The sequence below is a fragment of the Pistacia vera genome, unplaced genomic scaffold (genome assembly GCF_008641045.1).
Source record: "Pistacia vera cultivar Batoury unplaced genomic scaffold, PisVer_v2 Contig170, whole genome shotgun sequence".
Lineage (NCBI taxonomy): Eukaryota > Viridiplantae > Streptophyta > Magnoliopsida > Sapindales > Anacardiaceae > Pistacia > Pistacia vera.
In genome coordinates, this window is record NW_022195790.1 from 229,840 (window position 1) to 301,928 (window position 72,089).

The window sequence follows — 72,089 nt, forward strand, 5'->3', positions numbered from 1 at the left end:
TCTTCCGTCTTTGGTGGTAAGAAAATACCTGATAGTGATGAAGAAGAAGAAGAAGAAGATTATGCCAGGAATGGGAAGGGTGTTGCTGTTTTCAGTTCATCATGGTTACCTGGAAGCGCTTCAAAGTATGTTTATCAGATTTTCACACTTCTTTGTCTCTATTTTCTTGCTTCCTGTAGTCCACTATGGGCGCTGTCTTTTTATTTTTATTTTTATTTTTTGCAGAGATAAGTCTCCTAAAGAGGAGAAGAAGAAGAAGAAAAAGATTCAGGAAGAGGTAGCAGTGGATGAAGATGTTGTCGAGGACTTGGTACTTAGTTCCGATGAAGACGAGTCTGTAAGTGATGCCCCATCCGATGAAGACAGATCCATGGGTGAAGACTCCCAGTCTGATGGTGAAGATGAAAACTCAAAACCTGTAGCAGCTCCAAGAGGACAGTCCAATAAGCAGAAACCTGCAAACTTGTCGAAGAAAAACAAGCGGAATCCTTCAAACATGTCGAAGAAAAATGTACAATCTCGCGGAAAGACGTTGAAAAAGAGAAAGAGATCAGGTTAGAAAATATCATATGGCCAATGTATTTAATTCTTCATTATATATGTAATTCTACTTCCCAGGAATTTTTGTTAAACATATTTAGAAGTTTGAGCTTCTTCAAATCAAATTTTGTGAAGTTGAGCACAAAAATGGCTGCCTAAAATTTTGTATGAGAAAATTTGAATTGGTTAGTATAGTGTGGAAAGATTAATCTTTAACTTTGCATATAAACCCAGTTGAGTTAAATGCATAATTGTTACAATAATAATATAGTGAAATTATAGATAAATGGCTTGATAATTATATAATGATCTTATTGGTTTACATGATGAAAGTATTTGTCTAGATTGTTATTATAAATATATCTAGAATTTTCTAGGGCACAATTACAAAGCCTTTAATAATATACATGGGCTATTTAAGTGGGCCAAGGTTTATAGAGAAGGGTTTTGTCTCTAAATCATGGGTTTAAAGCTCTGAATGATCCTCATGGGTCATATAAGTGGCCCAAGGTTTGCAAGGAAGGGATTTTTAAATTTTTTTTTTTTTTTGTAAATGAAAAATGACAAATTAATTATATTTACACTTCCTACTGTCAACTTTTGGTGATAAAGTTAATGGAGGGGCAAAATAGAACTTTGATGTTAAAATACAGAATTATAAATCAAATATTTCAGAATAATAAAGAAATTTGGAAAAAGTCTTAAAAAATAAAATATATTAAGATCTTGGTAGCAATCATTCTTAGATCGTCTGAATCATTGATCTATTTTTTCATTTTTTATTTTTTATTTTTCAATTTACAAAATATATATATATATATATATATATATATATTAAGGTATATTTAAAAAAAAAAATCAGTTTTTATATTTTTATTTTACAAAATGTTTGAGTTTTTTATTTGGTATTTATTAATTTTTAGAAAAAAATAATTAAAAATTATGCTTCAATTTTTAAACTTTTTTAGTTTACAAATAATATGTTAAAGTAAATATTTATAAGCTTTTTTTTTTTTTTTAAAATAAATTGTTTTGAATTTCATTCAAGTAAGTTGGTGGATGTAACTCAGGTTTTTATATTTGAGGGGGTGTGAGGGAACTTTTCAGTTAACAGAGCCCCTAACAGAACTTAATGAAGTGGTATGTCCTTAAAATAATATTACACCAACAACCCTCTTTCACAAACTTTCTCTCACAACTCTGATGTGACAGTTCACAATTGGTTAGTTCACAACGGGTTCTGTATGGGTCCTACTAATTAATTGCGAGCTAACCAATTACGAGCTGATTAATTACGAGTTACCACGTCAGAGTTGTGAGAGAAAGTTTATAAGAAAGAGTTTTTGATGTAATATTACTCATGTCCTTATTAACCTAAGCATCTTTTCTACGCACCTGTAAAATGTTGAAATCTCAAGAGAGGTCAATGCAATTAACTCTGAAAAAAAAAAAAAAATGAGGAAAGGTCTTAAATACCCCTATTAATTTTTGAATTATAAATTTAAAAAAATTATAAAAAAAACCATGTCAACTTTACACACATTTATATTAAGATAGAAAATTTAAATTGCAATATATAAGGAAAGTTGGTGGCATAAATCACATCTTGCCTGAATCAAACCATCTTTCATTTTTATTAAGAAATTTAATGAGGTAAAATTAGGGCCACTCACTGAACACCATATGAATCTCACTTCCCATTTATGGAATTATTCAAAATTCAATAAAATAAAATAAAAAAGTTGAAGCAAAAAAGGCAATACAATTGTAAATATTTGTAACTAATAAAGACCATTTTAGTTGAGGGATGATTGTATGAGCTCAACCTCAGGCTTAGTGTACATGTGTTTTGAAATACTTTTGATATAACAAAATAATATACCTATATTTAAAATGCATCTAATTTACCTTAAAAGGAAATTTATAAACCAATAGAGTTCAAACACGTGTTGATCTCAGATAAGCCTAAGACATTCTAGAAGGTAATGTACAAATTCACTTGCCATTTATTCTTAAAAACACATTATCATCTTTCCCATTTATGGAAAAATAATTGATGTCATACCCCAAAATTTTACAAAAGAAAAGACAAAATCTTATTATAAAGTTTCCAAACGTAAAAATATTATCATTTTAAGAAATATTTACATATATTTTTTTTTTATTTGTTTTAAAAAAAGCTGAGTTTAATTAAGCCCTTAGATTTTATAAATATTTATCCTACTAATATTTCGATCATCATTAGATTATGGATTTAATTTTTTATCTCCCTTTGTCTTAAAACGTAACATACATGAAATATTAAAGGTTTTTTTTTTTTTTTAAATAAAAAATATATTTGAAATTTTATATATTAGAAAAATATTTCATAGTTTATTTTTTGTAAATATACATTCCAAAGCACCAAATTTTAGTGTAAGCGAAATTTGACCTTAAGAACATGAAAGTTTTATAATGTATGAATTTAGGTATATTTCTCTAAAAAAAATTTTTGGTAGGTCTAACAAATTTGGGGCTGAGGTCGGGGTGTCTGGGTTTTCCAAAGGAACACCTCCACCGATCATCACATTCGCCTTTGATATCGAGGTCCCCAAGCCCTGCTCCCGACCTTGGGAGTTGGCCAAAGATTCCTCTTTTAGTAGGTTTGGGTTTATCATAGTGCCTGAACCCATCGGGTATAATTGTCAACCCTATATGTTCGTTCAAAATTGCTTTTTACAAAAGAATTTCAAATTTATTTTAATAAATCGTGTAAATGAAATAATCAATTCTCATAAAATGTATAATTGGTACAGAACGTTGTCTTAAATTCCAAACCTTCCATATAAGAAATCTCTTCACTATCAAAATTCTATAAATTGAGCCTCTCTCTATGATTCATATCATCCCTTCAATACAACAAATAGTTGTAAGTCTTTTAGTTTCTCTCTTGTTAATTTCCTCCTCCCACTCCATAATATTCTTCAATTTCTCTAGCTTTAGCATGCATATTTTTACTTATTATTTCTCACTCTCGAGTGAAGTCATTTGTTTCTTAAGCTATACTACGATATTACTATCAGGGTTCATGTACAAAACTGAACCACATGAATAGATATCGATAAAATTAAGCTTTTATGAATGACATCTAAAGTGAGAAATGAAACGGGGTCAATTAGTTAAGCTACGTGCATGCATGATTTTTTTTTTTTTTTTTAGTGGTACAATGTTTTTGAACTCGTACAGTCTTTCCCCATCTTGTCCCTAAAAACTGATAATTTCTCACTCTCAAAAAGGTCATTTTTTTTTCTTCTTAAAGCTATGTTACGATATCTCAAGGTTCTTCTACAATATTGAACCGATATCGATATAACTAAGCTTTAAAATGACACGTAAATATGAGAAAGATATACAAAGTTTCGTTCTTTCTGTGAAGTCTTATTTTAATATCTTCTTTAATTCATATAAGGTTTTTAATTCATATAAGGTTTTACTCTTTTTTTAGCTTCTCATTAACATATATTATATTTATAATTTTCCCTTTTAGATCTTGGTAAACTTTACAATGCCTCAATTGATCATATAATATGTTACCTGTGGATGCATGCCTTTATTCTTTTAATCTATTGGTTTTATTATTTTTTATTAACCAACCTTGATGGGTTGAAAATGTTCATACTATTCATGAATTATACAAATTAATTATTATTTTTATAGGATTGAAGAATTTACTTTCTCTCCAAACAATGAAATAAATCATATCTTTAGATCCATGATTAGATCAAACAAATATATATTTTCTGGGCATCCAAACAACCTAATTTTTGACATCTGATCACAGAAAAAATGTGTTTAAATCATTATAATATGTGTCAGTCTTCCAGGTCATTTAATTTTGTTTTTATATGTTCATTACTCCTTCAGTTTCATACATTTCATGCATTATCTCTCTCTTTTTCCTTTATTATATTATTATTTTATAATTTTTGGATTTATATAAATATTAACATTATTTATTAACATTCATGTGTTTTTGTTTTGTTGATTTCTCTGTAGAAAACAAACGCATAGAGATCTCACAGTTTGATCACCATCGATCATGGATTCCCAGTGGTTCAATGAGGCAGCTCAAAACATGAACGATCAAGATCTTCCCAGCAACAATGCTGGAAACACTGTTGACCTCACTCTGAAATTAGGGTTACCAAACAATAATATTAATTCTGAAAAAAATAAACAAATCCAATTTGATTTTGCTCCTTTGGCTCCAAATCTTCCCACTCAGCCTCCTCCTCAGGTATAAATCTTTGCCTTATAATTAATGTTTGAAATTTATATGAAAATAATCTTTGTTTTTGTTGAAATTTTTAGTTGGGAAATGAAGATTAATAATGGTATCATCGTTAATGTTCATTAGTAAAGTTGCTAATGTCAGATAAATCTAACGATTTGTATATATGTTTATGATAAATGACTTCATGAGTGGTTAAAATAAGCACATTTTTAGAATTTAATTCTTTTTTTCTTTTTTATGAAAATAATGTTTAATGGTTTTAATTTCGTTATTTTGGTTATTTCTCTTCTTAAAATCTTCTTGAATATAAAACTATGGTATATTAATAATTAATATTGTCGTCATTCTTTAAGCAAAGTTGGTAATGCCAGATAAATCTGACGGGTTGTATATATGTATGTGTGTTTGTAATAAGTGACTTTATTAATAACTAATACAATTTCATGCCAAATTTAATTCTCTTTTTTAAAAAATAAAATAAAATAATGTTTAATGTTGTTAATTTTATTGTGTTGGTTGTTTCTTGTTAAAATCTTCTAGAATATAAAACTATGGTACATTAATAATTAATGTTGTCGTTTTTTCTTTAGCAAAATTGGTAATGCCAGATGGCTTTAGCATTCATATATATGTAAATGATTAATGGATTCTTGAAAAATTAATTATTCTATGAACAATGTCATTGTTGATGTATCAGTAACAACGTAGGATATAATTATTATTATCGTTGTGTCGTATTAATACAAATACTTTATTTGCATAGATTATATTTCTTTTATATATCATTTACTTGAATTAATCACATAAATTTGCAATTATCTAACATCTAATTTATTGTTTAATTACACAGGGCAAAAATCAAATGAAATTGCCAATTCTAGTAATATTATTGGTGGACAAAGCTCAGATGCCAATAATTTTGCATGGCAATCGAAGCGGGGAAAACCAATTCCAGCACGATTTATGCAGCCGAATGGTATGGATTTGGCCAATTTTCAGCTGGTGCTTCTTCTTCAACATGCGCACCCGCACCATTTCCGATGTACTCAAACCTTATTATTAAACTTAAACTTCAACAAGAACCCAAACCCTAACCCAACGCTATCCCAAACTCTAACCCAACCTAATTCTAATTTTGTGCTTCCAACACCACCACCACCACCCCCACCAACCATGAACAACTACCACTCCTTGACGTCCCTGCAAGGCGAGCTATGGCTAAGAATCTTGGCAGCTCCTCAAGCTCTCGAAGGTATGGCGCGCGCAACAACAACATGTTGAAAACTATAATGATCAATGTAAACGATGCACCAACTACAACGCACACTAATGACACCGATGTGGCGCCGAGGTCCCTTGGTCCCAAGGTATAACTAAAATAAATATATAATTCTATCGATAATTTCAAATAATTTTTTTAATTTAATTTAAAATTTCTCTGATTAATATATAATTAATTCTCTCTTCTTTGTTGTAATTAGACATTGTGTAATGCTTGCGGGATCAAGTATAGAAAGAAGAGGAGAAAGGAAAGCTAAAGAACCGCAAGAAATCGCGACTCAGTAATGAAAGTTGAACTTATAATTTTTTTTTTTTTTTTGAAATTGTTAAAAAAAATAAATCAAAGGAAATTATTTTTGTACCCTAAATTTGGGTGAATTAATTGATGAGATCGGGGTGTATTTTGTTATAAATTTTGGATTTTTGACATGGGGGATTAAAAAATTTATTTGCTTAATTACTGTGTTGCTATATTGTTCTATAATTTTAGTATATTATTAATTAATTAATTGATGGGTTTTGATCATTATTTATTTTAGATGGATTTTATGTAGAACTGTTAATTATTAATGAGGAGGAATATGTCATTAATTACAATGTGTTAATTAACTCTTAATAAAGGGTGATTTTGCAATGCAAATTCTATTTGCATTAGCTTTTTTTCTTTTTAATTAATTTGCATTCGAGATTTATATAATAATTATTATATAATTTCTAAATTTTCAAAAATAATGTAATTCCTTTAATTTTTTTTTTACTTATTTTTTAAGTTAAATCTCGATAAATTATGGCATGTAAATAATTGTTACAGTGTGATCTTTAACAAAGTTGGGAATGCGAGATACATCTAATCGCATGGACTACATTCAGATGGGGGGGGGGGGGCTACTGACCCCACTCGCCTTGTGTAATCATGCATTACTGGTTTATTCTTATGTTTCTATAGTTTAGTATCTTTAAATTTTTATTAATTTCAGTGTCAATTATATATATATTAATTTAATTAAAAAATTATTCTTGACTATATTTTAGCCAACATTATGAATAATTTACTAACAATTATGACACATACAATTGTTAATTACATTTTAGTCTCTAAATTTTTATCCACAATACTATAATTACAAATATAAATAGTTATAAAAATATTTATATAAAGTAATACGCCTTAATATGTTTGGATGATTATATAAAATATCAAGTTAATAAATACATATTAGATGATGTGAATGATGTGAAATATAAGAGTACTTGGATAAAATACGCAAATTTTATATAAACTTTTTGTATATGTAATACTATTCTTTGGTCCACCCATCTCCAACATAATTTATTTTACTAATAATAACGTTCTTTTAACTTAGAAGATATTACAAATTTTCATATCTAAAAAATAGTATTAGACTAAAATACCCTTAAACAAACCTACGGATGTCGCGCTCTGTTTTTTTTTCAATATTGAATGGATGTATAAAAAAATAATTTTCTTTCTTTTTTTTTATATGAAGGAATATCGACACTTTCTGAAAGTAGGATCTAAAACATGACACTGTTTGTTTACTCATTAAAAAAGAAAATGAAGTCCAATAGCAGTCAGAAAACGACATGTTGTTTGTATAAAAAACATAAAAAACGTATTTCCAATAAAAATGACATGGCGTTTTAATTTTCTGGATAAGGGACACGTCGTTTAATTACCCGGCAAGAAACCGACAGTAGTTTAAAACAGAAAATGACCAAAAACGCAAGAACTTACAGCGAATGGCAAATAAAACCGATTTGGTTTCCTCTGGCAGTCTCACTCTCAGAATTCAGTAGCTCTCAGTCACTTCCAATTCAACAGTTTCCTAATTTGGTCAGTTAAGTAAGTAAAAGAGTTTATTATTATTATATTATTATTATTATTATTATTATATTATCATCATCCATCTTTTTACTTTCAATTGTTAAATTTTGAAGTATATCTCATTTTGATTCTGTTCATTGTGATCGGTCTTCATGTGACTGGTTTGGAGCTTTCTAATTATGTAATCAGTTAGGTGTTTGATAATATGCCTCTTAGAATTGTTGGTGCTCGCATTATTAACATTTTAGAAACAATTTTTGTTAATCAATTTCAACTTTTAGATATTGATTTTATGTTATAATTATGAAAATATATGAATAAAAATCCAAGTTTTAGAACTTATGTTGATCAATTTTCAGCTTATTTCTTCTTTTCTCTTCTTTTTTTTAATGTTGTTTTTACACCCATATCTTGATATTATGTTGCATTGTGTGTTTTGAGTGTTACTGTAATTTTATGGAGTAGGTTTTTACTAGCCTTTGTGTTTTGGAAATGTCTATTTGGAAAGAGAATTATGAAAATGAGAAATATGTTTCGTGGGATATTTGAAAGAAATAATACTACACATAAAAAGTGACGTAGCCAAAATGAATGGGAGAGGATGAAGATAAAATGTCAACTAATTAAATGAGGAGTGAGACGTCGATCAAGGGACAATGCCACATCACTTTCTATATTTTACTTTGTATGTGTAATAATACTCATTTGAAAAGAATGAAATAGGTGCAAAATATGGTCCTGATATAGTATTAGAATGGTAACTTTACTGAATGATGTTTTAATGATAGCAATGTAGTTTAATAACCTACAATGGTGTTTACGAGCATTAAGGATTGATTTGTAAAATGTTTGAATGTTACTGAAAATTGTTGTATATTGTTAAAGCAAATTTCATTGTTCGGGCAACTTTATCTTTCCTATATGTAGTGAGGAATCTGACTTTAAAGAGGAAAATTGCCTCAAAAACACTAAAAATACCAATGATCTTTTCAGTTTTTCTTCATAAAATTGATGTATTTACATTTTTGTTTTGAAAAATAAGAAACAATATTCAGAAAACAATGCTGAACAATCACCTTGCTGAAAAGCCATAGTTCTTGCTTTTTGAATATTGTAAAGTAGGCAGGGGCTCAGTTTTAACTTGAGTTTTTAAGCATGTTCAAAGATAGATTATGGTGATAAGAAGAAAGAAAAAATAAAAATTTTTTATGGTTATTCTCTAAGTTCTTCTTGACAATTATTCCCTTGGGAAGTTGTTTCATTTCGGTTGTTAGTCCTGCATGCACTTCCTTTCTTCAATGATGTTGCCCAATAGTAACAAATAACTTTATTAATAGGTGGCAGTTCAGCTACTTAAGGATGGGATTGACTTGGTAACAGACATCGATTAAGCCCATGCAATTACCATCTTATCCATTGCATTCTTCTTTGACAAGGTGATTGGTATGCATACTTCGATTTCTGGTTTATAATATTAGTTGGCACTATTTTGAGTGAAAATCATACTCAAATTCATCTCTGATGTGCATACTTATTGGCTTCTTGTGCTTACTATTTGCTTAGATGTCCTTTTAGTTTGTATTAGTTTGCATTAGTTAAAGTTGATCTAATTTCGTGGACATAGACAATATTCTTGATTACGTTCTTGTACCATTTGAGATCTCTGAAGAAGTGTAAAGCAAGCTATTGGACTTCTGCTGGCTTGAGGTGGGTTACAGATTGTGTGCAAATTATGTGCTTTTTGTGCCTTGTGAGCTTCTCATGAAGTCCATGATAGTGTGGTTTTCTTGTCATATTGTTAGAAGCAGAACAGATGATGATGTAGTGTTGTTAAATCTGATTTTCATGTTTTCTTTAAATATCATTTAGTAGGATGGGACTTGGAGTTGGAATGGGGAATGCATGGGCATTTTTCAGCTTAGCTTAATATTTATTGTTATATATTTTTTTTTATTCGTTAATCTTTTACTCAAAAATTGTGATGTTAAATATAATTATTGGAAGTTAGAAGTATTTCGGAATTGCAGATACTTATCAATATCTTTAAACTTGTGGCTTTTTGGTTTTCTTGTGAATATATTCTGGTATTAGATTCTGTGTTTGTTATCGACTTCTTGTCTTATCCCTTTTTGTTCTCAAAAAAGCATTGCATGAAATTTTCTTTGAAAGATGTTAATGCTGATTCATTATTTTTCAATATAATGATGAGCGGTTCACTTTCTTGATAATGCAAATCAAAATCAAGTACCATCAAGCTAATTTTTGAACCTCTGTTCAAGTTTTCATGCAACAGCTTCAAGACCAAATTCAGATCAACTCTTTCAAGTACATATCTAATTTGTTACTTGATATTGATTTTTATACAATTTGAATGTCTTTTTTTTTAAACAATTGCAATTTGATATGTTGAAACATAGCTATGATTTTATTTTTTCGTTTTTATATTCTATATCCAATTTACTAATTTGGCAAAAGGTTCAGCCAATATAAAAAACTTATATAATTAAAAAAAAAAAATTATGTAATATATCAATAAAATAGCTGAACTATAATATATAATTATTATGGTTAAACTGTTGGTTTCAAAATTTTACTAACAAATTATATAAGTATAACCATGATACTTATCATTTGGAGGACAATTATGTAGAATTGTTTGCTGATGTTCAATTATAGAAAAAGAAATATGAACTCTTTGGTTTAACGAGAGAAAATAGTAAGCACATCATTAGACACATGCATTCGTACATATTCAAAATTTAGTTAATTGTACATTTAGACTTAAAACAAAGAAAAATGCAACGTAAGTCCCAATGCTATTTTTGACATGCAGAAAGTGGAAAACTAAACAAGAAATTGACCGGTGGAAGAGTGATAGCTAAAATGGGCGATCACCTAGGGAGGTGATCACCGCAGATGCAATTTCAGGGGATATGATTTTTTAACCTATCTTGGAGGATGGAGTTTTCCGATTGATTGTTCTGCTGATGACAGAGATGCAGCATATCCCAGTCTTTCTTTTGTAAATAACAAGGATAGGGACACGCCAATCATGACTCACAAGGCCCCTTATATACCCCAACGTATCAATCTCATATGGGACAGCAGATTGTCAAACGAGGCCAGTACTGTATTATTTTTTAGCTCATTTTACTTTCTAAAATGCTTTTGTGATGCGTATAACTATGGTAGTTGTTATGTGTTTAACTCTACCTTGTTTGTGATGAATTTGGTTCTGTTAGCTTCCTGTTGGTACGTCGTTTTATGGAATGGGGAAGTCGTGGGCAGCTAGAACGGACAGGAAAGAGAGGGAGTTTTGTTTTCAGAAATTTTTTTAATACCAATAGCCAAAAAATATTTCTGTTCTCTAAATTTTGACGGTCCTTTCTGTAGATTTTCACATGGAATAGAGCTGATGTGGTTACGGTCCTGGGACTACATCCCTGTACTAGTCACATCCCTGGGTGCTTGCTGTTCTTCCAAATGGAGAGGCATTGGGAATTCGTGACACACACGGCGATGTGAGGTGTGGTGTCCATTGGTTTTATGTTGCTTGTGAAGATTGTTAGTTATTATTCCGTTATTTCTTAACTAAACTTTTGGGAACAATGTGGCCCATCCTAGTATCAAGACGGTTGACCAACATGGAAGAGCTTAGTTACTTTTGTTGGGTGCTTTCCAATTTTTTAGTTTTGAAACTTTATGATTTATTATGTTTATACATTTTAATGGTCCACCACCCCATTCTTTGCTGGCAGATTGATCGAGGAAAGAATCAACTATACAGCTCATTGCTCACTCCCCATATCCGTGATAACATTTGGTCCTTTACTTCTCCGTCTGCTGTTTTGGTTTCCCTGTCTCATGCAACTGGTAATCTCCATTTCTTCGTATGTTTTTTGATGCATGATGACTTCCATATTTATTGGTACATGTGCAACACTTTTACTCTTTTGTGGTTGTCATGTTCTTGATGTTTGGTAATGGAAAAAAAATGATGTGATTTTGTTTTCTTTCATCTATATAATCTTTGTTGTATATAAAAGTGAGTTAGATGATATGGAAACAGAATCAAATGCCATTTAAAATTTTATTTCTGAGACACTTGTTACTGAAATTCGGTTTGTTGAACACTGGAAGATAGATATAGTATGTATTAATAACCAGTTGAATTTGATAATCATGTGGAGACTTACTGTAAAAAAGTAGGTGTTCTAGTCAAGACACTTACGTATCGCTATTTCATAATTGTTTAGGATTTATGTTCTGTATGTGCAAATTACTGAAAGAACTGCATATATATAGTTCAAAAGCTTAAATTCTCTAAGAAAAGTAGATATGGTTTGGGTTTTGGTGTTTCTGCTCATTTTTAATAACAAATAATAGTTGTGAGATTAAAAAGTTTGAGTACACACAAGTCTCTGACTTGGCATTTGCGCTTGATGGGTTGACTAATTTAAATTCATCATCTATATATTATTTATAAGTCCTGATTGTACATGGCCTGTTTCCTTGAGTGTGCCTGTAATTACTGTCTAAAGAGTAAATTACAGGCACACTTATTTGTAACTCCAACGGGTCTGGTGCAAGTGGTGATGGTCTGACAAAGGGTCTTCAATTTTGCATTGTCATCGCTTATCATTTGTTTAGAATAGCTGCCTTTTGGCAATTAGATTAAGTGTTAGGAGCTCTTTGAATCTTCTTTCATTTGGTTCTTAATTGTTAATCCGATGGAATAATGCTGTATAATTGATGGCTTTCTCATTAGGAACCATATTTTATGCCACCAAAATGGTCCTTAGGCTATCACCAGTGCCGTTGGAGTTATGATTGATAAGAGAGTTCTTGAGGTTGGTATCTTTTTGTTTATGACCAAGATGACTAATGCAGGCTCTAAATGAGGTTCTCTTTCTGATTGTTGTTATTATGAAGAAAACAACTTTTAAAAGTTGTTACCCCTTTGCTTTGTAGACGCTTCTGTTTTGAACATGTTCTGTTATTAATCCAATTTGTATTTGCAGGTTAGCAAAACGTTGCGAGAAGGGATACCATGTGATGTATATGGATGGATATCGACTACATGGAGGTTTTCGGTGTTTTACTTTTGACAAGGTATGGATGACAACTGCAATACTTGTGATTGTATACATTTTGGAATTGATAAACCTCCTATATAATTGTTGTTATGTTCTTCAGGTTTTTTTTTTTTTTTTTAATTATTATTAGAAAGATGTTTTTATGCAAGAATAAAAAGAAATAAAGAGGGACTCTTGGCGAAAGACAAATCTAATAGTATCATTTTGACAGGAAATGTGTTATAATGATTCTTGCAGGAGCATTTCTCAGATCCGAAATCTTTGGTAAAGATCTTACCATATTGGCTTCAAAGCAATCTGGATGCTTGATCCTGGAATTAAGCATGAAGATGGTTATTTGTCTATGATAGCGGAGCAAAAGTGACGTCGGATTAGAAAGGCAGACGGGACACCTTTTGTTGGTATATTTTCTAATTTATGGTATTAAATCTTAAATCCATGTTGAGGGTGTTAAAGTTACTCATGTTTATATTTCAGGGAGGTATGGCCTGGTCCTGTTGTCTTCCCTGACTTTACACAATCAAAACTCGTTCTTGGTGGGCAGTCTGGTTAAGGATTTTGTTTCTAATGGGGTCGATGGTATATGGAACGATATGAATGAGCAACTGTTTTTAAGGTAATCTTACAGTTGCATCTGCTTGATGGGCTTTCATCATTTGTATAGTGGTCTCATTATATTCTTCTTCAGTCAGTAACGAAGACAATGCCTGAGAGCACATTCACAATGGAGATGAAGAACTTGGAAATTGCCAGAATCATTCTCACTATCACAATGTATAGTCTTCAGTCCTGTCTGGTAGCTTTCATAGTACATGCTGCAAATTTTTTTGCTCAGCATTTATACTTGAATACATCCTCTTTAATCCTGTAAAGTTTTGCCAGCACAATGATAGCCATCCACTAATAAATTATTTTTTTATGTGGTTGTACTTGTTTGTACTTTCGCATTACGTATATTTCGAAACTTGATTTCTTGATATTGGTTGCTGATATTAGGTATATGGCATGTTAATGGCAAGATCTACACGTGAAGGCATGAATAGACTGTAAAAATAAGGTCCTTTTGTTCTCACCAGAGCTGGATTTGTGGTAGCCAGAGATATGCTGCAACAGGACGGGAGATATCTTTCAACTTGGGAGCACCTTCATATGTCTATTTCCATGGTACTTCAATTGGTAAGTAAATTTGGATGTTTTTGCTGTTTGCAGGAAGCATGTTTAAAGCACTAAATATATTGTGTCTTTGTATTCTGTTATAGTTGTGCTTTTCTCTATTCTTTCTCCATAATGCCACCTTCTGTAGTTCTCAACTTAGCAAACTATAGAGGCATGTTTCATTGTAAATGCCAGTGGAATCAGTTGTGATCCTTAGCTGCAGTGGAATTGGTAATTTCTATGCTTTAATAATGGTTTATTTTGTGTTCAGGGACTCAGTGGCCAACCACTTTCAGGACCTGATATTGGTGGATTCGCTGGAAACGCAACACCCAAACTTTTTGGACGGTGGATGGGTGTCGGTGCCATGTTTCCTTTTTGTCGTGGGCACTCTGACACTGACACTAATGACCATGAACCCTGGTCTTTTGGTGTGGAGGTTTGTCCAAAGCTTGGTCTTTCTGTAAAGCAATTTGATAATTACCTTCTTTCTGGTTGCAAACTTCAATATGCAGGTTACTTCAATTAATAACTATTTCAGCAGTCTTACATATTAGAGTTATAAGAATAATTATTGTTGAACTATTGTTTATCAGTGATCAAACTCAAATATATGTTGGAAGGTAAGTGTAGCATGTGTAGACCTCACAATATACAGAAATATTGCTCTAAATACTTACAAAAAATAAAATCCTTTGCTTCTCTTAAACACCATTAATACATCATACTTCAGAGCTTCTAGTATATGAAAGAAATCTTGAAAATGTCTTATATACTTCGAAAATCCTTTTAGGAGATGGGTAGCAAGAATATTTAAGCAAGATAATGCTGACTAAGTAAAAGGCAACTGATTTGATGCGGTGTGTTTGCTCACTGAACCAAATTACTCACAATTTGTATAGCATTTCCGTTATCACAGTAAAGGGGGGAGGATTGTAATTCCTTAACTAGAGTATGCCGGAGCAGAAACATCTCAGTAATTGTGGTGACAACCAAGGTGCATTACTTTGCTGAAACTCTTGATTGAAATATGTGCTCATCCTCAAAAGAAATGAATTGTCCCAGGGAATAACAGATGCTAGTACCATTTAGTCATCATCTGAATTGGTATAAAGCTGGAGGACGAAGGGAAAGGCAAATAAAATATCAAAAAGGGATAAATAATATTGCAGAACTGCTCCCTGAGGACAGATTGAGAGAAACATTAACTTAACTAGCACTGTGAACAATATGATGTCAAGGCAAAGCCAAGAGCTAGGGAAATTAAACTATGTATAGCGAGTAGTCCAACAAATATTGAGCTGGACTGAAGAAATTTATATAAAATGAGTAGAAGTCACTGCCTGAATCCTTCCCTTGTAGTCACTTAGATTATTGTTATTTTTATTTGGGTTAAAATTGCCATGATTCTATTTTGAGTTTAGATTTTATTCACTGCCAATTTTAATATCTAAGACTAACTACAGTTCTGTTGACCAGTGTGAAGAAGTTTGTCGCCTGGCCTTACGGAGGCGCTACCGCCTTTTACCACACATATACACTCTCTTTTATATTGCTCATACAACTGGCGTTCCGGTGGCAACTCCTACCTTTTTTTGCTGGTAGGTCTATATGTGGTTTGATTAATCTGGTTCCATTGAGGAGCCTCATGAATTATGTTACTCTTTTAAATGTGAGATTTAAAAATATGTATTTGCTTGTGCAGATCCAAAAGATCCCAGCTTGAGAACGCTTGAAAATTCATTTTTGTTGGGTCCACTTTTAGTTTGTGCAAGGTACTTGCTCTCTTCCTTCAGAGATGGAATACTAGTGGACAGTAGAGTAATCGTTGATTTGCAGGTTAGCAAAACGTTTCGCGAGAAGGGTATACCATGTGATGTCATATGATGGATATGACTACATGGATGGTTTTCGTTGTTTAACTTTGACAAGGTATGGATGACAACTCAATACTCTTGTTGATTGGTATACATTTGGAATTGATAAACCTCCATATAAATTGTTGTTATGTTTCTTTCAGATTTTTTTTTTTTTAATTATTATTAGAAAGATGTTTTTGCAGAATAAAGAAAAAAGAGGACTCTTGGCGAAAGACAAATCTAATAGTATCATTTTGACTCGGAAATGTGTTATAATGATTTCTTGCAGGATTCTCAGATCCGAAATCTTTGGTAAGGATCTCCACCATATTGGCTTCAAAGCATCTGGATGCTTGATCCTGGAATTAAGCATGAGATGGTTATTTTGTCTATGATAGCGGAGCAAAAAGTGACGTCTGGATTAGAAAGGCAGAGGGCACCTTTTGTTGGTATATTTTAATTTAATGGTATTAAATCTTAAATCCATGTTGAGGGTGTTAAGATACTCATGTTTATATTTCAGGGGAGGTATGGCCTGTCCTTGTGTCTTCCCTGACTTTACACAATCAAAACTCGTTCTTGGTGGGCAAGTCTGGTTAAGGTTTTTGTTTCTAATGGGGTCGATGGTATATGGAACGATATGAATGAGCCAACTGTTTTTAAGGTATCTTACGGTTGCATCTGCTTGATGGGCTTTCATCTATTTGTATAGTGTTCTCATTATATTCTTCTTTCAGTCGGTAAGGAAGACAATGCCTGAGAGCAACATTCACAATGGAGATAAAGAACTTGGAAATTCCCAAATCATTCTCACTATCACAATGTATGGTCTTCAGCCTAGTCTGGTAGCTTTCATATTACATGCTGCAAATTTTTTTGCTCGAATTTATACTGAAACATCCTCTTAATCCTGTAAAAGTTTTGCCAGCAATGAGCCATCCATTATAATTTTTTTTATGATGGTTGTACTTGTTTGTACTTTCTGCATTCCTGATATTTCGAAACTTGATTTCTTGATATGGTTGCTGATATTAGGTATATGGCATGTTAATGGCAAGATCTACACATGAGGCATGAAATTAGCTGATAAAAATAGCTTCCTTTTGTTCTCACCAGAGCTGGATTTGTTGGTACAGAGATATGCTGCAACATGGACGGAGATAATCTTCACCTTGGGACACCTTCATATGTCTATTTCCATGGTACTTCAATTGGTAAGTAAATTTGGATGTTTTTTGCTGTTTGCAGGAAGCATGTTTAAAGCACTAAATATATTGTGTCTTTGTATTCTTTTATAAGTTGTGCTTTTCTTTATTCTTCCTCCATAAATGCACCTTCTGGTTTCTCAACTTAGCAAACTATAGAGCTGCATGTTTCATTGAAATGCCAGTGGAATCAGTTGTGATCTTAGCTGCAGTGGAATTGGTAATTTCTATGCTTAATACATGGTTTATTTTGTGTTCATGGACTCAGGGCCTTTTGAAACTTTATGATTTACATATGTTTATACATTTTAATGGTCCACCACCCCATTCTTTGCTGGCAGATTGATCTGAGGAAAGAATTAAATATACAGCTCATTGCTCCATCCCCATATCCCGTGATAACATTTGGTCCTTTTACTTCTCCGTCTGCTGTTTTGGTTTCCCTGTCTCATGCAACTGGTAATCTCCATTTCTTCGTATGTTTTTAGGATGCCACGATGACTTCCATTATTTATTGGTACATGTGCAACACTTTTACTCTTTTGTGGTTGTCATGTTCTTGATGTTTGTGTAATGGAAAAAAAATGATGTGATTTTGTTTTCTTTTCATCTATATAATCTTTGTTGTATATAAAAGTGAGTTAGATGATATGGAAACAGAATCAAATGCCATTTAAAATTTTATTTCTGAGACACTTGTCTTACTGAAATTCGGTTTGTTGAACACTGGAAGATATGATATAGTATGTATTAATAACCAGTTGAATTTGATAATCATGTGGAGACTTACTGTAAAAAAAGTAGGATGTTCTAGTCAAGACACTTACGTATCGCTATTTCATAATTGTTTTAGGATTTGATGTTCTGTATGTGCAAATTACTGAAAGCATAACTGCATATATATATGTTCAAAAGCTTAAATTCTCTAAGAAAAGTAGATATGGTTTGGGTTTTGGTGTCTTCTGCTCATTTTTAATAACAAATATTAGTTTGTCAGATTAAAAAGTTTGAGTAACACCAAGTCTCTGACTTGGCATTTGCGCTTGATGGGTTGACTAATTTAAATTCATCATCTATATTATTATTTATAAGTCCTGATCTGTACATGGCCTTGTTTCCTTGAGTGTGCCTGTAATTTACTGTCTAAAGAGTAAATTACAGGCACACTTTATTTGTAACTCCAACGGGTCTGGTGCAAGTGGTGATGGTCATGACAAAAGGGTCTTCAATTTTGCATTGTCATCGCTTATCATTTGTTTAGAATAGCTGCCTTTTGGCAATTAGATTAATGTTTAGGAGCTCTTTGAATCTTCTTTCATTTGGTTCTTAATTGTTAATCTGATGGACTAATGCTGTATAATTGATGGCTTTCTCATTAGGAACCATATTTATGCCACCAAAATGGTCCTTAGGCTATCACCAGTGCCGTTGGAGTTATGATTCTGATAAGAGAGTTCTTGAGGTTGGTATCTTTTTGTTCTTATTGACCAAGATTGACTAATGCAGTCTCTAAATGAGGTTCTCTTTCTGATTGTTGTTATTTATGAAGAAAACAACTTTTAAAAGTTGTTTACCCCTTTGCTTTGTAGACGCTTCTGTTTTTGAACATGTTCTCGTTATTAATCCAATTTGTATTTGCAGGTTAGCAAAACGTTGCGAGAAGGGGATACCATGTGATGTCATATGGATGGATATGACTACATGGATGGTTTTCGGTGTTTTACTTTTGACAAGGTATGGATGACAACTGCAATACTTGTGATTGGTATACATTTTGGAATTGATAAACCTCCCTATATAATTGTTGTTATGTTCTTCAGGTTTTTTTTTTTTTTTTTAATTATTATTAGAAAGATGTTTTTATGCAAGAATAAAAAGAAATAAAGAGGGACTCTTGGCGAAAGACAAATCTAATAGTATCATTTTGACGGAAATGTGTTATAATGATTTCTTGCAGGAGCATTTCTCAGATCCGAAATCTTTGGTAAAGGATCTACCATATTGGCTTCAAAGCAATCTGGATGCTTGATCCTGGAATTAAGCATGAAGATGGTTATTTGTCTATGATAGCGGAGCAAAAAGTGACGTCGGATTAAAGGCAGACGGGACACCTTTTGTGGTATATTTTCTAATTTAATGGTATTAAATCTTAAATCCATGTTGAGGGGTGTTAAAGTTACTCATGTTTATATTTCAGGGGAGGTATGGCCTGGTCCTGTGTCTTCCCTGACTTTACACAATCAAAACTCGTTCTTGGTGGGCAGTCTGGTTAAGGATTTTGTTTCTAATGGGGGTCGATGGTATATGGAACGATATGAATGAGCAACTGTTTTTAAGGTAATCTTACAGTTGCATCTGCTTGATGGGCTTTCATCATTTGTATAGTGGTCTCATTATATTCTTCTTCAGTCAGTAACGAAGACAATGCCTGAGAGCACATTCACAATGGAGATAAGAACTTGGAAATTGCCAGAATCATTCTCACTATCACAATGTATAGCTTCAGCCTGTCTGGTAGCTTTCATATACATGCTGCAAATTTTTTGCTCAGCAATTTATACTTGAATACATCCTCTTTAATCCTGTAAAGTTTTGCCAGCACAATGATAGCCATCCACTATAAATTATTTTTTTATGTGGTTGTACTTGTTTGTACTTTCGCATTACTATATTTCGAAACTTGATTTCTTGATATTGGTTGCTGATATTAGGTATATGGCATGTTAATGGCAAGATCTACACTGAAGGCAAGAATTAATGTAAAAATAAGGTCCTTTTGTTCTCACCAGAGCTGGATTTGTTGGTAGCCAGAGATATGCTGCAACAGGACGGGAGATATCTTTCAACTTGGGAGCACCTTCATATGTCTATTTCCATGGTACTCAATTGGTAAGTAAATTTGGATGTTTTTTGCTGTTTGCAGGAAGCATGTTTAAAGCACTAAATATATTGTGTCTTTGTATTCTGTTATAGTTGTGCTTTTCTCTATTCTTTCCTCCATAATGCACCTTCTGTAGTTTCTCAACTTAGCAAACTATAGAGGCATGTTTCATTGTAAATGCCAGTGGAATCAGTTGTGATCCTTAGCTGCAGTGGAATTGGTAATTTCTATGCTTTAATACATGGTTTATTTGTGTTCAGGGACTCAGTGGCCAACCACTTTCAGGACCTGATATTGGTGGATTCGAGGAAACGCAAACACCAAACTTTTGGACGGTGGATGGGTGTCGGTGCATGTTTCCTTTTTGTCGTGGGCACTTGACACTGGCACTAATGACCATGAACCCTGGCTTTTTGGTGTGGAGGTTTGTCCAAAGCTTGGTCTTTCTGTAAAGCAATTTGATAATTACCTTCTTTCGGTTGCAAACTTAATATGCAGGTTACTTCAATAATAAACTATGTCAAGTCTTACAATTAGAGTTATAAGAATAATTATTGTTGAACTATTGTTTATCAGTGATCAAACTCAAATATATGTGGAAGGTAAGTGTAGCATGTGTAGACCTCACAATATACAGAAATATTGCTCTAAATAATTACAAAAAATAAAATCCTTTGCTTCTCTTAAACACCATTAATACATCATACTTCAGAGCTTCTAGTATATGAAAGAAATCTTGAGTCTATATCTTTCGAAAATCCTTTTAGGAGATGGGTAGCAAGAATATTAAGCAAGATAATGCTGACTAAGTAAAGGCAACTGATTTGATGCGGTGTGTTTGCCACTGAACCAAATTACTCACAATTTGTATAGCATTTCGTTATCACAGTAAAGGGGGGAGGATTGTAATTCCTTAACTAGAGTATGCGGAGCAGAAACATCTCAGTAATTGTGGTGACAACCACGGTGCATTACTTTGCTGAAACTCTTGATTGAAATATGTGCTCATCCTCAAAAGAAATGAATTGTCCCAGGGAATAACAGATGCTAGTACCATTTAGTCATCATCTGAATTGTATAAAGCTGGAGGCGAAGGGAAAGGCAAATAAATTCAACAAAGGGAAATAATATTGCAGAACTGCTCCCTGAGGACAGATTGAAGCAACATTAACTTAACTGCACTGTGAACAATATGATGTCAAGGCAAAGCCAAGAGCTAGGGAAATTAAACTATGTATAGCGAGTAGTCCAACAAATTGAGCTGGATGAAGAAATTTATATAAAATGAGTAGAAGTCACTGCCTGAATCCTTCCCTTGTAGTCACTTAGATTATGTTATTTTTATTTGGGTTAAAATTGCCATGATTCTATTTTGAGTTTAGATTTTATTCACTGCCAATAATATCTAAGACTAACTACATTCTGTTGACCAGTGTGAAGAAGTTTGTCGCCTGGTTACGGAGGCGCTAACGCTTTACCACACATACACTCTCTTTATATTGCTCATACAACCGGCGTTCCGGGGCAACTCTACCTTTTTTTGTGGTAGGTCTATATGTGGTTTGATTAATCTGGTTCCATTGAGGAGTCATGAATTATGTTACTCTTTTAAATGTGAGATTTAAAAATAGTATTTGTTGTGCAGATCCAAAAGATCCCAGCTTGAGAACAGGTGAAAATTCATTTTTGTTGGGTCACGTTAGTTTGTGCAAGGTACTTGCTCTCTTCCTTCAGAGATGGAATACTAGTGGACAGTAGAGTACGTTGTATTTGCATGTCTTAATTTTCCATTTTTTTTTTTTTTTTTATTCCTTTTGATATATTTGTAACACTTAAGTTTAAGCATATAATTTTTGAATTTTTAAACTTTCCATATTCAAATGTGTTTTTCATATGCTGCTGAAGATTGCTTTTCAAGATACAGGCTTCAGTGTCACAAAAGTTTGCGATAGTTCCTTCTTATCTTCAGTATCAGATTTGATCTTCTTCATTTTAGATTATATATTGAAATTGTTTGAATTTCTACTGCTGGATGCTCTTGCTAACATGGCACCATATGCTGTTGAGAGTAGAGTTAATTGAGAGAACTTTATGTTCTTACTTTAAATATACTAACCTCGCAATTTCTTCTTCATTAGTTCCATGCCTGACAGAGCTTGGATAAGTTACAGGTACATTGCCGAAGGGAATTTGGCAAAGTTTCGATTTTGATGACTCACATCCGGTATGTCGTGGACGAATGTATCTTCATCTTTTAGAGTTCTATCCCATTCTCCTTATCTTTTCCTGAGTTTTTAGAGTGTTATTTATTTTGGGTATATCAGAATTACCAGCATTATTGCAAGGCGGATCTATTGTACCTGTAGGTCCTCCTCATCAGCATGTTGGTGAATCTGATCCATCAGATGACTGACACTTCTTGTGGCTTTAGATGAAAGTGGTAATTTTGATGCATTCAATGTTTTCAGTACAAGAATAGAACCTCTATTTAATAGTTTCTGCATCTTTATCCTGAATTTTTTGTATTTATATATTAAAACTGTGAACTTTGAAACGCCCGAACATGAATTTTGGAGCTTGCTCAAATTGATTTCACCATCAGGAAACATGTTATACCAGAGTCTTTTTATGTAACTTGAAATTATCAAATGTGATGAAATCTACTGGATAAATTGCACATTAATGTGCCTTAATATTTCTTTTTGACTTGTTAAGTAAAGTTTGATTAACTCTTCCAACCTACTGCAATGATATTATCCTCGTTGCCAAGCTGCTAATAACTTGGTTCTTATCGCTTGCAGGAAAAGCAAAAGGCATTTTATTTGAAGATGATGGTGATGGATATGGATTCACTGAAGGTCAATAACTACTGACACACTATGTGGCTGAGCTTCAAGAGTCAGTGGTTACTGTTAGAATTTCTGGAACTGAAGGATCTTGGAAGAGGCCACAACGACGTCTGAATGTCAAGTTATTGCTTGGTGAAGGCACAATGGTGAGTCTTACATTCATTGAGAGTCTACGTTATGTGTTAGCATCTCTTCTTAGGTTTTATCATAATTCAACTTTCCTCAAACAGATTGATACCTGGGGGACGGATGGAGAGGCTTTGCAAATTATACTGCCTTCAGAAAATGAAGTTTCTAATCTAGTATCAGCTAGTAAAGAGCAATACAAGACTCGTTTGGGTAAATATTGTTTAGCCGTTGTTGTCTGTTACTCACTCTTTTTTTTTTTCTTTTTGTCTTTTTTTCCCCTTTTAATTGTATCTGGAACTTTCATTAAAACTAGCTTCATATAGTGCAGCTGATTTCAATTAGTCAATGTATCCATTGATTCTAATGAGGAGTTTGTTCACTGCAGAAAATGCTAAGCCAATTCCAGATTTGGAAAAGGTTTCTGGGCAAAAGGGAACGGAACTTTCAAAAACCCCCATTGAACTGAAAAGTGGTGATTGGGCTCTTAAAGTTGTTCCTTGGATTGGGGGTAGAATTATTTCCATGGAACACCTCCCTTCAGGTAATGCATTTCATGTAATCTGTTGTGTGGTGTACAATTTAGAGATCAAGAGTCAAGTTCATTTTTAAGTTACACATGCTTGCTTGCACACACTCTAACAATAGCATATGCCGGAGCCTGTTTGAATATTCCTAATGTGGTGTATGTGATCTTACATGCTGATCATTCGACTTCAAATTTATTTGTATTCACAGGATCTCAGTGGCTTCACAGCAGGATTGAGATTAATGGATATGAAGAGTATTGTGGTACTGAATACCGGTCTATTGGATGTACTGAGGAATACAATGTGATAGAGTGAGTTGCTAACTACAATGTGATAGAGTGAGTTGCCAACCAATACATCGAAAACTACCTTCCTTTTTGTAGGAGCATAATTTTAAATAACCAAGAATATTTCTGATATATTATTTGATTAACATGGACCTGCATAGAGATATTTGTAAGGGAGTTATCGATCTGTATGAGTTGTTAGCAAATTGGTCTAAGAGGTGTTCACTTTATTTAGATGGCATTGGAGAAAACCAAGCTAATAGAAGTAGATGCTTACTCCAATGTTCTTTTTCTCTTGTTTTATGTTTCTGTAGGAGGGATCCTGTGCATGATGCTGGAGAGGAGGAATCACTTCTTTTAGAACTTGATATTGGTGGTGGGTTGGTTCTTCACCGGCAGTTAACCATCCCTAAAAGTAATCCAAAGGTCTTTCAAATTGATTCTAATATTAAAGCTCGCAAAGTTGGTGCCGGTTCTGGTGGATTTTCAAGGTATGTTCCAATTTGTATTGTTTTCTGTTTTTTGTCTTTGGAATGGTTACTGGTAAAAATGCTAATTTTGAATCATTTGGTGATATATGTACCTCTGTCCATTTTGGTTCTTTTATTAACATCATGCATAGTTGCGTACTCTTAACAAAGTATTTTCTGTACAGGCTGATTTGCATAAGAGTCCATCCAACATTCAACCTTCTGCATCCCACAGAATCTTTTGTCTCATTTACTTCCGTCAATGGGTCTAAGCATGAAGTTTGGCCTGAATCTGAAGAACAGTTTTTTGAAGGAGACCTTCTGCCTAATGGTGATACTTTATATTTTCTTTATATTTATTTTTTTATTATTATTATCATCGTTTTCATTAACATTATTTCCATAAGGTATCAACTAGAATAAAATATTAGGGGACCATTGAGAAATCAATAAACGAGAGAACATAAGGATTAACATAAATAAGTTTTGTTTCCGTCTCTGTTAGAATGTGCTTCTCATAGATTTTTCAGAAATACCTTGAAGAAATCTGAAACTATCTCTAATCTGCGTCCGGTTATGTTCTTTTTCGTCTTTGTTTGAATGTTTCAAAGTTTGTGAGTGATTATAGTGGTTAGTGCACTTCGGATAAAATCCAAAAGAGGAAACATTGCTTAGAATCATCAAATGCCCTGTTGCTTTCCCGCAAAATGGTTTTTTTCTTATTGATTCATTAGGTTTCATTGTGATTTTCATTCCAGGCGAATGGATGCTTGTCGATAAGTGCCTTGGTGTGGGACTCGTGAATCGGTTTAACGCCAAGGAGGTTTACAAGTGTTTCATCCACTGGGGAACAGGGACAGTAAATTTGGAGCTGTGGTCTGAAGAAAGGCCAGTTTCAAAGCAACCACCTCTCAGAATTTGCCATGAGTATGAGGTGATAAATATTGCATAGCTAATTGGAGATTTTCTATGCAAATATTCCAACATTCTATATTTGCAAGAAAAAGTAATGTCAATAAACCCTTAAATAAACCTGAATGTTACTTGGTATGCTAGTGTTTTCTGCCACTGGAAATGACTTGACAAAGTTCATTTTCTGAGTAAATAAATAAAAAAACCGGGTTTGATTGAATTGTGATCCAAATCTAATTTCCGGAAATTGATATAAAATTCAAATTTTGAGTTGTATCTTAGTATTGTTAATGTTTTAAACTGTGATATAATATTCAAAATCGGTTTTCCAGTTTGGAAAAACAGAAAACTGCATCGATTCATTTCTATCAATAAAAAATTAACCTAACTCTTACGCATATGCAAGTTTTGTCCATCTTTGCATCTGAAAAACCAAAACTTAAAATACAGAACTTCTATATTTTAAGTATTGGATCGGACCGGCCGGTCCAACCGGTTGGACCAGGACCTGGGGCCTTCTCCGGGTCAGGTCACTCTTTTTAACTGTTTAAAGTTTAAAATATAACAAACACACCCCTGATTATAACCATCAGTTCCTGAAGGTTTCAAATCTAGCAAACATACCCTCTGGCCAAATTCAAATCGGCAATGACCTCCTCTTTTCCGGCGACCTTACACCTTCCCTTACTGCCGGAAACCACCTTCTGAGTTCTGACTTTCTCCGGCGCTGTCACGCTTCATCTTCAGTTGTCGCGTGACATTTCGTCGTCCACCTTCGCCGCGTGATTTTTCTTCCATTTCCCGACGTCGATCGGCCTTCTCCAGCATTGACAGGCTTCCTCAGCCACCGATCTACCTTCTCCCAAGCTCCCTTGCCGTCGTTCACGAAGATCCAGTCATCTCACCAAAAAAAGTCATCGTGACCATTGACTTCTACCACCGATCTACCATTTTCTGGCGATGCCTCTACTTGTTAGCTGCCGATTCGCCCTCCCCATCATCCGATCTACCCTCCCTGGTGTGTCACCACTGCTCTCCCAATCGATCGCCGATTTGCATTTAGCCAGGGTTGTGTTTGCTAGATTTCAAACCTATAGGGTCTGATGGTATTTATCAAGGGTGTTTTTGTTAGATTTTAAACCTGTCAAACCATCGGTTCAATCGGCGGTCCAACCGGTTGGACCGGTTGAACCGTGACCCGACCATCAGAGCGGGTTGCCCTCCAGTCCAGTTTTTAAAACAATGTACAAAAGGCTATAACAACAATTAATTGTCCTAAAACAACGAGGGAACAAGAAGAAGAAAGCGCGCCAAATACAAAAGGCTATAATGACAATTACAGAGTAATGAGCTAAATTCAAAAAGATATTTATGGGAGAAAACTTGCAAACATACACATATTATAAAGGGCTATAATATCAGGCAAGAAACATGTATTTCATTAACACTACATGGATCATTATACATTAAGATTATTTTAAATGATATTTTGATAGTTAAGAAGGCACAAATTTATAAATGGAATTCTCAACTCTAGTTTAGCACAAATTGTACATATATGTTCTTGTTTCAAGGCTTTTTGGAATCTCAAAGTAAAGGCATAGCTTTACATCATGTATCAGACCCTCAAAACAGATTTGAAATAAATCTTTATATGATACAAAGTTTCAAATGTGATTAGAACAAAAGTATGACCTGTACCACAACCAAATCACATAAATTTTACTTGCAAAGATTGTCTAAGAAAATTTTCTTACAAATTATAAATAGATAGAATTGCATTTACATTACTCATTTTAGGATTTGAACCTGAAAAACTTTGTGCATACCAGTTGGAATGGACTCCATTTATGTTGCAGAACATTAATTAATTTCTCTCAGTTACAATTTCAGTGAGTTATTAATCTTGCAACTTTAATGAATGTTAAAACTTCTCATACTTACCGACAAAGTAATGCTTCCTAGAATTTAAATAATCAATCAACATTTTTTATGTAAAGTATAAATATACCACCAGATTCATTAAAATTAAAAGATTCAAGCTTTTAAAAAAGTTATGGGCCTTTTATATACTACCTGTGTTTCACTGCAGATAATTTAAGGGATTGATGAGACCCCGCTGGTGCACGTTTTCAGCAGAAGGAAAAAGAGTGGACAAAGAGGATAAAATGGCACTTTTTCTACTCAATAAGCATGGGATAGGTGGCATCCGTGGATTGGATTTGGAATAATTCTGTTAGAGTGAGAGTTGGGCGTAAAAAGGGTTGACAGAGAATATTTTTGGTATTGAAAAAATAGAGGGGAATTGGGTTGGGGAGGAACTGGCCATCGAAGCCAAATGATTGTCATTTCTATTTTTTACTTCTTAAGTTGTTCTTGGGAATCTGCTTATTGTCATTCACTATTCATTCTTCTTCTTGTACTTGTTAATCTTGTGAGATTGTATTGGTACTTTCTGAATATTAATAGTAATATTGAACAATTTTAAAATGTTTGGTTGAGTGTGCTTGTGTGTTGTGGCAGTGATTATGAATTCTGGAAATTGTAGTGCATGAGTGTTTTCTGCAGGTGGGAATAACAGAGGGGTTCTAACAAGTTGGTATTAGAGCGTCGTGACGATTGGGGAATGGTTGGAACAAGGATGGAAAACAAATTAGATGTTGTGGAGAAAGACATGGGAACAATGAGAGATTGTTTGCTGGAAATCCAAGCTTGGATTAGAAGTAAGGATGAAGAAGAAGCTAGAAGAGCTGAAAGGGGTGGTTCGACGGAAACCCCGGTGAACACTACTGGCAACAAGGAGGAGGAGAATGAGGACCCTAACACAAATACGAATGATGAAAACGCAATAGCTGGCCGACGTCGTCCAGAATACGCTGGCCGGAAAATCAAGATGCCAGTATTCGTCGGAGAGGATCCTTATAGGTGGTTCTTTAGAATCAAGCGGTACTTCAACGTGTATCATGTGGCGGAGGAGGAGAGGCTGAACACGGTGACTGTGTGTATGGAAGGAGACGCGATAAATTGGTTTCAATGGATGGAAATCCACGCTCCAGTCATGTCTTGGCCAGCATTTAAACTCTTTTTGCTTCATCGGTTAGGAGGATCCCAAGATGGTGGTCCATATGAAGCGTTGATGGGAATCCGGCAATCTGGGACAGTGGAGGACTACCGCCGCAAGTTTGAAGCTCTGTCTGCGCCATTGAGGGATGAGAAGGAAGACTTGTTATGGGCTGCTTTCTAAATGGGCTAAAACCAGAAATAAAAGTTGAAGTCAGATTGGGCCAGCCCATTTCCATAATCCAGCTAATTGAATTGGCCCAGAAGATAGAAGAAAAAAATTGGGCCTTGGAAGAGCTAAAACATGGGTTAAACAAGGGTGTAAGGTCTGGTGTAGGTAGTGGAATTAATAGAATGAATTGGGCCTATAGTGGTGGACCGAGTAAAAACTTTGGGCAGTAGGAAAATGGGTCAAAGTTTTCACACAACTCTAACCCATTGGTACCTTCAGTTAGCGTAAATTCAAACTCCATCCAACACCAAAATTTTTTCTGCACAATCAGGCCGCCAATGGCACGAACAACTCAGCCATGTTACTCCGAACGATAGTCAACATGGCAGCAACAGCTCCGTCCAACGCCCACCGAGCAATTCAGTTTTTAGGAAAGATTTTCTTTCCAAACAGATAACAGAACTTGAGATCCAGAGGAAGAAGGCGCGTGGGGTTTGTTTCCGGTGTGACACAAAATTTTTTCCAGGCCATCGGTGTGGGGACAAGCAGTTCCACATCGTTTTGATTGAGGAGGACGAGAGTTAGGATGAGACAAATGATGTTGGGGGAGATCTGAGTGAAACCGTGGATGAGCAATTACCAAATGATGCGGAGCTCTCGATTAGTTTGGTGGTGGGAATCTCAGGTCCAAAAACTATGAAGGTAAAGGGTAAAATCAGAGGGGCTGAAGTGATAGTGTTGATTGACAGTGGACATAATTTTATTAGCAAGGGTGTGACCGAGAAGTTGGGATTACCAATGACGCAGACGCAGACCTTTGGGGTATGAATGGGTAACGGATATCGAGTGCGGTGTGAGGGAAAATGTAGGGAGGTACAGTTAGACATCCAAGGAACTCCGATTATATAGAATTTTTTTCCATTTGAGATGAATAGTGCAGATGTAGTTTTTGGTGTGGCATGGTTGGAAACTTTGGGGGAGACAACAGTGGATTAGAAAACACAGGTGATGAAGTTCACGCTAGGAGACAGAGTCATGAAAATTTTGGGTGACCCTTCTCTAAGCAAGACTTTGATTTCATTAAAAGCTATGCTTCGGACAATCCAGCGCGAGGGACATGGGTATTTTGTGGAGTTTGATAATTTACAAAAGCTAGGGGAATCACAAGTTGAAGAGGACAGTAGCATTTTACCAGTTCTGGTCTGGTATCAGTTAGTATTCTCTTCACTTCCAGGATTACCGCTGCCTAGAACCCAAGATCACTCCATTAACCTTAACCCCGACTCCCAACCCCCAGATATCAAACCCTACCGCTATCCCTGCTACCAAAAAAATGAAATAGAAAACCTGATGGGTGAGATGTTAGCTGCCGGAATCATTAAACCCAGCCTTAGTCCCTTTTCCAGCCCAGTGTTATTGGTGAAAAAGAAAGACGGCGGATGGTGATTCTGTGTTGATTATAGGGCTCTTAATTAGATCATGGTTCCGGATAAGTTTCCCATTCCAGTGGTGGACGAATTATTTGATGAATTCGAAGGAGCTTTAATTTTTTCTAAACTAGATTTGAAGTCAGGCTACCATCAGATTCGAGTAAAGGATGAGGCAATGTTCTGAAAACCGGATCGGGAGTCGACTCAGCCAGAGGCCCGGTTTCCGGTTTTCATGGTTGGACTGGTCCGACTGGTTGGTCGGACCGCTGACATCAGCAAAACATGATAAAAAGTAAAAAAAAAAATTAAAAATCCAGATTTTTATGTAACGAAAATCTAAAACCCATCCAACCAACTCTACAATAATAATAATAAAACCATCCAAGTTTGATAGTTAATGACTTAATGTTTACAAATTCAATCCTCAAAGTCTAAAGTTTCAAACATCATTAAAGGCATTACAAAGTAATATCACGACTGTAGTGTAGCAGACCAGCCACGGCAAGGAAGAAGCAGAGTAGCAGACGAGCGATGATTGAAGAGGTTGAAGACTTGAAGGCTGAAGCTGAAAATTGAAGGAGATCGCGAATAGAGGAGGACTGGACTGGAGCCTGAAGAGGAGGAGATCGCGATGATTGAAGAGGTTGAAGACTTGAAGAGTGAAGACTTGAAGGCTGAAGCTGAAGCTTTGAAGGAGATCCGAGATCGCGAATGGAGGAGGAGGACGGGACTGGAGAGTGGAGATCGCGAATGGCAAATGAAAACCAAAAAGAAAACTGAAAAAGCAAACCAAAAAGCAAACGCAAATTTCAATTTAGTAAAGTGGCAGACAGCTAATCTGCAAAAGAAATAGAAAATGGATTAAAAAAATTGGGGTTTGACTGTTTGACTTTAACTTTTTAAATGTTTTTCACATTTTTAAATTTTACATAGTGGACCGGATTTGTTTGTTAAACCGGTTGGACCGTCGGTTTGCTACAGTAAAACGGTCCAACCGTGGTTTAAAACGGTCTAATTTAAAAATCCGGGTTTTTATTTTTTTTAAACTGAAAATCTCAGCGAAACCCGGTCGGACCGGTTCGACCGCCCGGTCCGGTCCGGGTTTCAGAACATTGGGATGAGGATACCCACAAAACGGCTTTTAGGACACACGAAGGCCATTATGAGTTCTCAGTCATGCCTTTTGGTTTGACTAATGCCCCAACCACTTTCCAAGCCTTGATGAATGACATATTTTGGCCCTTTCTACGTCGGTTCATTTTCGTATTCTTTAATGACATATTAGTTTACAGCCATACAAAAGAGGATCATATCCGGCATTTAGAGATCACCTGTAGCACACTTGAAGAACACCACTTGGTTGCCAATAGGAAGAAGTGTTTCTTCGGTCAGCGGGAATTAGAATACTTGGGGCATGTCATCTCGGCGGGTGGGGTGGTGGTTGATCCTTCAAAAATCGACAGTATTTTGCAGTGGCCAGTCCCCAAGGATATCAGGGCATTACACGGATTTCTAGGTTTGACCGGATACTACCGAAGGTTCGTCAAGGATTACGGGAAAATAGTCATTCCTCTCACCAGTTTACTTAAGAAGGATGCATTTCAATGGAACACTAAAGCCCAAAAAGCCTTCGATGAGCTTAAGAGTATAATGATATCGATTCCAGTGTTAGCCATGCTGAATTTTGCTAAGGAATTTATCATTGAGACCGACGCCTCAGGGAGTGGGTGAGGGGCTAACCTGATGCAGGAGGGTAGACCGTTAGCTTTTTTGAGCAAAGGATTATCAGCGCAGTCGAAGCTTAAATTAGTTTATGAACAGGAATTAATAGCTATTGTGATGGCAGTTCAGAAGTGGCGACATTACTTATTGGGATGTCGCTTCATTATTAGGACAGACCAAAAGAGCCTCCATTTCCTAACGGATCAGCGGTTACTGAGTGAAGATCAACAAAAATGGGTTACTAAACTAATCGGGTTGAACTTTATCATCCAATATAAACCAAGGGCAGAGAATCGGGTAACTGATGCATTATCTAGAAGAAGTGAACAGGTGGAATTCAATGGACTATCTGTAAGTTATTTTGCAGGTATTGAAGAATTGGAGGATGTTATTCAACAAGGTGACAAATTGTGTGGGATTGTTCAAAAGTTGTTGCTGGATCCCAATGGCCATCCACCATTCACATTAGTTGGCCACCATCTCTTGTGTAATGGCCGACTAGTTGTCCCAAAGAAAGGGGCCCACATTCCACTACTTCTACATGAGTTTCACTCATCTCTTGTTGGGGGCCACTCGGGTTTCTTTCGCACTTTTAAAAGGCTCAGCAGTGTAGTATATTGGGAGGGCATGAAAGGAGATATCAAGGAGTTTGTCGACTCCTGTGCAGTTTGCCAACAAAATAAGTACCAAGCCTTGAGTCCCGCCCGTTTATTGCAGCCTTTATCTATTCTTGAGCAGGTTTGGGAAGACATATCTATGGACTTCATCACCGGGCTTCCCAAAACAAATAATGTCGATGCCATCCTGGTAGTTGTTGACCGATTGACTAAGGACAACCACTTCTTGACCCTTAAGCATCCTTACACGGCCACAGATGTTGCCAACCTTTTCATCAAGGAGATTGTCTGGCTACATGGGTTTCCCCAATCGATTGTATCCGATCGCGACGGATTTTCATCAGTCACTTTTGGGAAGGAATTGTTTAAACATTCGGGCACGCAGCTTCGCATGAGCTCGACCTACCACCCTCAAATAGATGGCCAATCGGAAGTGGTGAATCGATGTGTTGAAACGTACCTTCACTGTTTTGTGAGTAGTCAGCCTCGCCAATGGCCTAAATGGATCTCTTGGGCCGAGCTCTGGTTTAATACGACATTCAATGGCTCCACAGGTATGACCCCTTTTAAAGCACTTTATGGTCGTGATCCTCCCACTCTTCTTAAATTTTCAAATCATGGATCACCTGTCGATGAAGTGAATTGTCAACTGCAAACTCGCAATGTCATCCTAGCTGAGTTACAAGAGAATCTCCTCAAGGCCCAGACCCGAATGAAGCACTATACCAATGCAAAGAGAAGGGAAGTTCAACTGGAAGTGGGAGATTCAGTTTACCTTAAGTTGCAACCCTACCGCCTTCGTTCTTTGGCTCGTCGGTATAATGAGAAACTCAGCCCCCGCTTCTATGGCCCTTTTGAAGTTAAAGAAAAGATTGGATCAGTGGCCTATCGTTTGGATCTACCCCCTTCGGCATGCATCCATGATGTTTTCCATGTGTCACAACTCAAGAAAACAAAGTATCCACCGCCCACTGCCCAACCTTTTCCAACAGCGTTGGATGAAGATCTGGTATTGCAAGTCGAACCCGAAGAGGTTTTACACACGCGAAAACTTTTGAATGGTACTTTGGAAGTCTTAATCAAATGGAAAGGCTTGCCCACATATGAGAACACATAGGAGGATTTCACCTCTATTGACAACCAATTTCCTTTCTTTCACCTTGAGGACAAGGTGGCTCTCCTTGGGGAGGGTAATGATGAGACCTCGCTGGTGCACATTTTTAGTAGAAGGAAAAAGAGTGGGCAAAGAGGATAAAATGACACTTTTTCTACTCAATAAGCATGGGACAGGTGGCATCCGTGGATTGGATTTGGAATAATTCTGTTAGAGTGAGAGTTGAGCGTAAAAAAGGTTGACAGAGAATATTTTTGGTATTGAAAAAGTAGAGGGGAATTGGGTTGGGGAGGTACTGGCCCTCGAAGTCAGCTGATTGTCCTTTCTATTTTTTACTTCTTAATTTGTTCTTGGGAATCTGCTTATTGTCATTCACTATTCATTCTTCTTCTTGTACTTGTTAATCTTGTGAGATTGTAGTGGTACTTTCTGAATATTAATAGTAATACTGAACAATTTCATAATTTTTGGTTGAGTGTGCTTGTGTGTTGTGGCAGTGATTATGAATTCTAGAAATTGTAGTGCATCAGTGTTTTCTACAGGTGGGAATAACAGAGGGGTTCTAACAGGGACCAAGAAAAAAGATTATATGGTTCCCAAGAAAACAAAATTAACCAACTTAACTTGGCTGAGTTAAGCTTTCAACTTCCAAACTGCAGGTGGTTCAAATATTGCACATTCTTTTACTTCTCATGGATTTGTGTAAGAATTGTCAATTATTAATGAGGAGGAATATGTCATTAATTACAATGTCTTAATTTTGCAATGCAAATTCTTTTTTAATTAAAATCTTTAACACATTTGCATTCGAGAATTTTCATATATATTAATAATTATTATAATTTCTCAAATTTTCAAAAATAATGTTAATTCTTTTAAATTTTTACTTCTTCTTTTTTTCAGTAAAAATCTTCAATAAATTATGGATGTAAATAATTGTTACAGTTGTATTCTTAACAAAGTTGGTAATGCGAGATACATCTAACCCATGCACGGACCTACATTGGATGGGGGGGGCTACTGACCCCACTCACCTTATGTAATCATGATTTACTGTGTTTATTCTTATGTTTCTATAGTTTAGTATCTTTAAATTCTTATTTAATTTCAGTGTCTATATATATATATATATATATATATATATATATATATATATATATATATTTAATTAAAAACTATTCTTTGACTATAGTTTAGCCAAACCTTATGAATAATTATTAACAATTATGACACAACAATATTAATACATATGAATGACTTAATTAATTTTAGTCTCTAAATTTTGATCCACAACTAATTTACAGTACAAATAATCTATAAAAAATTTTATACAAAATAATACCTATATAATATTTTGAATGAATAATATCCAATATCAAATTAATAAATACATATTAATTGATGTGAATGATGTGACATATAAAAATATTCAAATTTCATATAAACTTTTTGCATATATAATATTATTCTTTGGTCCACCCATCTCCAACATAATTTTTTACTATATTAACGTCCTTTTAACTAATAGATATACAAATTTTCATTCTAAAAAATAGTATTAGACTAAAATACCCTTAAACAAAACCTGGATGTCGTGCTCTCTTTTTAAATATTTTGATAAAAAAATAAATTTTTTTTTTTTTTTATATGAAGGAATATCAACACTTTCTAGAAAGTAGATCTAAAACATGACAGTGTTTGTTATTATTAAAAAAGAAAATGACGTCCAATTAGCAGTCAGAAAAACGACATGTTGTTTGTCTAAAAACATACAAAACGTATTTCCCAATAAAAATGACATGGCGTTTTAATTTTCTGTAATAAGGGACACGTCGTTTAAGTACCCAGATAGAAACCGACAGGTAGTTTACAACTAGAAAATGACAAAAACGCAAGAACTTACAGTGAATGCAAAAAAAACCCGATCTTGGTTTCCTCTGGCAGTCTCGCCTCAGTGGCTCTTCACTTCACTTCTCAATTTAACAGTTCCTAATTTGGCTCATTTAAGTAAGTAAAGAATATTATTATTATCTTTTTACTTTCTAATTGTTTAAATTTTGAAGTATTTCTCATTTTGATTCTGTTCATTGTGATCGGTTTTCATGTGATTGGTTTGTAGTCTTATAATTATGTAATCAGTTAGGTGTTTGATAATATGCCTCTTAGAATTTGCTTGGTGTCGCATTATTAACATTTTTAGAAACAACTTTTGTTGATCAATTTTCAGCTTTTATATATTGATTTTATGTTATAATTATGAAAATATATGAAATAAAATCCAAGTTTTAGAACTTTGTTGATCAATTTTCTGCCTTATTTCTTCTTTCTTCTTCTTCTTCTTTTTTTTTTTTAATGTTGTTATTTATTGAGTTATTTTACACCCATATCTTGATATAATTTTAGGAGTAGGTTTTTTACTAGACTTTTAGTGTTTGGAAAGTCTATTTGGAAAGAGAATTATGAAATGAGAAAATGTGTTTCGTGGGATATTTGAAAAGAATAATACTACACATAAAAAGTGACGTAGCCCAAAATGAATGGGAGAGGATGAAGATCAAAAGTAACTAATTAAATGAGGATGAATGAGATGTCGATCAATGGACAATGCCACATCACTTTCTATATTTTACTTTGTATGTGTAATAATACTCATTGAAAAAGAATGAAATAGTGCAAAATAGGTCCTGATATAGTATTAGAATGGTAACTTACTGATATGATGTTTTAATGATATGCAATGGTAGTTTAATAACCTACAACGATGTTTTACAAGCATTAAGGATTGATTTGTAGAATGTTTGAATGTTACTGAAAATCGTTGTATATTGTTAAGCAAATTTCATTGTTCGGGCAACTTTATCTTTCCTATATGTAGTGAGCAATCTGACTTTAAAGGGAAAAATAGTCCTCAAAAACACTAAAAATACCAAATGATCTTTTCAGTTTTTCTTCAAAAATTGATGATTATTTAACATTTTTTTTTTGAAAAATAAGAAACGATATTCAGAAAACAATACTGAACAATCACCTTGCTGAAAAGCCATAGTTCCTTGCTTTTTTATTATTGTAAAGTTTGGCAGGGCTTCAGTATTAAACTTGAGTTTTTAAGCATGTTCAAAGATAGATATTTGTGTAAGAAAGAAAGAAAGAAAAAAAACTTTTTTTATGGGTTATTCTCTAAGTTCTTTTTGACAATTATTCCCTTTGGAGGTTGTTTCATTTCGGTTGTTAATCGCCTGATGCACTTCCTTTTCAATGATGTTGCCTAATAGTAACACATAACTTATTAAATGGTGGCAGTTCAGCTACTCAAGGATGGGATTGACTGGTAACAGACTCTCTAAGCCCCTGCAAAATTACGATTTATCCATTGCATTCTTTTGACAAGGTGATTGGAATGCATACTTCGATTTCTGGTTATAATATTAGTTGGCACTATTTTGAGTTGAAGTTCATACTCAAATTTCGTCTCTGAGTGCATACTTATTGGCTCTTGTGCTTACTATTTGCTTAGATGTCCTTTTAGTTTGCATTAGTTAAATGATTAAAGTTGATCTAATTTTTCGTGGACATAGACAATATTCTTGATTCAAGTTCTTTGTACCATTTGAGATCTCTGAAGAAGTGTAAAAGCAACTATTGGACTTCTGCTGGCTTGAGGTGGGTTACAGATTTTGTGCAAAATTATTGCTTTTCTGTGCCTTGTGAGCTTCTCATGAAGTTCCATGATAGGTGTGTTTATTGTATACTGTTAGGAGCAGAACAGATGATGATGAGTGTTGTTAAATCTGGTTTTCACGTTTCTTTAAATATCATTTAGTAGGATTTGGCACTTGGAGTTGGAATGGAGGAATGCATGGGCATTTTTTCAGCTTAGCTTAATTTATTGTATACATTTTTTTATTGGTTAATTTTACTCAAAATATTGTTGATGTTAAATATACTTATTGGAAGTTAGAAGTATTCTGGATTGCAGTACTTATCAATATCTTTAAACTTGTGGCCTTTTCTGGTTTTCTTGTGAATATATTCTGGTATTAGATTCTGTTTTGTTATTGACTTCTTGTTATCCCTTTTTGTTCTCAAAAGATGCATTGATGAAATTTCTTTGAACGATGTTAATTGCTGATTCATTATTTTTCAATGTGATGATGAGCGGTTCATTTTCTTGATAATGCAAATCAAAATCAAGTACCATCAAGCTATATTTTTAGAACCTCGGTTCAAGTTTTCATGCAACAGCTTCAAGACCAAATTGCAGATCAACTCTTTCAAGTACATATCTAATTGTTATTGTTAAAGGTTTTTTTTTTTTTTTTTAAAACAATTTTGCAATTTGATATGTTTGAAAATGGCTATCGATTTTTTTTTTCGTTTTTATATTTCTTATATCCAATTTACTAATTTGGCAAAAGGTTCAGCCAATAATAAAAAACTTATATTATTAAAAAAAAAAATGTGTAATATATCAATAAAATAGCTGAACTATATATATAATTATTATGGTTAAACTGTTGGTTTCAAAATTTTTACTGACAAAACATATATCTAACCATGATACTTATCATTTGGAAGGACAATTAAGTAGAATTGTTTGCTGATGTTCAATTATAGAAAAGAAATATGAACTCTTATGGTTTAACGGAGAAAATAGTAAGCACATCATTAAGACACATGCATTCATGCATATTCAAAATTTAGTTAATTTGACATTATGTGACTTAAAACAAAGAAAAATGCAACTTAATCCAATGCTAATTTTCGACATGCAGAAAGTGGAAACTAAACAAGAAATGTATCAGTGGAAGAGTGGTAGCTAAATGGCCGATCACAAAGGAAGGTGATCACCGCAGATGCAATTTCAGGGGATATGATTTTTCAACCTATCTTGGAGGATGGAGTTTTCCGATTTGAGTTCTGCAGATGACAGAGATGCAGCATATCCCAGTCTTTCTTTTGTAATAAACAAGGATAGGGACATGCCAATCATGACTCACAAGGCCCCTTTATATACCCCAAAGTATCAATCTCATATGGGACAGCAGATGTCAAACTTGAGGCCAGTTATATATATTTTTTTTAGCTCATTTTACTTTCTAAAATGCTTTGTGATATGTATAAGTTATGGTAGTTGTATGTGTTTAACTCTACCTTGTAATGGGATGAATTTGGTTCTGGTTTAGCTTCCTGTTGTACCTCATTTTATGGAACTGGGGAGTCAGTGGGCAGCTAGAACGGACAGGAAAGAGAGTGAGTTTTGTTTTCAGAAATTTTTTTAATACAATGCCGAAACATATTTCTGTTCTCTAAATTTTGACGGTTCCTTTCTTTAGATTTTTAATGGAATACAGATGCATGGGGTTACGGTCCTGGAACTACATCCTTGTACCAGTCACTCCCTGGGTGCTTGTGTTCTTCCAAATGGAGAGGCATTGGGAATTCTTGCTGACAAACCGGCGAGTGAGGTGTGGTGTCCATTGGTTTTTATGTCACTTGTGAAGATGTTAGTTTATATTCAGTTATTTCAACTTAAATTTTGGGAACAATGATGCCCCATCCTAGTATCAAAGCCTGGTTGACAAGATGTCAAGAGCTTAGTTACTTTTTGTGGGTGCTTTCCAATTTCTTAAGCTTTGGGACTAACAGTATTTCAACAAAAGTTTAATGTTTTGAAACTTTATGATTATAATATTATACATTTTAATGGTCCACCACCATTCTTGCTGGCAGATTGATCTGAGGAAAGAATTAATATACAGTCATTGCTCCATCCCCATATCCCGTGATAACATTTGGCCCGTTTACTTCTCCGTCTGCTGTTTTGGTTTCCCTGTCTCATGCAACTGGTAACTCCATTTCTTCGTATGTTTTAGGATGCCACGATGACTTCCATATTTATTGGCACATGTGCAACACTTTAACTCTTTTGTGATTGTCATATTCTTGATGTGTGGTAATGGAAAAAAATGATCTGATTTTGTTTTCATTTCCTTATTAATCTTTGTTGTTATAAAAATTGAATGAGATGATATGGAAACAGAATCAAATTCCATTTAAAATTTTGTTTCTGAGACACTTGTCTACTGAATTCGGTTTGTTGAACACTGGAGGATAGATATAGTATGTATTAATACCAGTTGAATGATAATCATGTGGAGACTTACTGTAAAAAAGTAGGATGTTCTGGTCAAGACACTTACGTATAGCTATTTCATAATTGTTTTAGGATTTGATGTTCTGTATGTGCAAATTACTGAAAGCATAACTGCATATACATATGTTCAAAAGCTTATTCTCTAAGAAAGTAGATATGGTTTGGATTTGGGTGCTTCTGCTCATTTTTAAATTCATTGTCTATATTATTATTTATAAGTCCTGATCTGTACATGGGCCTGTGTCCTTGAGTGTGCCTGAATTTACTGTTAAAGAGTAAATTATAGGCACACTATTTGTAACTCCAATGGGTCTGGTGCAAGTGGTGATGGGTCATGACAAAAGGGTCTTCAATTTTTGTTGTTGCGCTTATTTTGTTTAGAATAGCTGCCTTTTGGCAATTAGATTAATGTTTAGGTAGCTCTTTGAATCTTCTTTATTGGTTCTTAATTGTTAATCTGACGCACTAATGCTGTATAATGATGGCTTTCTCATTAGGACCATATTTATGCCACCAAAATGGTCCTTAGGCTATCACCAGTGCCGTTGGAGTTATGATTCTGATAAGAGAGTTCTTGAGGTTGGTATCTTTTTGTTCTTATTGACCAGATTGACTAATGCGTCTCTAAATGAGGTTCTCTTTCTGATTGTTGTTATTTATGAAGAAAACAACTTTTAAAGTTGTTTACCCCTTTGCTTTGTAGACGCTTGTTTTTGAACATGTTCTCGTTATAATCCAATTTGTATTTGCAGGTTAGCAAAACGTTTCGCGAGAAGGGTATACCATGTGATGTCATATGGATGGAACGACTACAGGAGGTTTTCGGTGTTTTACTTTTGACAAGGTATGGATGACAACTGCAATACTCTGTTGATTGGTATACATTTTGGAATTGATAAACCTCCATATATAATTGTTGTTGTTGTTTTTTTTTTTTTTAATTATTATTAGAAAGATGTTTATGCAAGAATAAAAAGAAATAAAGAGGGACTCTTGGCGAAAGACAATATATAGTATCATTTTGACATCGGAAATGTGTTATAATGATTTCTTGCAGGAGCATTTCTCAGATCCGAAATCTTTGGTAAAGGATCTCCACCATATTGCTTCAAAGCAATCTGGATGCTTGACCTGGAATTAAGCATGAGATGGTTATTTTGTCTATGATAGCGGAGCAAAAAGTGACGTCTGGATTAAAAAGGCAGAGGGACACTTGTTGGTATATTTTCTTAATTAATGGTATAAATCTTAAATCCAGGTTGAGGGCGTTAAAGTTACTCATGTTATATTAGGGGGGTAGTGCCTGGTCCTTGTGTCTTCCCTGACTTTACACAATCAAAAACTCGTTCTTGGTGGGCAAGTCTGGTTAAGGATTTTGTTTCTAATGGGGTCGATGGTATATGGAACGATGAATGAGCCAGCGTTTTTAAGGTAATTCTTACAGTTGCATCTGCTTGATGGGCTTTCATTATTTGTATAGTGGTCTCATTATTCTTCTTTCAGTCAGTAACGAAGACAATGCCTGAGAGCAACATTCACAATGGAGATAAAGAACTTGGAGGTTGCCAGAATCATTCTCACTATCACAATGTATAGTCTCAGCCCTAGTCTGGTAGCTTTCATATTACATGCTGTAAAATTTTTGCTGAGCAATTTATACTTGAAACTCCACTTAATCCTGTAAAAGTTTTTGCTGAAATTATTTTTTATGATGGTTGTACTTGTTTGTACTTTCTGTATTCCCAGTATTTCGAAACTTGGTTTCTTGATATTGGTTGCTGATATTAGGATATAGGCATGTTAATGGCAAGATCTACACATGAAGGCATGAAATTAGCTGATAAAATAAGCGTCCTTTTGTTCTCACCAGAGCTGGATTTGTTGGTAGCCAGAGATATGCTGCAACATGGACGGGAGATATCTTTCAACTTGGGAGCACCTTCATTGTCTATTTCCATGGTACTTCAATTGGTAAGTAAATTTGGATGTTTTTTGCTGTTTGTAGGAAGCATGTTTAAGCACTAAATATATTGTGTTTGTTTCTGTATAAGTTGTGCTTTTGTCTATTCTTTCCCCCATAATTGCACCTTCTGTAGTTTCTAACTTAGCAAAGTATAGAGCTGCATGTTCATTGTAAATGCTAGTGGAATCAGTTGTGACTTTAGCTGCAGTGGAATTGGTAATTTCTATGCTAATACATGGTTTATTTTGTGTTCAGGGACTCAGTGGCCAACCACTTTCAGGACCTGATATTGGTGGATTCGCTGGAAACGCAACACCCAAACTTTTTGGACGGTGGATGGGTGTCGGTGCCATGTTCCTTTTTGTCGTGGGCACTCTGAAACTGTAACTATGACCATGAACCCGGTCTTTCGGTGAGGAGGTTTGTCAAAGCTTGGTCTTTTGTAAAGCAATTTGATAATTACCTTCTTTCTGGTTGCAAACTTCAATATGCAGATTACTTCAATTATAACTATGCCAGCAGTCTTACATATTAGAGTTATAAGAATAATTATTGTGAACTATTGTTTATCAGTGTTCAAACTCAAATATATGTTGGAAGGTAAGTGTAGCATGTGTAGACCTCACATATACAGAAATATTGCTCTAAATAACTAAAAAATAAAAAATCCTTTGCTCTTTTGAACACATTAATACATCATACTTCAGAGCTTCTAGTATATGAAAGAAATCTTGAAAATGTGTTATATATTTGAAAATCCTTTTAGGAGATGGGTAGCAAGAATATTTAAGCAAGATAATGCTGACTAAGTAAAGGGCAACTGATTTGATGCGGTGTGTTTGTTCACTGAACCAAATTACTCACAATTTGTACAGCATTTCTGTTATCACAGTAAAGGGGGAGGATTGTAATTCCTTAACTAGAGTATGCCAGAGCAGAAACATCTAGTAATTGTGGTGACAACCAGGTGATTACTTTGCTGAAACTCTTGATTGAATATGTGCTCGTCCCAAAAGAAATGAATTGTCCCAGGGAATAACAGAAGCTAGTGCCATTTAGTCATCATCGAATTGGCATAAAGCTGGAGGATGAAGGGAAAGGAAATAAAATATCAAACAGGGTTAAAAATATTGCAGAACTGCTGTCTGAGGACAGATTGAGAGCAACATTAACTAACTAGCACTGTGAACAATATGAGTCAAGGCAAAGCCAGAGCTAGGGAAGTTAAACATTATAGCGAGTAGTCCAACAAATATTGAGCTGGACTGAAGAAATTTATATAAAATGAGTAGAAGTCACTGCCTGAATCCTTCCCTTGTAGTCATTGATTACTGTTATTATTATTTGGGTTAAAATTTCATGATTCTCTTTTGAGTTTAGATTTATACACTGCCAATTTAATATCTAAGACTAACTACAGTTCTGTTGACCAGTGTGAAGAAGTTTGTGCTGGCCTAAGGAGGCGCTACCGCTCTACACCACATATACACTCCTTTTTATATTGCTCATACAACCGGCGTTCCGGTGGCAACTCCTACCTTTTTTGCTGGTGTGCTATTGTGGTTTGATTAATCTGGTTCCATGAGGGGCTTCATGAATTATGTTACTCTTTTAAATGTGAGATTTAAAAATATGTATTTGCTTGTGCAGATCCAAAAGATCCCAGCTTGAGAACGCTTGAAAATTCATTTGGGTCCACTTTTAGTTTGTGCAGGGTATGCTTCCTTCCTCAGAGATGGAATACTAGTGGACAGTAGAGCGATAGCTGTATTTGCATGTCTTAATTTTCCATTTTCCAATTATTTTTTATTCCTTTTGAATATTTGTAACACTTTAAGCATAATTTTTGAATTTTTAAACCTTTCCATACATTCAAATGTGTTTTTTAATATGCTGCTGAAGATTGCTTTCAAGATACAGGCTTCAGTGTCACAAAAGTTTGCGATAGTTCCTTCTATTCTTCAGTATCAGATATTGATCTTCTTCATTTCAGATTATATACTGAAATTGTTTGAATTTTACTGCTGGATGTCCTGCTAACATGGCAACCATATGCTGTTGAGAGTAGAGAATTTAGAGAATTTATGTTCTACTTTAAATATACTAACATCGCTATTTCTTCTCATTAGTTCCATGCCTGATCGAGCTTGGATAAGTTACAGTGTACATTGCCAAGGGAATTTGGCAAATTTTCGATTTTGATGACTACATCCGGTATGTCGTGGACGAATTTATACATCTTTAGAGTACTATCTATCTCCTTATCTTTTCCTGATGTTTTTAGATGTTTTATTTTTTTTTTTTTTTTTTTTTTTTTTGGGTATATCAGGATTACCAGCTTTATATTGCAAGGCGGATATTGTACCTGTAGGTCTCCCTCAGCATGTTGGTGAATCTGATCCATCAGATGACTTGACACTTCTTGTGGCTTTGATGAAAATGGTAATTTTGATGCATTCAATGTTTTCAGTACAAGAATAGAACCTCTATTTAATAGTTTCTGCAATCTTTATCGTGAATTTTTTTGTATTATATATTAAAACTGTGAAATTTGAAATTGCCTGAACATGAAATTTTGGAGCTTGCTCAAATTGATTTCACCATCAGGAAACAATGTTGATACCAGAGTGTTTTTTATGTACTGAAATTATCAAATGTGATGAAATAGGGATAAATTGCACATTTAATTGTGCCTTAATATTTCTTTTTGAACTTGTTAAGTAAAGTTTGATTAACTCTTCCAACCTAGCAATGATATTACCTGCTTGCCATTAGCTGCTAATAACTTGGTTCTTATCGCTTGCAGGAAAAGCAAAGGTGTTTTATTTGAAGATGATGGTGATGGATATGGATTCATGAAGGTCAATATCTACTGACACACTATGTGGCTGAGCTTCAAAGTCAGTGGTTACTGTTAGAATTTCTGGAACTGAAGGATCTTGGAAGAGGCCACAACGACGTTGAATGTCAAGTTATTGCTGGTGAAGGACAATGGTGAGTCTTACATTCATTGAGAGTCTACGTTATGTGTTAGCATCTCTTCTTAGGTTTTATCATAATATAACTTTCCTCAAACAGATTGAACTTGGGGGACGGATGGAGAGGCTTTGCAAATTATACTGCTCAGAACATGAAGTTTCAATCTAGTATCGCTAGTAAGGAGCAATACAAGACTCATTTGGGTAAATATTGTTTAGCCATTGTTGTGAGTTGCTCACTTTTTTTTTTTTTTTTTTTTTTTTTTTTTTTCTCATTTTTTTCCTTTTAATTGTATCTGGAACTTTCATTAAAACTAGCTTGATATAGTGCAGCTGATTTCAATTAGTCAATATATCCATTGATTCTAATGAGTAGTTTGTTCACTGCAGAAAATGCTAAGGCAATTCCAGATGTGGAAAAGGTTTCTGAGCAAAGGGAACGGAACTTTCAAAAACCCCCATTGAACTGAAAAGTGGTGATTGGGCCTTTAAAGTGTTCCTTGGATTGGGGGTAGAATTATTTCCATGGAACACCTCCCTTCAGGTAATGCATTTCAGTAATCTGTTGTGTGTGGTACAATTTAGAGTTCAAGAGTCAAGTTCATTTTTAAGTACACATGCTTGCTTGCACACACTCTAACAATGGCATATGCTGGAGGCTGTTTGAATATTCCTAATGTGGTGTATGTGATCTACATGCTGATCATTCGACTTCAAATTTATTTGTATTCAAAGGATCTCAGTGGCTCCACAGCAGGATTGAGATTAATGGATATGAGAGTATGTGGCACTGAATACCGGTCTATTGGATGTACTGAGGATACAATGTGATAGGGTGGTTGCTAACCAATACATCGAAAACTACCTTCCTTTGTGTAGGAGCATAACTTCAAATACCAAGAATATTTCTGATATATTATTTGATAAGCATGGACCTGCATAGAGATATTTGTAAGGGAGTTATCGATCTGTATGAGTTGTAGCAAATTGGTCTAAGGGTGTTCACTTTATTTAGATGGCATTGGAGAAAACCAAGCTAATAGGAGTAGATGCTTTTTGTTCTTTTTCTCTTGTTTTATGTTTCTGGAGAGGGATCTTGTGCATGATGCTGGGGAGGAGGAATCACTTCTTTTAGACTTGATATTGGTGGTGGGTTGGTTCTTGACCGGAAGTTACCATCCCTAAAAGTAATCCAAAGGTTTTCAAATTGATTCTAATATAAGCTCGCAAAGTTGGTGCCGGTTCTGGTGGATTTTCAAGGTATGTTCCAATTTGTATTGTTTTCTGTTTTTTGTCTTTGGAATGGTTGCTGGTAAAAATGCTAATTTTGAATCATTGGTGATATATGTACCTCTGTCCATTTTGGTTTTTTTACACATCAGCATAGTTGCGTACTCTTAACAAAGTATTTCTGTACAGGCTGATTTGCATAAGAGCCATCCAACATTCAACCTTCTGCATCCCACAGAATCTTTTGTCTCATTTACTTCCGTCAATGGGTCTAAGCATGAAGTTTGGCCTGATCGAGAAACAGTTTTTTGAAGGAGACCTTCTGCCTAATGGTGATACTTTATATTTCTTTATTTTATTTATTATTATTATCGTTTTCATTACATTATTTCCATGAGGTATCAACTAGAATAAAATATTGGGGACCATTGAGAAATCAATAAACGAGAGAACATAAGGATTAACATATAAGTTTTGTTTCCGTCTCTGTTAGAATGTGCTTCTCATAGATTTTTCAGAAATACCTTGAAGAAATCTGAAACTATCTCTAAACTGCGTCCGGTTATGTTCTTTTTCGTCTTTGTTTGAATGTTTCATAGTTTGTGAGTGATTATAGTGGTTAGTGCACTTGGGTAAAATCCAAAGAGGAAAACTCGCTTAGAATCAACCATGCTTGTTTCTTTCCGCAAAATGTTTTTTCTCATTGATTATTTGGTTTCATTGTGATTCATTCCAGGCGAATGGATGCTTGTCGATAAGTGTCTCGGTGTGGGACTCGTGAACGAGTTTAAGGCCAAGGAGGTTTACAAGTGTTTCATCCACTGGGGAACGGGACAGTAAATTTGGAGTGTCTGTGGTCTGAAGAAAGGCCAGTTTCAAAGCAATCACTCTCAGAATTGCCATGAGTATGAGGTGATTAATATTGCATAGCTAAGTTGGAGCATTTTTCTATGCAAATATTCAACATTCTATATTTGTTGCAAGAGAAAGTAATGTCAATAAACCCTTAAATAAACCTGAAGGTTACTAGTATGCTAGTGTTTTCTGCCACTGACAAGTTCATTTTCTGAGTAAATAAATAAAAAAACCGGGTTTGATGAATGTGATCCAAATCTAATTTCCGGAAATTGAATAAAATTCAAATTTTGAGTTGTATCTTAGTATTGTTATGTTTTAAAATGTGATATAATATCAAATCTCTTTTTCATATTGGAAAAAGTGAACTGCAACGATTCATTTCTATCATATACATTTTAATCATGTTGTTAAAAAAAAAAAAAAAAAACTATATTAAATTATTTGAAATATTGTGTTTGTAAAATATTCAAAATTTATTTACACTAGTTGAAATATAGATAGACTGATTGAAGTATACATAAACTGGTCGACACTCCCCATAAAAAAAAAAGTTCATACGGCTAATTAAAGTATACATAAACTAGATTATATTACACATTACTATTATACCATCAAAACAATTATATTAAACGTGATCAACGGCATTAGTTTATTATTGATAGTACTACCATGATATTCTAAAAATTTCCAAATTGGGACATTGTTATTTGTTATCGTCATAAAATCCTGCAAAAGGCATGATCATTTTAAAAAGTTGTGAAAGAAAAGACCAAAAACGAGAGGCATAATAAGATCGATCTCAATAAAAATTTAAATGAAAAACCTAACTCTTTATGCATATGCAATTTTTGTCCATCTTTGCATCTGAAAAAAACAAAACTTAATAATAAACACGCCAAATACAAAGGCTATAACAACAATTAATAGTCCTAAAACAACGAGGGAAGAAGAAGAAGAAAACAGGCCATGGCCATCATCAACCCTAAGCCCAACCTCACATCACCGATTTGCGTAATTCTTCCGCTCCGTGGGCAAAGTGGCATCTGTCGCCGAAGGTACAGGAACCTTTCGCAAAGTTCTCGCAGAGCTTAGTCTTGAAGTTGTTTGACTGAGACGAGGAATTCGACTTCATCGGAGGTCCAGAGCCGGAACCAACATTTACAATTAGCTCCCTAACCATGGCACTGGCTTGTTTGATCTGGTCGAATGTACCCTCCAGCTCGATATTCCTCAAGTTGGGATCTGCCTCATGGTCTCTAATCGAAAGTTTGGCTCCTGTAAGGCGACAGATTTGTTTGGAGTTCACACCATTTTTACCAATGATGGCTCCAGCAAGCTTCGCATCAATGCTGATCTTAGCAGTGGCCGAGGCCCCAAAACTAGCTGCAGCTCCAAGACTTTGTGGAGGAGGCTCAACCCGACCTCCCATCCTGCCACCCATTGGTCCCATAGCACGAGGATCTTCATAAGATGGAGCAGTTGGCCTGCCAAGCTCCCACTCACCATGGGCAAAATGGCACTTATCACCAAATTTGCAACCTTCAGCAGTGTTGTATTTGTTGCACAACCGAGTTTTCACAGCTGGAGGAGATGAGCCATCCGGGAAGGATGGAGGGACTTGAGAATTTCTAGAAGCTGGAGGAAGAGCAGGGGTTCCACTAAGGTTCAGCATTTGGGACACGGCTTTAAAACCACCTGGAACATAATGCAAGAAATGGCATCCCTCTCCAAAAGGGCACCCAGAAGTACTGCAAAACAAACAAAAGCTATGGATCAGAACCCATATGAGAAGATGCATATGGAAATTTCCAGAGCGGTTAAAGAAAGAAACAAAAGACAAATAAACTCAGAAACTCCCAACAGAAAAAGCACTGGACTCTAGACCTTTCTGAAACGGTAAGCCACTAACCATTTACTACCAAAGCTAGGATAGAAATAGCCACACACATTTATCACTACATTGAAGACGATAAATGGAGTGAACTTTCAGACTGGTGGCATAGAGAACCTTGTTGGATTAAAAGTAAAACAACAAATTGGTCAAACATTTTCTTTTTAGCTGGCACATACCGGCAAGAAAATAAACAGATAGAACAAAATATTAGGCAAAGAAATGATAGAAACTTCATTCAGTGTGAAGAATTATCAAACTACAAAAGAAAACCTATCAATTCATCCCATCTTGTTCATTAATCTCCAAGGGTGAATAAAAACAAGGCAAACATTTGTTTCTTCAGCATAAAAGGCAAAGAATAATTCTCCCTATACAGCCCAAAAGTCTAGAAATCCACGTCCTGGGAAACATTGCTCAAAACAAACAAGCAGCACAGATTAGCAATAAATTCAACTGAGACTAAGGAAAAAGAGATTGTGCTAACACAGATTTTCATCACAAGAAGTAATTGCTTCCCTTGAAAGGCAATTGATATGGCATGAAATTTTCAATTACAGAGTAATGAGCTAAATTCAAAAAGATATTTATAGGAGAAAACTTAAAAACATACAGATATTATAAACGGCTATAATATCATCTGAGCTAAGGCAAAAAACATGTATTTCATTAACACTACCATGGATCATTGTACATTAAGATTATTTTAAATTTAAATAAGAAAATAAAAGGATATTTTGATAGTTAAGAAGGCACAAATTTATAAATGGAATTCTGAACTCTAGTTTAGCCAGATTGTATAACGACAGCACATATTGTACATATAAGTTCTTGTTTCAAGGCATTTTGGGATCTTAAAATAGAGGCATAGCTTTAATCCGATTGCATCATATATCAGACCAATTTCATGAATGAACAATTTTAACCTCAAAACAGATTTGAAATAAATCTTTACATGATACAAAGTTTCAAAGTAGTGGAAACATTTTGATTTATATCAAGTTTTACAGCAGAGTGTGGCTGGGATAGATGTAAAAACATGAAAAGTAATTGAGAGAAAAACTAAAAGAGGGAGAGAAAAAAACAATACACAATGTGACCCAAAAAACATGGTGAACAAATTCTGCGCCACAGGCAAGTCAAATCAAGCCCTTGCAAAAAGAAAAGAAAAAGAAACAATAACAAAAGTAACCACATCCTTTCAGAAAGTGTTACCACAAACAATTGAATAGCCTTTTCCAGAACTCTAGATGCCAATTCATTGGTCCAGATTTGATGGCTTTTACTAGCAAATGATTTTAATGAATTCTAAATAATCATTATATGGTGGGCAAATTTTGCATCCCAAACAACTGCTTTCAGTTAACATAAAGCCCTGCAAGTAGTTAATCCGACGGTACCCTCAGAAATCAACCATTTCTGTGTTCAATAGTCTTTGTTTTTGTGATTAGAACAAAAGTTTGACCTGTACCACAACTTAAGTTTCCAATTCATTAGTCCAAATCACATAAATTTTACTTGCAAAGATTGTGTAAGAAAATTTTCTTACAAATTATAAATATTACAAATAGATAGAACTGCATTTACATTACTCATTTTAGATAGGTTAAGATTTGAACCTGAAAAACTTTGTGCATGGCTTCGATTTGCTTCCTATACCAGTTGGAATGGACTCCATTTCTGTTGCAGAACATTAATTAATTTCTCTCAGTTACAATTTCAGTGAGTTATTAATCTTGGAACTTTAAGGAATATCTAATAAGTTAAAACTTCTCATACTTACTGACAAAGTAATGCTTCCTGGAATTTAAATAATCAATCAACATTTTTTATGTAAAGTATAAATATATCACCAGATTCATTAAAATTAAAAGATTCAAATTGTGGAAGAGCAATTACATATTTAGGTCCTAGAGTGGAAGAGCTTTTTAAAAAGTTATGGGCCTTTTATACACTGCCTGTGTTTCACTGCAGATAATTTAAGGGACTAAGAAAAAAGAATATTTATATTATATGTTTCTCATTCTTCTGGTTCCCAAGAAAACAAAATTAACCAACTTAAGTCGTACAAAGTAACTTGGCTGAGTTAAATTTTCAACTTCCAAAGGAAAAAAACTGCAGGTAGTTAAAAAATTGCACATTCTTTTACTTCTCATGGATCTGCTCAGTGTAAAATCAGTATATATCATCTCTGTACAGACTGCACAATCTAATTTCTATAACATAAAGTGCAATATAGTACCATAGATTACAGGATATCAAAGAAAAATGAACATCAATCATTTCCACATTTAAGAAACCAATGCCAACATTAACAGAGAAAAGCAAGAGAAGGAGAAGAACAAGATATGGAAAAACACAATCCAACTAAAAGCCAAAGAAACCACACACCATTTACACAGCTAAAAGTTCACCTAGAAAGGATGCAACCAAATGACTTAAATTTCCACTCAACTTAAAAGTAAGCATAGTATTGAAAACTAAAAGTGTGCAACCCTAGTAGACGAAATAAATACAGAAAAATACAATACCAAAGGAAAGAAATCCATCAACATCATAATCTATCACAAACATGACACTCCTGCCATGTGATGATTCCTAAAATTTACTTTCAGCAAAATTAGCCCAACCCTCATAGAAACTAATACTATTCAGTAAAATATCCTGAAACTATGTCAAAGTAATCTAAACCAAATAGTAACAACAATGGCACATGGACAATAACAGATTTCAAGGAATAAAAGTGGAGACAAAAGAGCTTTCAAATCTCATGTTTCTTCTAGCTTAAACTCACAAACAGTAAACATATAAATTTCAAGTAACAAAAATAAATTTTATTTACTCTATTGCATCACAGAAACCTTGCACTAGCTTGCTTTGTTCAGGTAAATGAAATTAATCTCAAAGAAAGTGTATCGTCCCCACATATTTTACACGAAACAAAAGACGACATATTAAAAACCCAGTTTCCCCTGGTTTTAATTTCCATGGATTACAAAATTAGGCTTTAATCATTTACTTGCTTGGTCACTCACACAAAAGGACAAGACTCAGACCATCTATCCACCATAAACAGAACCTATCCCCTGAATAGTTTACCGCAAAGTGATAATTCACAGCACTTGCATAACACATAGCATTCCCCATACGTTCATTTACAAAATATAAACTTTGTAAGATAATTTAAAATAATGTGCATCATAAACAGCTTCTAAATTATTCTGTCACAAATAATACTAAACCTAACTAATACAACGAATGTTACAAATTTCATGTTGCATGTTACTAAAACAACAGCGAAAACATTACCAAGATCTAACAATCAAAGCAATCTAACAATTCATACAATACAATCCAGCCTCTAGATTCTCAAACTAACTAACAATTCCATAATTCAACTTCACCCTTCAACCTTCAATTCACTTTCTCAGCAACTAAAAAGGCTTTAAACGTTATCAATATCACGCCTTTTGTACTTAACCGCACACTTACTGAGTACAGCCAAACTTCGCAACACGAAATTTACAAAACTTCCAGAGAATGACGACGTAAAACTAACAGAAACGAACAAAACCGTAACAAACACTAACCTTGCTTCGATTTCTTCATTCCCCCATTGCCGTTGAGCGCCGCGTCGGGCCTTCCCCGCTTGCGGCCGCCACCGAGGTCCATCTTCAACGCACGGGCGGGACGCGCCGAGATCCGAAGCGGAGAGTAACGAACGAAGGAGAGAAAATTTGAGGAGAAAGTGAGGGAAAATTTTGGAGGCAAAGAAGAAGAAGAACCCTAGAGAGAGAAAGCTAGGGCTCGAAAGAAGAAGAGAGAGAAAAAATAAAAAGATATCGAGAAAAGTTTTTAAATTAAAATAAATAAATTGAATAAAAAGGCGGAATCGAAACTGAGGTTTAAATGTGGTTGATAATGTGAGAGGACTGAGGTGGATAAATCATAAATGTAGAGGGATTGATCACAAGCCCAAGGCCACGTCACGTGTGTTCGTGTGAGTCTTGTGTGACGGTTGGTGGTGTTAGCAGCTTTTGGATGTTGTGTCACGCTGAGATGCATGTTTTAGTGAATATCAATTAGGTCCCTTAATGTTTACATTTATTAAAAACACCCTAAGGAGTTTTCGTTAGTGTTAAATGTGCGAATATTACAATTTCATCTCTGAGCTTTGGCCCAATAAAACTTGAGTCTAATAAAATTTTAGTAAATTTTGGTCTTTGTCAATACTTTTTTATCCCTATCATCAGTGAGACAAAAGTTGGAAATTTTAATAAGGACAAAAAGTTTACTAAAAAAATCCTACTAAGAGTTATTTGTTAGTGTTAAATGTGAGAAATTATAATTTTATTAGTAACATTTGGCTTAATAAAACTGAGGATAGTAGAATTTTTTTAGTGAATTTTTGGTCTCTCTAATAACATTTTTAATCTAAATCACTAGTAAGACAAAAATTAGAAATGTTAAGAGGGACAGACTCTTGGGTGATAAGGTGGGGATATAAAGACCTTAGGTGTATTACTTAAGAGGTTTTGAGTTCGACTCTCCTTAATAACTAATAAGGGTGTCCATTAGAAGATATACCTAATTGTTAATTTCATGGTCTTTGGGAGATTAGTTGAGGTACTTACAAATCGGGTCAGACACCCAAAAAAAAATTCTAAAAAATCCCACTAGACTCGATTATATACGCCAAACTTTAAGAATGAAATCGTAATTATTCTGTTAAACCTGAGGGACATTTTAGGCCGCATCACGTGTAAGTGTGCAAGTCTTGTGTGACTGCAGGTGACGTTAACAACTTTTGGGTGCTGCGTCTTGCTCCGATGCATATTTTGATGAATTCTATTTGGATCCTTAATGTTTACCTTTTATTCAAAAACATCCTCAAGAGTTATTTGTTAGTGTTGAATGTTGAGGGATATTGTAGGCCACGTCAAGTATAAGAGTGTAAGTCTTTGCGGCTGTTGGTGACCTTAGCAACTTTTGGATGTTGCGTCATGATGTGATGCGTGTATTGGTGAATGTTTTTAGGTCGCTTGATGTTTACCTCTTATTCAAAAACACCCTCAAGAGTCGAGAGTTATTTGCTACAGTAAAATGCATAGGGATATTCGAGGCCACGACACGTGTCAAGGTGTGAGCGTGTGACTGCTGACTGGTGGTGATGTTAACAGCTTGTGGATGTTGTGTCATGCTATGATGCATGTTTAGGTGAATACCACTTACCTCCCTTAATGTCTACCCTATCATAGAGATACCCTCAACAAATATTTATTAGAAGTTTGATTCTAATCCCCTTACAACACAAAGTGCAAGACAAGTTAGTCAACATTAGGGGGAGGTTTTGAGATTTTTTTTTTTTTTTTTTTTTTTTTTTCAGTCGATCAATAAATGAAATTTATCATATCAAACGTGAACGTTTTAAAATTTTAATTTGTGAACATAGGCTAGCGATTAGTTGTGCTTGAAATTTTGTTAAACTAGTGACTACAATTTGCTGACTTTGGTTTGCATGTTAAAAATTTATGGACGTTTATACCAAAAAGTTAATAATAGATAAATTGAAATAATAAGTATACAATGATAATATGAAATATTAATGATTAGTTATTTACAAATTAATAAGGAATACGTTCAGGGTATTAATTTTTTAACTCAAAAAATAGTAGTTATAAAATCAATATACTTTGAATTATTGAAATTTAACAGGCTTGTATTATTAATGTACTCTAAAAATGATATACAATAGAACTTCTATATAATCATAATATTTGAACCAATTAAATTTATTATTATAAGAAAGTTATAATTTAATAGAGATGTAGTTACAAGAATTATTGTTTTGATTTCTTATTTTATAATTCATGTTTTAGTAGTATTAGGATTTTAATTCATTGTTTTTGTAGCATTAGGGTAATACGAAAATAGATATCATACAGTCACTATAAAATTGAGTTATCAGATTTGACAACTTCACTATATTAATCAAATAGATATTAATGTTTTCCTCAATAATTCAAACAAACAACAAGTCGTATATGTTTTAATTGAAAAAGAAATTATTACTATAATTAGACAAAAAGAGGAATGAGATAATCTTGAGGATGATAGTACGGAAATACCAAAAGTTTCATGCCAAGAAGCTCTAAACATTCTTGAGAGCTAGAAATATTTTGACTTCAACAATAAGGTATCAATACTGATAGCTTATTATGTACCCACAAGATAAAAGATGTAGTAACAACCCTAAAGCATAAATCATTGTCCCAAACAATTTTAGATAAATATTTTATTTTATTTTAAACCTTTAATGTAACATAGCATATAGTTTTTACAATATGCATATAATTATTGCTATTTAGAGGCAAGTTCCTTAAGACGGGACCTAACAAAATTATAACTTATTACAATTTGAAATTTATTCTTATTTATAACTGGCCAAAGTTGGGACCAGAAGTTTTTAGGACTACATAGAGGTCATTTTTATATAGAATATCAATACAGAGAAGTTATGTTGTAGTTAGATTTAACTATTTAAGTACATTAATTTAAAAGACTTAAACCATGTGTAAAAAATTGTTATAAAAAAACATGTATTATTAAACCTACCCAAACTTGTTTGGCAATTTTTTTTGTATCCCCATTAATATTTATCTTTAAAGCAAATACACCCTCTTTGATGCTTGTATGGGCAAAAAATCATCTTGGTCCTTATCAGGCCCAAACGCGTAACACCTACGACATGGCTCAGGACCATGGCCCAATTCTGGCTAGGCTCACTATAAGATCCATGCCACATGTCAACCTAGTGTGCCAACCTAATCCCTCACAGGTTGGACCATCCAAATCGGGCCTCATCATTAGCCCACTTGGGTCCAGGCCCATGGTTGCTCCAGTCTACTCAAAACCTTATTTATTTGCTTCATATTTCACCTACATCCTAATTTTTCTAAGATCCCGAATTTCATATAAATTAGGACTCTCACTCCTTCAAAGGTAAGTAAATCAGGACTCTCCTATTTACTAAAATTCTATCATTATGGACTTAAAGTCCTACTAGGATCTAAAGATCATATGTTCACTATATAAACAGAGGCATGACCTCTCATTAGGGAGGGGAATATTCAATACTGACTACTACCTACTTGCTCATAAGTTCTTTGCTCCCAAGAACCTAACGTCTTTGTCGTAGTCCTGGTCTTCGATAAAACTCCTGGTAATCTTTATTTCCCTTAATTCTTATTAAATTGTCTCTTTCAGTTTTGCTGACTTGAACGTCGGAGTGCCTACGACAAACACCACACTAGTGTATTCCGTAAGCTTCACGCTTGTTTCTTCATGTGTGTAGGTTCAACGGATTATCAGTGGTCTCAACCTCACAGGATTAGACCCTATTTCTGTAACCATAAATTTTTTGCATCTACAATGCTATCTCTCACTTCCCTTACCTTTATGAAAATTCCATCAAATTCTCTTAAACTAGGGAGAACCCAAATAATTTTGATTTAAATATTATGAAAATAGTCTATTGTGATGAATATTAAATTTGATGGTTATAGATTTTGAATATTAAAAGTACATTTGTTTTCAATTTCAATGGAATCTTGAGAGGTGTGTTATATACTTTATGATATGGTCACAATTTATTAAAATAGCATTAAATTTTAAAAGAGGATGTTGGTATTAATTTAGATATTAAATGTGGCTTTAAATATTATGTGGTTATTATACATCATTGTTTATTTGTTTGTTATTTGCTCATGATTCTATTAAATAATTAAAAAAAAATTGACAATATCATTTAATCCAATAATAACATAATAAGGTTTTGAGTATATTAGTTTTTGTGCGATCCACCAATCAAGAGATCCGTGTAGGCGTCTAGATTATATGAATTAATATGGTATGTTTTGTTACAAGTATGATATAGTCATTATTTCTTATTGTTGTTTTGTTTTGTTGATATATGTTAGATCCAAACACATAATAGGTGAGTTCTTAGAGGTATTGTCCGCTTTAGGTCTTGAAACCAAAACAGTTTTGTCCAAAAAATACACATATGGGTAGTGAGGATGATCTTATGCTATATAAACGAAAAATGCTATCATCTCTTAACCGATGTGGGACATTGACATCAATATGTTTCTTATTTGTTATTTACTATTGATTTTATTGAATGGTTAAAGAAACCTGATAGTCATTTAATCCAAATAACCATACTTGAATAATAATAATAGCACAAGAAAATCCTGAATACGCTAAACTTTTAAACAATCAACCAATTCAAAGATGTGTGTAAACCATAAGCGTAAATATAGTGTGGCTAGATTAATTAATAGAATATAGAACGAGCGTAATAAAGATTTTCTTCAATAACACGTGTCGCAAAGATATTGGATAGGATAAGGAAAATTTAACAATAATACTACACCCACAATGTTTTTAAACAAACTTTCTCTCACAAACTTATATAGCAAAAGATGATTGAGTGATTTTAAATTTAAAATAAACTTTCAATCTAGTCATCTTTTACCACCTAAGTTTGTAAGAAAAAATTTGTATAAAAACTAAAAGGGTTGTACTGTAATATTATTCGAAATTTAATTTTATGATTTGAAACAAGGCTCTTAAATAACCCAATTAGTGTATGTTTTCTATGGCTCAAATTTTGTTAGCCTTGTATAACATTGTGCATGTAGGCCCAAATTCAAAACATTTTGAGCCTGCTAAGTATGATCAAAGACTTCACTGGCCCAGTAGTAAAGAGCTCAACCTTACCTAATGGGCTTGTATAATGTTGCCCATTTAGCTTGATTTAGGCCCAGGATGCATCCAAAAAAAAAAATTGAACAGAGACTTTTATATTTGATGGGTCAATTAAAATTTTACAATGTAATTCTTCAGTATGTATCTCTCTAATCAAAAGATTGCTATGTCAGTGTATATGACTTGGACATGTGTCATGACTAGACAAACATACATTAACATATACCCATACCACTGAAAACTTTCTCACCAAAATAATAAAAAGACCTTTAACCAGTATATATTATCTGAACGTTTATTTTTACCTATATATATAGAATCCAAACTCGAACCTAACCCAAGCCATCAATATCATTCAAGTCCAAAGGACTTAAAAATAGTGCCTCATAAGCCAATCCTACACCACAAGCCTGGCCTAATAGGCCCGACCTGATGCTTTAGAGTACACCTTTTTTTTCCCACTAAGATAACCTTAAACACCCAGGAATACGGACTATCGGAGAGAGACTTTGGGCACCTTGCCCAATAGCCAGTCTATCTGTGTCTCATAGGTTGATTATGCACGTATCATATGCACAGAAGGGTTATTTTTTTTTTTTTTTGGGTTTTTCATGAAACGATAAGACAATCGTCTAGGATTAGATATAGAACGGATAAAACACCTTTCAAAGAGCATCAAAAGTTCAGTGAATTTCCAGCCAAGAGCTCCATTGATCAAATTCATAGCCTGGAAGGCCAATCACTAGAGAATTATATTCAAACATACAATGAGCAATATTCTGTCTTGGCTAGGTGGGTTTGGATGTTAATTCATGACTGATAAAATCAATTGGTCAACTTTCTAAGCTAGCCAGCTGGCCTGTGATAAATTATATGAAGAAAAATCCCTTATTTCACATCATAGTTTTGGACTATATATTATGAACATTCTAGCCACTATTTGAGTCCCTACAGCATAATGAAAATTGTACAAAATATTAGGTCATGAACGATCATCTGCTACCAATTTTTTATGATAATTTGATACGCAAATTGAGACTTGTTGGTGCTGTTGGATAAGCCAGTTGGTGCTTGCTAGCCACACTACTTTATAATCTTCTGGTTTGAAATGTTCCATGTGAAAGTATACTCTATCTTTTTCCTTGTAAATGAGGGATGATGTTGATGATTTTAAAGCTAGAAATTGACTCTATTTTTTTCAGTGTTGTCACATTTTCATTCATTCATTTATTGGTTAAATCAAAAGATAGACCGTATCACTATTTGATTTGATTCATGTATCCTGCAATATATATGTATATGAGGAAGGTAAAAACTAGAAAGAAGTATCTTGATACATCTTTAGTTTAAACGATGATATCATAACGAAAAGTCTTTTGAGTTAGAATCATTAAGCATCACGAGTTGGATAGGATCATATTTATTCAATTGGGTTTGAGATAAACAACCTTAGAATTACTGGCATATTCTAGTGCAAATAAATAGTACTATTGCTTGTACCAAAGACTAAAAAGCTATTATAAATTAATCTTAAAGGGTTGGTCTAACGGTTAAGAAGGTTTGTTCTTTTTTTTTTGTTTCTGAGTTTAAATAATGGAGCCACTTACCGTAATAATATTCATGGCAACTCCCTCTTAATCTTTCTACTGTCATGTGTGTTGAACCAAGTAATATCTATTTAGTTGGGTCTCTCACATACTGGGTTAAACGACAAATTCTAGTGCAAGCAGTACTACTGCATGTAGCAAGGGCCGACAAGCTAGCAAAAACAGTAGTGTTAAGCTGAATTCATGGCAACCCCCTTAAAATCCGTCAAGTATCACATGCTAAATCAGAGATTATTTATTCAATTGGGTAAAAAAGAAGCAACCCTGGAATTGCTGGCATATTCTAGTGCAAGAAACAGTATTACTGCATATACCAAAAGCTGACAAGTTAGCAGAAGGAACAGTGTTATTTTGAATTCACGTGACAACTCCCTACTCCATAAAGAGGAAAGCCATTAATTTGTGGGACAATGACAGATCAAAAAGGCATATAGCTAGATGGGTATATATCATTCTTACAAGACACAAAACTTGAGTTATTCGATCAAGTTGAGTTATGTAACGTAAAATTTCCGGGGACCTTTTGGGCCACAGACTTAGTTCTCATTCTGTAAGGGTAGTTGCCTGTCCAAACTTCAATCTAGTGAAACTTAGTTTTATTTGATGAAAATGAAAGGAGCAAATTGCTTTGTAGAATTTGATACTCCTTCAATGGTTCATTTTGATCTGTCCATCTCATTACAAACAATAGTATTTAAGTTTTAACGGAAAATTTAAACCAATGATAAGTAGATAAATTAACCTCATTATAATAGAATCTTATAGGACTGTTTTAGACAAATCGCAAGATTTTCATACCGTAAATAAACACTAATTATGTGATTGTGGAAGCCAGGAGATTAATGATTATTGAGACGACCCATATTTGGTGAATCAAACATGAAGGTCGTCATTAATGTGACGGGACTCCATTAGTGCCAGCATATCAACAGAATCTGATAGGCTCTTTGAGAAGGTGACTCACTTATGATGATCTTTTGCTCTGAATTTCAAGTGGGTTGTTGGTCTTGGCACTGTCTTCATCACTGTTTGTGTATAAGGTTCCCCATTGATGTGAAAACACTAAGAAGAAAAGTATCAATTAATAAGCAAGTGGGTTATGGGTAGCCCATAAGACAGATACATCAGTGCATGCATATTTAGAGATTTAGGTCATGAAAAGGATTACCTGTGTTGGGGACGTCCTCCGGAAAATAGCTCGATGATAAAAAGCTTTAACACGTGTTATTCTTATTACTTTTGCTATATGGAAAAAAAATGAAAAATGAAATGGTCGGTTTATTCATAACCCTAATTATGATATTTTTTCTCCCTTTTTTTTTTTGGGAAATGTAAATATGTATTAAAAAAAAGAAAAAAATATACAAAATAAACGAGGGACATACTCTCATAAAAGGTTAAAACTAACCAAAACGGATGTGTCTATTCTTTTCAACATACAAGACAAAAAGATGGGCACAATAAAATCCCTCAAAGAAATGAGCATGCAAGTACTCGTAATGCACCAAGTTTTTATAGAGTTCCAGAAATCAATACATAAATAAATGTACCAATATGAAATGTCTTAATAACTTATGAATACTATATAGTATAAAACAACTCTTAAATTTAGAAGCAAAAAGACACTTATATTAGCACTACCATATCTTGAAAACTTCATTTCAAGAAAGCAATCATCCCTTACAAGTATTATTTCTCTGAAGTCTGAACTTCAACTCTGGCTAACAAGAGGTCAAGCTTTCTCGATCGAGTGAACATCGATCATATTCTAAAGCTTTTATTATAAACCACTACTTCTAAAAACGACTAAAACAATCAAAACTAAGTAATCAAACAAGTAAACAACACTTAAAAGCAAAAGATTAATATCATTCTAAACTTTTCTGATCACATCATCTTCTTGAGCTTCCTCCAACTCAATCAATTCCTTCTCATCCCCTTCAAGATTGATGCAGTTGTACCACTTAGCACAATACAAGTAAATCACAAAATCAACAGCCGTAAGCGCCGCAATGAGGAAGTAAAATCTATCCATATGGCCTGTGTTCAAGTCATCCGGAATCCACCCGGGGTTGCTGCCCCTGGCCGTGATCCCCATCACCATGTTGACCAGCAAGCTGCTGACATAATTTCCAAGCGAAATCGATGCCATGCACAGAGAACTCCCGAAGGATTTGATCCCATCCGGGGCTTGTCCATTGAAGAATTCCAACTGTCCTACATACATGAAAACTTCAGATGCACCAACAAGAGCATACTGAGGAATTTGCCAGAAAATGCTCAAAGAACTTGTCTTTTCTCCAGGAGTCACATATTTGAGCCTTTGAATTTCTGTAAGGCCGGCTGCAAGCATCGCGAACATTCCAATGATGAGTCCGATTCCCATTCTTTGAAGCTCGGAGAGTCCTCGAGGGTTTCCGCAGAGTTTTCCAGCGACAGGGGAGAGGATGTGGCGGTAGATTCCGGTGGAGATGAGGACACTGCAGATATCGAAGGCGGACATGCTTGCAGCCGGGAGGTGAAAGGTTCCGATGTTGGAGTTCATTACATCTCCTTGTTCAACAAAGAGGGAGGCCATTTGGGTAAAAACTACTGAGTAAATAATGGTGCAGAGCCAAATGGGTAACATTTTGAGGACACATTTGGCTTCTTCAACTTGAGTTACAGTGCAAAGTCTCCATGGATCATTTGGTTCTTGGAGATCATTCTCTGTCATTGTTGCTGCCTTGTCCAAAAACCTGACCACAATTTTGACAAAGAAACATTAACATAAATTCAATCTCCATTTACCAAAACAAGCGCATATGTTTCGAACAATGACGTACAAAAAGTTCACGCCCTTCTAACTATCCGCTCTCGCGGGTTATTTTCGATGTAATCATAGAAAAACTAATTTTTCAAGAGATTTGAATACTTACTCTAAGTCTTCACTGTGAAGAATCTTTCTACTGCCTTTGATGGCAGAATCGGGTCCTGCAAGTTCATACAATTCATTAGGATTAGCAGGAGGGACGTGCCATTTCCTCGCTGCGGCAAGGAACACCTGAGCGACACGTGGCAACGGATTGCCACACGCCTTGAGATACCGGTAACCGGGGCTCCCCATCAAGTATGAGACAAGAGCTATGACTGCAGAAGCCAAGGAAGCAAAGAACCCAAGAGTCCATTTCCCTGAATCTTCATAATACACCAAGATGGTGTTTGAAAATAGAGAGCCAACATTTAGTGCAAAATAGAAGTAGCAAAAGAAAGCAGCTTTTGATTCCTTTTCTTTAGGGTTTGATTCATCAAATTGGTCAGCTCCAAAAGTGGCTACTGTGGGTTGATGTCCACCATATCCAAAAGCTACCAAATATATTGAAAAATAGAAAACACCAGCATAGATTGATGAAACCGGCACGCAAGCAAGCTCACCGTCACCACAATCCTGTGGCCTGATCAAGAAGAAAGAGGATGCCGATAGTAGAGCAAGACCCTAATTAAGATACACAAATTTATAAGCAAATTAACATAGGTTAACATTAAATGACAGAATTTCACAGTTTTCGATACAAACGTACCAAAACAAATATGATCTGAAAGATTGCACAAGTCAAGTAACGACCCCAATAAGAATCGCTTAAAAATGCACCAATAAGGGAGCACATATAAACAGTTCCAGTCCACTTGCTGACATTATTTGCAGCATCAGCATTATCTTGACCAAGAACTCTAGTTAAGAACAGGACCAAGTTGACACCAACACCAAAGAAGGCTAGAGTTGCCAAGCCTTGATTAGCTGCAAAAAAGTAAAAATCAATTAAATGAAATTAAAATAATTAGAATCACTTTTAATTTCCACATTTTGAACATGATTAGAAAATGCTTACCAAGCAAAAGGGTTGCATATTTCCACCCTCCTTTTCTCTTCTTGATAAGGGTTTTCTTTCTTGTGCCTGAAGTTATCTGCTTTTCATCTTTAAAGCTGCTTTTGTCCACAGCTTCTGGGTTAACTGTTTCTTCTGTCACCTGTTTTTATTAGTTAAAAACAATAAAAAGTATTAGTACGCACTAATTTGCATGATATTAATATTTTCAACATTTTTTTTTTTTTGCTAATTTTCTGATTAAGTGATTAATTAATTACTAACGCTTAGGGCAGCTTGAAGGTTGGTGACACTGAGGGAATCCATAGAAGCCATTGGAGGTTTATTCTGCAAATAAAATAAATATTAATTAACCAATAGTCAAATATTATACAATTTTGTTGATTCAAATAGCAATAGCCAAGTCAACCATATATATATATATAGCATGAGGTTAAAATAATATAAGAAAATGAGAAAGGGAACATAAAATAAAGCATATTAACAACCAGGCTGATAAATCAACAAATTAAGATAAAAAAGACACATAATGTGCTTGTATATTATTATAAGAAAACAAAATATAAAAACTAAGAAATAGAAAAACTTACAAAGAGAGAAATAATATGAGTTTTGTGGGCGATGAAGAATGGAGAGTGAGAGTTCAAATATATAGAGGAGGAGGGGGAAGGGGGGTCATTTTCAAAGGAAATTTATATTGGGTTTAGAAGAGTGTGTGCCACAAACTTAGTCATTTCTTGCATAAAATCTTGGTGATAGTGGGGCTTTATTTTCATATGAAAATGATGCTTTCTTTATTGATCTCTCTCTCTCCCTTTACCCAAATTTCTTGTTTTTTTCTAATTCTGATAATCTCTCTTAAATATCACCCTCTTGGAAGCTTATACAATTTCATCACTAAGCATAAGGAACATTATGAAACAGTATTCTTTCAAATCACATCGTTTTTTTTTTTTTTTTTAATCCAAAATAATAAAACGGCAGAGATTAGTATTAAATTAAAATGTTTTTATTTTATCCTTTTATTCAGTCAATTCAAAGTTAAAACAGGAGATTAAACAAAAGAATTAACAGCCAAAAAAGGAAAAACCTACCTACTTGAAAAAGATAACAAGATTTCTTCCTTTGATGCAATTACAAGATTGCTAATGAAAGCAACTACTATGTGAAAGCGTCGGGTTCCTTAAAAACATACCAATATATAAACATAGTAGACATAATTGTAACTGTCAAATATATCATATTTTATCAAACGAGCATACAGATGCATCCCAACTGGAAAATATCAAAAGAAACCGAAATCCCTGAGCTCGAAAATATCAACCCACATAAAATAAAGCAAACTTGACTAACAAGAAATTAACAAAAAAATATAGTAGCAACAAAGAGTGAAATACATTGAGAAAGTAAATTAAACAAAATCCTCATTGTTTAACCAAGTGTTACTAACCTTTTATAGAGCTTGGTGACAGTCAAACTAGGATTTTGAGGCTCCGGGGAAGGCGAAGACCGACTGTCGACGATCTCAATCGGCAAACTAGGCCCAAAAATCACTAGAGTCGCCGGAAAATAACGAGATAACCGGTGAAATACTTTTGTCATTTATTGATGAAAATTTGATCAAGAAATTTGCCCTACACAGCAACTCAAGAATATGCCGCAATCTCTCCCTGCTAGAAGCTGATAAAAGCAAGCGATCTCATAACTTAGATAAATTAACCACAATAAACTTCTAGAAGTTATAATAAAAAAGTGTAAAACAAATTGTTAAAAATTCAGAATATTAATTCGATTAAGAGAAGAAAAAGAAGTGAAAAATAAAGCTAGAGAAAAAGGAGGTTGCATAGATTATTTATATGATAAAAAAGGGAGTATTATCTGCAGTTTGTTACGAAGATAAGCACTCTCCTAGTGAGACTCGCTAATCTAGTTTTACTCTTTCAGGACTTTGACCGTTTATTTTGCCTTTTTTATTTAACTTTTGTTTAATTAATATAATTATTATTATTTTGGTCGAGTTGATTAATTAGTAATTATTAATTATTAATGAATGAGTGTAACGTAGTAACTTTGATGGGTTAATTTCATAAATCATCCTTATGGTTTCAGAAAGTGTTATTTAGATGCTAATTTCAAAAATCACTGCTAACGTTTGAAAAATTATTCAATTACCACCCTAATTCTGGAGAGATGATCGTTATTACCTTTTCCTTGATGGTTGAGTGAGAAGATGAGAGTGGGTGTGGAGCGGGTCGGGTCAAGGCTGAGGAATGGGGTCCCCGACCCCTTGGGGGAGCACCAATCCCTACCCTATCCTCGACAGGGGATGTCGGGGAATTCCTATCCCCGCCCCGAAAGTTAGGGATTTGTAGGTATTGATCCTTGCGGGGATTTTTTCCCCGAACGGTAGATTATTTCAAACTTTTTTTTAATATTGATTTTGTATAATTCTTTTATGATAAACCATTAAACATAGTAAATAAAAACTTAATATAACAATATGATTAATACTTTTTTAAAATTTAAAAAAATTTTTATAAGGGGGCATAAATCAAAATCAAATAATAAGAAATTATTAATATAATTAGAGATACATCAACAATTCAATAGCATAATTCATACATCAAGTCTTTGTAATTTGTAAACCATTAAATTAAAATAAAATAATGTTATTTTCAAACAAAGATATGATTCTAAATTCAAAAATCTTAGTTGTATTTTAATGTTTAATTTTTAATTAAATATTACAAAGAATTAAGAAAAAATTTAATATTTTCATAAAATTAATAAAACTATATTCAATATTCTTAACACAATTTACTTGGTGAATTAACATTTTCATAGATCGATTTTGTTATTTGACTCCCAAATCTTAACATTTGCATTGATTCAATCTTAAATTTATTTACTTCAATACTTCATCTCCATCATGGAAAGATTAATTTACCGCTTTAGTAAGATTAGACTCCATGTCTTTAAACTACTTTTATTTCATAATTAAAATATATTTAAGATAACAATCACAAATTTTGATAATTTGATACATGACTCAAAATCTTAAATTATGGGATTCTAATTTTATACAAAATATATTAAAGATAAAAAAAAAAAGTTTTTAATAAATTTGCTGTAGACGGGTTGGGCTGAAGGGGTGGGGCGGGTCAACATATGATTAAATAAATATATTAAGGAAACATAAATTATTTGTTTTGGGTAGTTTTTGCGAGTGAGAAAGTGAACATTTCATAAGGAAAATATTTTTAATTTTTAATTTTTATCTTTAAAAGATCAACAGATGATTATGGGAAACATAGCACAAAAGTTATATGTTTTTGAGTCACATAACTACTATGCATATATGTATTATATTTTTATGTTTATTGTATAGTTTGAAGTGAAGTTTTTCATGTATTTTTCATATAAGTTTTTCATGTTCCTTGTCTATATAATTGGAAGTGAAAAAAATAATATATTTTCTTCATTAAGTGTTGGGCCTTTCTGTGTCACTCTCTTGAGTACTCTTTTCAATAGGTTTTATGTTTATGTAATTAATTTATAGATTTTTTTTCTTTTTTGGTTATTGATAAAAAGTAAAAACAAATTAAGTCAAACGTGTCAAATATAACTTGAGATATAGGAGTAAATTAAAATAATTTTAAGTTGCATGGATTATTTATATAATAAAAAGGGTGAGTACTATAAACAGTTTGTAGTTTTACTCTGAGTAAACGACATGTTTCCACCCGAGGTTTGGCGAAATTCTAAGCAGATACCCCCAGTTCCTTTTATTCCAGATTTTCACCCTTAAACTAACTATGTTTTCTTTATTTCAACAATGAAAGGCTAGAATAGTCTTTACCCTATTTTGAAATTAAAAGGACAAAATAACCCTAGAAAACCCAAATCTCAAATTTCTCTCCACCTCCACCTCCACCTTTTCATCTTCCACTTTCTCTCATCTTTGCCAGTGCCACCGTCGGCCATTTTCCAGTCCTTTCCGGTAATGAAGCCCAGATCTAGCTGTGACTATCCATCTCCCTCTTACATTTCTTAAATTTTCTTCTTCTTCACCGCGTGATTTTGCCTTTCCCATGAGTGCAGCACCCAACCACCTGATTCCGACGTCGTCGGATACCCCTATCACCACCAATCACTTCCCCTTAATCAACACGCCAAAACCGCTCTCACCCCCATCCAAGAGAAGCCCTTAATTGCCGATCACCACAAATCTAGGGTTTGCGTGATTTTTCCATTTTCCCATCGATTCCGGCAATAGAAATCCCTCCCGTCACCGCCATTCACCTCATTGACCTCCCCTCTCAAAACCCTTTCCATCTCTGACAGTTGTTTGGTTGCCCGTCATCGTCCATCACTTCCCCATCTCTTCATGCGACAACTGGATTTGGGTTGATTTGGAGCCTTTGTTTTGAGTTTGATTTGCTGTGTGTTTTGTTGTATTTTGGAGCGAATTTAATTTATTGATTGATTGTGGGTTTTTTTTCTAGTTGTTTTCCCCGCTGCCACTGATTTTCCTTGCCACTGCCGTCACTCACCACCTGTGTCTTGGAGTGAATTTGATTTGTTGATTGATTGTAGGATGGGCCGCCTGTGGTGGTGGTTTGGAATGGGGGTGGTTTGGCCAATTGTGGCGGCGGTTTGGGAGGGGGTGGCTTAGAATGGACTATGGTTTGAAATGGGGTGAAGGGCAGTTTCGTAGTAGCCTGTCACAGAATCAAACCATCTTTAACAACGTTCATTTAAGGGTAGAGATTTGGAATAAATGGAACTGAGGGTATCCGCTTGGGATTTCGCCAAACCTCGGGTGGGAATATGTCGTTTACTCTTTCAAACAATAAGGGATTTTGACCATTTATTTTGTCTTTTTGTATTTAACTTTTGATTAATTAATATAATTGTTATTATTTTTGTCTAGTTGATTAATATTATTACCAATTAGTGAATCGGTGTAAGGTACCATATTTTGATGGGTTAATTTCATAAATCATCTTTATGTTTTCAGTAAGTGTTATTTATATGCTAATTTTAGGTCTAATCGTAAAAAATCACCCTAATGTTTGAAAAATTATTCAATAACCATATCTTGAGTCCAAAAAGATGATCATTATTACCTTTTCCTTAACGGTGAGGGGCAAGATTATCATTTCACGAAGAGACAATAAAATAATAATAAAAGAACAAATTTTAAGTTTAAATCTACATTTATTCATCGGTATTAAAATTATTTGATAATCAAGATATCCTATATATATATATATATATATATATTTTAAATAATTGCTACAATAATTAGGAATTCTATAGCTAATTAATAAGATAAGAGAATTAAGCATAACTGTATCTTAATTAATAATTACGTGGTATTGTATTGTTTATTTGGGATTTGTCCACCTATAAATATCCCTAATCATGCTTGTGTGGATAGAAAGAGTCATGATTCACACAACTCTTATGCATATATGTATCATACTTTTTAGGTTGATTGTATAGTTTGAAGTGATTTTTTTTTTTCATACATTTTTCACATTTACAATTACTTAAGCTGATTTATTTAAGAAAATAATATAGCTCCTCCTTTAAACATGTTAATTATAACTTGAGATATGGGAGTAAATTAAAAATAATTTTTCTTCGAGGCCTCTCACGTGCCATTTGAGTGATTTCTTGTTTTCAAACATCTAATGTAACCTCTTCTGTCTCTCATGTAGAAGGATCCTCACGCTTCTCTCTACGGGTAATTGTATTTTAATTTTATGTTTTTGTTCGAAGGATTAATCTAACAATGATCCAATTATGATGCATATAATTTTTAGGGTGCGTTTGGTTGGGGGCAATCCCCCAACTATGCTAGTAATATCATCTTATATTATTGATATTACCATGTTTAGTTGTCAATAAATAAAAAATTCCGCTAATTCTCTAATACTATTAGTAATTATTGTAGGTTATATAGGTTGTAATTTGAATACCACAATTTACTTAGATTTTATAAGATTATTTAGTAACCTTAATTTTGTTACAATTTTATCCCTAACTAATAAAATTTTTAGACAGTAATGCCCTTGTTCTGAAAACAATTTTCAAGAATATTTATAGACTATTTTATCCTTATACAAAAGATTTTTAAGATATTATTGTCCTTGTACGTAAACCAAATTATTCAAGACCACAGCCAAATCTGGCCACCTTAGATTAATTTTAAATCCTAGATAAGATGACTCACAAAACTCTTATGATTTATGAATATATTTATTTATCATATGTTTTGTGCTTCTTTTATAGTGAAATGAAGTTTTTCATATAATTTTTACATTTATAGCTTTGAAAAAAGGCCTTTGCAAGAACTCCTTCCACATCTTCTTAATAAATATTCATAATTCATGTTCCTTTTTTCTAACCTACTTTGATTTTGTTGGGGATTGGTTAAACCACTTTGGTTTTGGATTACCCATTTTAAAGTGTAGCGGAATATTTAGCAAGTAGATTAAGACATTTCCAGGTTTTAACCACATCAAACACAAGTGCAGAAAGTAAAGAACACAGTTAATGCAACCTTCTGGTATTATCTATGTTCTTGTTTATGTGGACGACATTTTAATAACAGGTTCAGATTCTTCATACATTACTACTCTAGTGCAGAATCTAAATTCTGATTTTGCATTAAAGACACTTGGCTCTTTAAAGTATTTCCTTGGATTGGAAGCAAGTAGAACTTCCTCGGGCATTCACTTAAAGCAGACAAAATATGCTGCTGATCTTCTCACTAAGACCCGAATGTTGGAGTCCAATAGCTGTCCCACACCAATGGCTACAGGTGTCCAGGTTGTTCCCTAGTGACAGCCCACTCTTTGATAACCCAAGTTTGTATAGAAGTACATAGGAGCTCTTCAGTATTTAACTTTAACTAGACCTGATATTAGCTTCACTGTAAATAGGCTAAGTCAGTTTCTTCAAGCTCCAACTGAATATCATTGGCAAGCCTGCAAAAGAGTACTTAGGTATATCAAAGGTACAATGAATTATGGGTTAAAATCAGACCCCTGCTCATATGTGGAATGCTATGCTGATGCAGATGGGCTGTAGTGTGGAAGATAGACGTTCCACCACTGGTTATTGCATTTATTTAGGACCCAATCTCATCCATGAGTTCCCGAAAGCAAAAGGTGGTAGCCCTCTCCTCCTGAAGCAGAATTAGAGCTTTAGCTCAAACTGCTACAGAGTGGCCTGGCTCAACAGCATGTTCTCTGGTTAGGATTACCTATCCTCATTTACCCATTGTTTAATGTGACAATGTTAGTGCAGGAGCTTTAGCTGCAAATCCTGTCTTCCATGCTAGAACCAAACATATTGAAATTGATGCTCATTATATTAGAGAGCAGGTGTTAGCCAAGAAAATTGCTATTCAATATGTCCCTACTAAACTGCAGATTGCAAATCTCCTCACTAAAGCACTGCCTGCAGTCCAGTTTGCAACTCTAAGGGCCAAACTGAATGTTCAAATTGATGATATTCATAGCCAGATTCTGTCTCAGTTACTTCTTCTTCAACTCATCAGTAATTCATCATATTTATTTTCTGTTATGGAACTCTTTTTCTGCAGATGCTGAACCAGAGTGCAGAATCTATAATCTGTGTTGATTCTGGACTTTCTGAAGTCTGTAAATACTGTGTGTTCTGAATTTACTGAACTAAAGCTCTGAAGTCTCTGTGTTGTGTTATGAATTTTTTTTTGTTTTGAAGTGGCTAAAATCAAAGTGCAGAATCTAATAATCGTGTTGAAGTTCTGGACTTTCTGAAGTTCTGAAATTTCTGTGTATTCTGGACTTACTGAACTGAAGTCCTGAAGTTTCTGTGTTGTGTTATGAAGAAATTCTTGTTCTAAAGCCTACTGCAGATGTGTTGTAAGTCTGACAACGATGTGGTTTATTCTGTCATGTTGATAGTTGGTGTTGACAAGTGGTTCCAGTCAAACTGATGATTTCTGGAGCTTGTGTGATTGTTTGTATTACTGTGGCTGTTTGTGGCTGTTTCGGAGTTCTGATGAGGATGTTGTGTAACTAGCTCTGCTGTTTCTGAAGCTCTGGTTTTGCAGTTATTGGTTTCTGGAGCTTGTGTGATTGTTTGTATTACTGTGGCTGTTTGTGGCTGTTTCTGATTTCTGATGAGGATGTTGGTGTAACTAAGCTCTGCTGTTACTGAAGCTCTGGTTTTGCAGTTATTGGCTTCTGAGGATCTGATCAATAGCCAGGTTATTGATCTTTTTGAAGTTATGCAGAAAATTTATACAGAAAACTACTCTAGAACTTATGCAGAGTGTGATTCAGCAGGCATAAGGAAATGGTAGTCTGGAATTATCAGAGTGTTATCGCAGCAAAGCAAAGGAAATGGTGCTCTGGATTATGCAGATGTGATTCAGCAGCAAAGCAAAGGAATGGTGCTCTGGGAATTATGCAAGTGTGATTCAGCAGCAAAGGTTATTGTGGCTATTGTTGTGTGCTCTGGGAATTATGCAGTATGCGTTACTCTTTGCTCCAAGTGTTCTTACTAAAGTACTAGGTGTTTGTCATGAGAAATGAGCAACAGCTACGTGCCTTGTTGAGAGGGCATGTTAGTCATAGAGTATTGGAAGAAGGATTAGTCCATACGGTTCTGTTTGAGAGGGAATGTTAGTCATAAAGCATGTTGGCATAAAGTGACGTTTAAGTGTCTTTAATATGTGCCAAGCACTGCCGTTTTTGTAAAACTGAAAATTGTATAAGGGAAGCTTAATCCCTAACAGAATTAAGTCGTTCAGTTACAAAGAAAAATTCCTTTTTGCTTCTCTTGATTTCTTCCTCAGATCTGCTTTCTTTGCGCACTTTTCTCTCAAATTCACACATGGGACCTTGTCCAGAGCGAACAATCCACAGTTAAAAACACATTACAAGATATAGTTCAAAGCTGATCTAAGTTACAGTAAAAAACTCTCCGTTCAACTTTACACTTAGCACCATACTCTGAATCCTTAATGTGTAACAACTCCTTGGAGCTTCCTATCGCCGGAAACATACCCGAAAACAGCTTGTAACCACCAAGCTTCAAGCACTGACGCCACGCACCAGCATCAACAAAGGAACCACTTTCCAACAGTCATCAGATCTAGTTTTGATATGATGAGTTTGACACAAAGTGGAAAATGAACCTTGAACCTTAAGAGAAGAATACTCTAAGAAATTCAGAGTAAAATGAAATGAGATCAAAAGGTTAGATTCATTTACGCAAGAAGAGTATTTATAATGAATGATTTCTTGCTCACAATACAGTGCCACGTCACCAACAAGGAGGACC

General features: G+C 34.3%; 3 protein-coding genes, 1 long non-coding RNA gene and 2 pseudogenes across 4 annotated transcripts in view; 4 read left to right on the forward strand and 2 right to left on the reverse strand.

Annotated features, from left to right (window-relative positions):
* LOC116125737 (nucleolar complex protein 2 homolog) overlaps nucleotides 1-737 on the forward strand; it is a 5,418-nt gene extending 4,681 nt beyond the window's left edge. Inside the window, exons 10-11 of the mRNA XM_031411453.1 lie at nucleotides 1-125; nucleotides 226-737. The exon at nucleotides 1-125 is cut by the window's left edge and continues 19 nt beyond it. Of these exons, the coding sequence (XP_031267313.1) occupies nucleotides 1-125; nucleotides 226-559 (459 nt within the window). The 3' untranslated portion in view covers nucleotides 560-737. The remainder of the gene's footprint in view (nucleotides 126-225) is intronic.
* Nucleotides 738-10,792: 10,055 nt separating this feature from the next.
* On the forward strand, nucleotides 10,793-25,545 carry LOC116125731 (annotated as a pseudogene).
* Nucleotides 25,546-37,055: 11,510 nt separating this feature from the next.
* Nucleotides 37,056-38,890, forward strand: LOC116125739. The gene is made up of 3 exons (XR_004127378.1): nucleotides 37,056-37,085; nucleotides 38,198-38,675; nucleotides 38,759-38,890. It is a non-coding gene; the product is annotated as an uncharacterized LOC116125739 (long non-coding RNA).
* Nucleotides 38,891-39,187: 297 nt separating this feature from the next.
* Nucleotides 39,188-41,929, forward strand: LOC116125732 (annotated as a pseudogene).
* Nucleotides 41,930-47,389: 5,460 nt separating this feature from the next.
* On the reverse strand, nucleotides 47,390-52,319 carry LOC116125742 (zinc finger CCCH domain-containing protein 14-like). Its single transcript, XM_031411457.1, has 3 exons — nucleotides 52,090-52,319; nucleotides 50,119-50,179; nucleotides 47,390-48,356 (listed from the first exon to the last, which is right to left on the reverse strand). Exons 1-3 carry the CDS (start codon nucleotides 52,169-52,171, stop codon nucleotides 47,603-47,605), a joined length of 897 nt encoding a protein of 298 aa, XP_031267317.1. The 5' UTR covers nucleotides 52,172-52,319; the 3' UTR covers nucleotides 47,390-47,602.
* An 8,207-nt stretch (nucleotides 52,320-60,526) lies between these two features.
* LOC116125740 (protein NRT1/ PTR FAMILY 7.1) lies at nucleotides 60,527-63,354 on the reverse strand. Its single transcript, XM_031411455.1, has 6 exons — nucleotides 63,335-63,354; nucleotides 63,009-63,071; nucleotides 62,748-62,886; nucleotides 62,439-62,656; nucleotides 61,797-62,353; nucleotides 60,527-61,616 (listed from the first exon to the last, which is right to left on the reverse strand). The coding sequence occupies exons 2-6, from the start codon at nucleotides 63,057-63,059 to the stop codon at nucleotides 60,752-60,754; spliced, it is 1,830 nt and encodes a 609-aa protein (XP_031267315.1). The 5' UTR covers nucleotides 63,060-63,071; nucleotides 63,335-63,354; the 3' UTR covers nucleotides 60,527-60,751.
* Between the last annotated feature and the right edge of the window lie 8,735 nt (nucleotides 63,355-72,089).

Bases quoted from the DNA above. Each gene is read 5' to 3' on its own strand.
- LOC116125742 (XM_031411457.1), bottom strand. From the start codon at position 52,171: ATGGACCTCGGTGGCGGCCGCAAGCGGGGAAGGCCCGACGCGGCGCTC. The intron at 50,180-52,089 runs GTTAGTGTTTGT...GTTCTGCAACAG, and splicing joins AATGAAGAAATCGAAGCAAG to AAATGGAGTCCATTCCAACT. The intron at 48,357-50,118 runs GTTCAAATCTTA...TTTGTTTTGCAG, and splicing joins CCATGCACAAAGTTTTTCAG to TACTTCTGGGTGCCCTTTTG.
- LOC116125740 (XM_031411455.1), bottom strand. From the start codon at position 63,059: ATGGCTTCTATGGATTCCCTCAGTGTCACCAACCTTCAAGCTGCCCTA. The intron at 62,887-63,008 runs GTTAGTAATTAA...TAATAAAAACAG, and splicing joins ACCTTCAAGCTGCCCTAAGC to GTGACAGAAGAAACAGTTAA. The intron at 61,617-61,796 runs GTAAGTATTCAA...AATTGTGGTCAG, and splicing joins CTTCACAGTGAAGACTTAGA to GTTTTTGGACAAGGCAGCAA.